This window comes from Euphorbia lathyris, chromosome 2, assembly GCF_963576675.1.
Source record: "Euphorbia lathyris chromosome 2, ddEupLath1.1, whole genome shotgun sequence".
Lineage (NCBI taxonomy): Eukaryota > Viridiplantae > Streptophyta > Magnoliopsida > Malpighiales > Euphorbiaceae > Euphorbia > Euphorbia lathyris.
The window spans coordinates 126731694-126803782 of NC_088911.1; the positions used below are offsets into that span (position 1 = coordinate 126731694).

General features: G+C 38.1%; 2 protein-coding genes across 4 annotated transcripts in view; both read left to right on the forward strand.

The window, feature by feature from the left end:
• LOC136219874 (LEC14B homolog) overlaps positions 1-7590 on the forward strand; it is an 8365-nt gene extending 775 nt beyond the window's left edge. Inside the window, exons 2-10 of one of the 2 annotated variants that reach the window (XM_066007443.1) lie at positions 1-218; positions 342-461; positions 4241-4318; positions 4586-4774; positions 4911-4988; positions 5242-5417; positions 5893-6051; positions 6529-6589; positions 7140-7590. The exon at positions 1-218 is cut by the window's left edge and continues 267 nt beyond it. In XM_066007443.1, coding sequence (XP_065863515.1) covers positions 1-218; positions 342-461; positions 4241-4318; positions 4586-4774; positions 4911-4988; positions 5242-5417; positions 5893-6051; positions 6529-6589; positions 7140-7334 — 1274 coding nt within the window. In that variant the 3' untranslated portion in view covers positions 7335-7590. The remainder of the gene's footprint in view (positions 219-341; positions 462-4240; positions 4319-4585; positions 4775-4910; positions 4989-5241; positions 5418-5892; positions 6052-6528; positions 6590-7139) is intronic. The other variant, XM_066007444.1, reaches the window with a different exon arrangement.
• Positions 7591-11843: 4253 nt separating this feature from the next.
• Positions 11844-19481, forward strand: LOC136219875 (uncharacterized). Of its 2 annotated transcripts, none has more exons than XM_066007445.1 (3): positions 11844-12094; positions 12199-12312; positions 19044-19481. In XM_066007445.1, exons 1-2 carry the CDS (start codon positions 11947-11949, stop codon positions 12309-12311), a joined length of 261 nt encoding a protein of 86 aa, XP_065863517.1. In that variant the 5' UTR covers positions 11844-11946; the 3' UTR covers position 12312; positions 19044-19481. The 2 variants fall into 2 exon arrangements, with proteins under 2 accessions (XP_065863517.1, XP_065863518.1); XM_066007446.1 differs by lacking the exon at positions 19044-19481 and adding an exon at positions 12748-13056.
• The last annotated feature ends 52608 nt before the right edge of the window (positions 19482-72089 follow it).

A 72089-nucleotide genomic window follows, 5' to 3' on the forward strand; every position in this document is an offset into this window, starting at 1 on the left:
GGCCTGGTCGGATGAAGCTGCCTGTCTCAACTGTGAAAATGTTGGCTGGTCGAGAGGCCAACTATTCTGGGAGAGGAAGGTTCTCATCTGCAGATAGTTGTCATGTTTTAAGTCGATACTTGCCAGTCAATGGTCCTTACAGAGTAGACAAGATGAAGAGCCGTGCTTATGTTTCTCAGTTCTGTGATGATGGTACTCTTTTCATTGCAGGGTTTCAGGTATTAACCATAGGCAAAATTATGAAGAACGCGATAATATCTACTCTTAAGTTAAGCAATGTTTAAGAATATGTGTTCTGTTATTTCTGTAAGATGTTTCTATTGTTATTATTTTGGAAACAGGGAAGCCATATTAGGATATATAACGTGGATAAGGGATGGAAAGTTCAGAAGGATATTTTGGCAAAGAGTTTGAGATGGACGATTACTGATACATGTCTTTCACCAGACCAACGATATCTTGTAAGTTCGTGATGATTGTATACAAATTGATTTAGTCTCTTATTACTCTATAATATACAAATCAAATCTTAACCATATTTCCTCTGGGATCTATATGCTTATTTCTTAGTTTAAAGTGTGTGACTGAACATTCTTTTTTCCTGGAATATGATGCGGTTGGGGGTTCCTTCAGTTAGTATAATCATCTAGTTGGTACATAAAAACATGGAACAAAGACCTAGTTAGCTATTTCAATTCCTTTGATATCTGAATCCTCTGCTATAGTAAGTGATGTTTTTTTTCATACATCGTTTATGTGAAACTCATGGTGACCTATTTCAACTGTTTTTCATACTTCTGGTTTTGCAACTGTTTGCTTCACTTCCATTTTGCTCCGATCTTTTCTTTTTCGCTTAATTTATGTGAAATTGTGCTTGGTTTACAAGAAAATTGAGTACTATACAAGTAATGTTTCTTGTTTGGTTTACAGTATTGGGCTAGGTTGCTGTCTCTCGAGAGCTTATTATTGTGTTTTCTTAGAATCAATCAAATTCAAGCCTACTACAAAGTTCAAAAGGGGAAGTAACCTCTAATTTGACTAATTGGCAACTTAATAGGTGAGGAATTTAGTGCATAAATTACATGGTTACTTCAATTATTTTAGTAGAATAACATAGTACGATATCAGAGATTATCAAGATAAAAGGAGATAGTCAGATTTGGAGCTTTCCTGTCATTTGATTGATGCTGTTCACATAAATAGTTTTAAGATTTTCCTGAGTAGCTAGGATTGAGCAGGATCGATGGAGATAACCAGAGGATAACGGTGGAGCTCTTAAGTTTTCAATAGAATAGAACAGGTGTTACCTTATATGATTATAGTATATATGAAATGAAAGTCACATCTGGGTGACGGACGGGTGCTATGTAGGATATAGATAGTGCAGCGTATAGAATTAGACCTGACGATTATCGTGTTCGAGTAATGTCATTTTCGGGTTTGTATTAAAAAGAGTAAACCCAAACCCAATCCAAAAACTTTCGTGTCACAATCGTGTTAACCTGTTCGGTTCGTGTCGTGTTTTTGGATTACATGTAATTTTGTTATTCATATATATTAACGACAACTTTTAAAAACAGAAAAAGATATGGTACTATTTTTAAGTACTTTGTCATTTTTAGTTTAGTACGCTAACATTAACTCTAGTTGGAGATAAGGATATCAAGGAACGATGGAGGTCCTATTTTGATGACTTATTTAATGGAGATCGCAGACAAGATGTTGGAGATATAAGTATCCACCACAATATGATAAATCATGAATGCCTGCGGAGAATTCAAAAGGGTGAAGTCAAAATGGCATTAAGTAAGATGAAGTTGAAGAAAGCAGTAGGACCTGATGGCATCCCTATTGAGATTTGAAGATGTTTGGGAGAAAGAGGAATCGAATGGTTGACGACGTTCTTCAACAAAATTTGGAGAAACAATAAGATGTCATCAGAATGGAGGAAAAGTATCTTAATCCCTTTGTATAAGAACAAAGGCGATGTCCAAGATTGTGCCAACTATCGGGGAATCAAATTAATGAGTCACACTATGAAACTTTGGGAGCGAGTGATCGAACAAAGGATAAGGAGGACGGTGAAGATCTCGGAAAACCAGTTTGGCTTTATGCCGTGAAGATCAACTATGGAAGTCATCCATCTAATGAGACAATTAATGGAGCACTATCGAAATAAGAAGAAAGACTTGCATATGGTTTTCATTGACTTGGAGAAAGCATATGATAAGGTACCAAAGGAAGTACTTTGGTGGGCCTTGATAAGGAAAGGCATTTCGCGGAAATATATTGACATCATAAAGGACATGTATGAGGGAGCATGCACGAGTGTACGTACTAGTGTTGGGAAGACTGAAGAGTTTTCTATTATGATTGGAGTGCATCAAGGTTCCGCACTAAGCCCATTTCTTTTTGCCATCGTTATGGATGAACTAACAAGTTCACTTCAAGATGGTATACCATGGTGCATGCTGTTTGCAGATGATATTGTGTTGGTTGATGAGACGAAAGAAGGAGTGGAGAGGAAGTTGGAACTATGGAAACAAACTCTAGAATCTAGAGGCTTTAAGTTGAGCCGAAGTAAGACAGAATATTTGGAGTGTAAGTTTAGCGGCCATATGAGTAGGGAGGCAGGGACAATCACTCTAGATGGGAGAGTTGTTCAGGCCTCGGATTGCTTCCGGTATTTAGGATCTATTATCCAAACGGATGAAAAGTAGATGGAGATGTTGCTCATAGGATTAAAGCTGGTTGGTCGAAGTGGAAGCGTGCTACGGGTTTCCTCTGTGACCCCAGCATGCCTAATAGATTGAAGGGAAAATTCTACCAGACGGCAATTAGACCAGCATTGTTATATGGTACGGAGTGTTGGGCAGTGAAACACTGCCACATCCATAAGATGTCGGTGGCGGAGATGCGTATGTTGAGATGGATGTGTGGTCATACGAGAAAGGATCGGGTGAGTAATGAAATAATTAGGACAAAAGTAGGGGTCACATCTATTGAGAATAAAATGAGAGAAAACCGACTAATGTGGTTTGGCCATGTGAGACGTAGAGCGCTTGATGCGCCGGTTAGGAGAACCGAAGAGTGGCAAAGGGATGTAGTGGTGAGGGGTAGGGGAAGACCTAAGCAAACTTGGAGGAGGGTGATCGAGAGTGATATGAGTTTACTGGGAATTGAAGAAAATATGGTAGTGGATAGGATGGAGTGGAGGGAGCGAATTTGTGTCGCTGACACGACTTGATTTCACGGTTTTATATGATGGTTCATGTTAGCCGACCGCGAATCATTTCGGGACTAAGGCTTTGTTGTTGTTGTTATTGTATGCTAACATTAACTATCGAAAAATGCGTTAATATCATGTTAGGAGATCATGTAAGTATTTAATTCAGGAGGTTCGAATCATATTTGCAAATAATAACTATAATTTTATAATCTTTATTAATAAAGTCACATATAAAAACACGAGAGCATATAACAATAATTTTAAATATTCATGTCATTTCGTGTCGTTTTCGGGTTAGCATATCAACCCTAACCCAACCCAAAAATTTGGGTGTTAGTTCATGTCAACCTAAAAATGACACATTACCTATTAAACTAAACCCAAACGCTAAAATTCCGTGTCGTGTGTACTTTCGCCACCTCTATATAGAATCAATCTGTGTTTAGTAAACAGTAATAGGATATAGAATTCTTTGGCTTTACCTTAACTAACATGAGTTTTGTACTAGTTTGTTATGCATAATCTAATTAAAGGAATGGAAGTAGTTACATAGGATAGTTAGAGCACATTGAAAAGAAATTGGAGGATCAAGCAGACATACAACCTATTCCATATCGAGTATTAGGGAAGACGAAAAAAAGTCAACTACAAATTGATTTGTTAACGAAAAAACAACATCACTTACTATAGCAAAGTTAGCAAAAAAAACATGTTTGATCTCTCATACAGTGACCTAAATTCATCATTGGACCTGGACTCTTCATACAACAAGCAGAATATAGTTAGGATGCATGGAAAATCAATATTATCTTTTGCTACTGTGTGAGGTGAAGATGCATCGTTAGAGCTCCTACAGTACTTCAAATGGTTGATCATCCAGAGTTGCGGAATTGGAAGTTTTTTTTTTTTTTTTTTTTTTTTTGAGCTTGTGCAGTTTTCTAATTATAATGGCATGCTAATTGACTGAATCACTATTTTATTTGTTGAATTAATTGAATTTACCTGATGCAGGTGTATGCTAGTATGTCACCTGTAGTCCACATTGTAAATGTTACTTCTTCTACAACAGAATCACTTGCAAATGTAACGGTATGTGATGCTAATTATACAGGTTGCTTGAATCCTAGTCTGTGTGCATTTATTATGAGCCAAATTAAAGACTTCAATTGATTACTGTAGTTCGTGTCTAGCTAGCATCGATTCATGCAAACTTGACTATTAGTGATTCAATCCTAGCACTTTTAAGTGTTCCCCCCCTTTTGCCGGTGCTTCAAAGTGAGCGATTTGCTACCTAGACAAAGTACATAAGGTTTGTTCTCTGGAGTGGTGTTTCACATCCAATGTCCTTGTGTGCAGGAAATTCATGATGGTTTGGATTTTTCTGTGAATGAAGATGTTGATGACGATGATGATGGTGGATTTGGGATATTCTCTGTGAAATTCTCAACAGATGGGCGAGAGCTTGTAGCTGGGAGTAGTGATTCTAAAATACATGTTTATGATCTTGAAGCAAATAAGAATAGCCTCAAAATTGATGCACATCTGGTATACGTGAAATATACTTATGAAAGATTATGTCAAGGGATGTTTTAACTTTTAACCTTTTAACTACTTGAAGCTTTACACGGGTGAGAGTTTAGAATGTTAATATTATAATTAGTTTTTTCATTTTCTCTTGCAGTATGATGTTAACACAGTATGTTTTGCGGATGAAACTGGCCACCTCATTTATTCCGGTGGTGATGATGGCCTCTGTAAGGTAGAATCTATTTTTTTCTAGTATTCCCCTCAAGAAGTAATAGATGGTCTTTCTGATTGAACCCATTTGTGTCTGTTATATTTATATTGACTTATTGGAATTTTTCTGATTCAAATGAAAAGAAAAGAAAACAGAGTTAGCAACACATAACCATGCTGTTTTCATGTCACTGCTGTTGATGTGAAGCTACTATAACCATCTGCTCATCAGCCCTTCCAACCAAGGGATTTTTCACTTCTTTTTATTACTGCAGGTCTGGGATAGGCGTTGCTTTATCAGCAGAGAACAAGCAACTGGGGTCTTGGCAGGACATCTAGAAGGCATTACATTCATAGATAGCCGTGGAGATGGACGTTATTTGATTTCAAACGGAAAAGATCAAAGTATTAAATTATGGGATATACGGAAGATGTCCTCTAATGTGACCCGGTAAGCGGTGTTAGTGGGTTCCACTCGCTTTTTAAGTATTGTCTAGTGCAAAATACACTCTGATTTTCAGTGTTTTCTTAATGCTTATACTTCTTTTTACCTAGTCTTCTTCATATCATATTTTCCAGGTATTCAAAATAATGGACAAAAGACTATTGAATGTTTCAAGAAAAATTTCATATCTTTGATTTTATATGAGGGATGACTCCTTAATTCATTTTGTTGACACACATTATGAGAAGGGGTTTCTAAAGAACAATTTGAATTTTTTGTAGATCACGTGATTGCTTATTATATACTGGAATCTTTTAGTTGCTTTCATTACTTTCCTTGTATATGTTTTTGTTTCAAGTATTTCCTTATTAGGTAACACCTTTAATTGTGCAAGTAGCCTTTAAGTTGGCTGAAGCATATTGAGAAAAGAAAGAAAACACTTCACTATTGTTATACATCATTAACATTTGCCCTCAACCAGCCGTGCAATCCTCAGAGATCCAGAATGGGACTACAGATGGATGGAGTATCCACCTCATGCGAAATCCGTGAAACATCCTGAGGATATGTCATTGGCAACATACAGAGGTCATTCAGTCTTGAAAACTCTGATTCGGTGCTACTTCTCTCCAGAATATAGGTACTCATCACATTGAACATCTTATTACAGATGTGAAATAGCTATAGTGGCTCATTGCAGAATGCCTGCCCTAATGCTGATCAACTCTTTGTAGTAGGCACAATTTTTACAGATAAAGTAAATAAATTTTATTAGGGAAAGAGGATTTTCTTAATTTAGCAACACTATTATCTAAATATTGAAACCAAGCAATTTGATTAGTAGCAGCTTCCAATCTCTCTGCTTAACTTCAAAATTCAGATCTTGTTGTTATGCTAATATAAATTTCACTCGGGGAGAAGCTTGAAATAAGTTGGTTTCCATGCTTTACTTTGTTGCTTTTCGCTTCTCAAGCACTTGCTTTATTTTTTATTTGTTAAGAGTTCATTGTATACATGGTATTCAACAAGTATGATTTATCTAGTTCATGTTTTAATATAGTAATTTATGTCAATAGTAATGGAATCCGATTTATTACTTCTATGTTCTTTCTTGCAGCACTGGCCAGAAGTACATCTACAGTGGATCCAGTGATGGCTCTGTTTATGTTTACGATCTGGTAAGTAGTTAATTTTCAGAACCAAGACTTTATTTTCAAGTAACATTTTTTTTCCAATTGTGGATTTTTTTTTTTTTAATTAATTGTTAATGCAACAGAAGGAAGATTTGCATATTCCATCTATATGGTCCATTATAGAGTATAGGAATCAAACAAACAATTATTTTTATCTCAAAATATGATAGTATCACAAAATAATTCCAACAAGACACATGAACTATTGAGGCTATTGGCCTGGAGATGCATAGAAGACCAAATACTGGAGGAGTCAGATTTTATATTATTGGAATTGGAAAATGTAGTATGCCCTGAGTGAAAGATGGGGATACTGCTGAAACTACAAGCAGGTATTCCAGATTTGACAAAAAAAAAAAAAAAAAAAAAAAAAAAAAAAAAAAACTTTTTAGGAAGAGAGAATGATTTCTAATATCCACTAGTCATTCATTAGCATAAAGGAGCACATGTAGTTATTTCATTATGGTAGGTAATGTTGGTGGTGACCATTTTGTGATGGTAGGTAATGTTGGTGGTGACCATTTTGTATGTGTAGGTCAGTGGAAGTCAAGTTGCTAAACTTGATTACCATGGTGATGTTGTAAGAGATTGCAGTTGGCATCCGTTCTACCCTATGATCGTAAGCTCTTCTTGGGATCATGTAGTTGCCAAATGGGAATTCCCTGGGGATGGAAATGCACCGGCTCAAATCAAACAGAGGCCTAGGAGGAGCATGGCAGTATTCTACTGAGTTCTGTTTATAGCTTTAGACACACATACTGATGGGCACGTTTACTTCTCCACAGTAAAACTTTTGTAAATTAAATGGCACGCTATCCTCTGCTGGTGCTTGCTTCAAAATGCCGAGCATCCCGCAGGGGAACACTTTTTTGTTTTTGGCACTAATATATGTGTAAAGATCTACATTTTTATATAGTGAATGCTTTATATATAACTGGTTCATGCATTCATAACATGCCAATAAAGCACCCTTTATATTTTAGAAATTAGAACTAAGTTTGTCAATTTTAAATGATCTGAAGAGATATATTTCAGTTGGACATTAGGTCAAGTTCTCTGTTAAAGGAGAAATTTCTCCAACTACTGATGAAACATGTGATTTACTTCCTCTTGCTGAACCCTAGCAAATTCTTTTCCTGTTGCTGATTCTTGGCAAGTCTTCTTCCTTTCTTATGTTTCTATTTTTCTATGCCTTCTTCAAGTAACCAAGATGTTCTTACTGATGAATACCAACGTGTGAATATATTGAAGATGATGAAACTGATGGATTCGTTTTTAGTGAAGATTTCAATGGTGTAGTGACAATTTTCTTCATGCCTTATTGGAAGATTGCTATCCACAGGAGCGAAGATAATCCAGGAGCGGCAGTGGCATTGAAAGGTACCATGATTGAGGTTTGGTAAATTATATCACTCCGTAGATATGTATGTATCAGGTTTTGAATGATGGCCCCCGGTCATTTGAACAATCTTTTCAGATCCCAAGTTGGTACAAGAATCACTGTGTCAGGATTAGAAATTCTGACAGTAGAAGATTAGGGAAGAAATAGGAATAAGGGGGAGAAGAATAAGATAGAAGAGAGAAACGAAGAATGAATTAGGGAAGAAAAGAGTAGGAAGGAGAGGAAAAAGAAAGGAAGACGATAAACTTTGTTGTTAATATTTTTCTGATAATCGTTACATTGCTAAGTGTGAGTGTAAATAGGAAAATGGGAATGATCTACTGTCTAACTCCTACAATTGTAAACAGGGTGACTTCACCTTGTAAACAGTGCAACTTCTCTAACAACTTAAAAGAAATGACAACTATTTAAAGCTAATAATAAAAGGCAATTAACTACCTAATTAATAGGGCTAATTACAAATCTAGTCCAATTAAAAGGGTCCAGTTACATATGTAACCTACTTTGCTTCCATCTCACCAAATTAGACAATTTTATCCACTTTGGACAAAAATACCTTTATTTCAATTCACCTTCTTCCTCGGACTCTCAACGTCTTCTTCACTATCTCAAACCGACGAAAAGACGGTGGTTTATAGAGAGAAGAGATTATGTTTCGTTCAACCTTTGAAGAATTAGTGTTTGTGGAAGAGGATTAGGATGAAAAGCTCAAAAAATGAGAAAGAAAAAAAAAATATAACAATTGAACTGCTGCGATGTCGCATTTGTGACGAATTCTTTACAAATGCGACAAGAGTTGTTGCATCTACGACAAAAATTGTCGCATTTGTGACGAAATGTGACAAATATTGTCACAAATACGACAACAATGGAGGAAAATGGAGGAAAGTGGTGGAAAATATAGGAAATTAAAACGATACCATTACAAATGAAGAAAGATGCAAGACCAGCAAGAAAAGCATGGGTATAAGCTAAAAACATACCATTTCAATAAGAAATTGAACATAATACTTTAATAATCTAAAAAATCGCTAACGATTGGTATCAGAAATTAAAGAAGATGAACCGAAGAAGAAGAAAAAGAAGAAAACCCAGAAGAAGAAGCGGATGAAGAGGAAGAAGAAGAAGAAGCATGAGAATGAGCAGATGGATCGATCGAATAGAACTAAGGGTAATTTTGTCCAAAGTGGATGAAAGTGTCTAATTTGGTGAGATTGAAGCAAAGTGGGTTAGATATGTAAATGGACCCTTTTAGTTGGGTTAGATTTGTAATTAGCCCTAATTAAAACCTAAACATTTCCCTTAATTGCTACTATAATCATGACAATATCCTCCCCCTCTTGTCTCTAAGAATGGATGAAGACATAGCTTAAGTTGCTAACATGGCATGATTTTCCCGAGTAGTGTCCAAGCTGCTCCTTAGTCTTCCTTTTGGAGTAAGGTTTCCACGCAACTTGAATTAGCCAACGCATTGTGCCATCAAGCCTCCTTAATGCTAGATGGTATTGTTTTAGTGAATCATCAACCCACTAAAGAAATAAGACTTACACCATTGTTGACACCTCTTGTGCAGTCATCTGAAAGCTATCATTACTAATACAAGACATGACATGCTTGGCTAGTACAACCTGAGTAGATCCAAGAGTTACCCCTACTGACCAACCAATTGGGCCATATTGCATTTGGAACGCATAACGACATTTGAACCATGAGTCTCTTATCCTAGTAATGACAAAAATAACACTGGAAAACATATTTTGTATATGTTTGAAGAGAACATTAACACTCAATGGCTCTTTTGGTTCACTTTTCAAAGGAAACGCATTAGTAACATAAATCTTACGGTAGTCCTTAGTCCTTGAAGGCAGTAGTATTTGACTTGGGCCTCTTTGAGAGGGCTATGAAGAAAGCCCTCATTTGAACACAACCAAACTTAGGTCCATTTGTATTTACCACACGACAATGGCCATCTCCTTCTTAAGAAGAAAGTACCCAACAGAACTATAATCAGTGAAAATGGGTCCAACAAACAAGTAAGGAACTGTAAATTCCACAATCTCAGCAAAAAAAAAAGGAAGTGATTTCAGCACCCCAAAAACTTTCGATGGAATTAGAAAAGTCTTTTTTTTCTTTACATTACTCTTTATTCTTTGTGAGAAAAAATAAAACAAATAAAATAAAGAACAAGTAGTGATATATCCCAATTTTTGACTTTTTTTGGTATGCATTTCAAGAGAACAAAGGGCTTATATAATTTCATAGCAGATCAGTGAATTATTGAGCGAGCTAGATTTGAACGAGCATAAAAAGGGAAACGATTTCAGCACTCCAAGAACTTTCGATGGAATTAGAAGGTTCTTTAAGCACAAGGCCATTAATTGATGACATCGCTTGCCATGGATATCTCCATGAGAAAATGGGTTGTCGGTCCATATTTTGAACCCCTATATCAGGGTCGGTTCTAGGGGTCTCATTTCGGTGTGGCATTCGCGTTGCCCACATCGTGTGAGTTTGCCGCTAATTCGATGGTGCTTTGATTGCATTCCTGCTCGTGAGAAAGTCTTTCCTCTAGTAATTGGTTAATTGCTTATAAAAACATTTACTTATAAATTAGTTAAGATTCAAGTTATTTTAAACTTCATTTATCCGTTATATATTTAAGTCTCAAGTTTACAAAAATAATAAACCACGAGTTGTTTATAATTTGTTTTGGATATATATAATTTATAAAAATAATTTTAAATTAATTATATATATTTAATATATATAAATATTATTTAGTTATTTACGACGTCATCCGGTCCGATTAATCCGATCCATCCGGTCCGACTAAGTGATTTGTGATTCAATTATAAATCTGATTTAATATCTTATCCGGTTCTGATAACATTGATTAAAAAACTCAACCCTATTTTCTTGTTATGAAATTCAGTCGGATATGGCGAATTTGAACTCTTGGCATGATCCGTGTGCTTCTATGGCTCACATCTTAAACCCAATCCATTTTTAGCTCAGAGTAACGTCAAAGTAATATTGATGACTCCATTTTCAAGGCTGAAAACAAGTCTGGTTGTGGGTGGACGGATTCTAAGAAATGCTTACCAATTTTAGTTTTATGAAATGTCTTCTCTAAAAAAAAAAATTCATGGGAGAAATTAAAATTTTAAAATGTTGTTTATTACACTATTCCTAATGTTTAGTATAATTAGGCCGGTGTGCAGGAAGAAGTCTTATTGCACTGGACCCCAAATTTAGAAGGGTTCCAATTTAATTTAATAGAATTTACTTTTAACTTTATAATCTTAGATGGATAAACTAAATATTTTGAGTTTTTAGTGCTTTATTTGTAAAAATACGGTTGTGATTTGAAGTGGCAACTTTTATACCTATTGCAGTGTTCCAAAAATAAAATGTTTGAGATTTCTCAAAAACCGTCAAATTTCAAACACTGAATTCGATTTTGAAGTAACATCCCTAATTAGTTGCATGCTCATAAAAGTATACTCATAAATTGATATAATGCATTAAATCCAGTTTAATGTCTACAATGATAAGGTAAGGGTAGGAGCCAAAATTTCGACACGGATAACCGGAATGACATTGAAATAGGGATAACCAACTATTATTTTGTTGATTGAAAAAAATTAATGTGTATAATTATAATTAATTGATAGTCTAATATGTATATGAAATTATAAAAAATAAAAAGCTTAAAAAATAATCAATAAAAATTGAATTGGAATTATTAGAAATGTGAAGATGATTTATTTTCTTAAAAAAGTTCGAAACAAATTATATTATATATTGAGAAATTATGTGGCATAAAGAGGCGGTAGTCATTTCATTTTGTCACTCATACTACACTCGCTGTCTCGCTCTCGGTTTTCCATTTCCCTTGCCGCGATTCTACACCATTGTCTTCAGTCCTTCTAATCTAACAATGGCTTCACCAACCGCAACGGTCACCTTTCGAGTAGTAGTGGCGCTTATCCTCATAATGTTTCTCTTCTACGTCGGTCGTCCTCTCTATTGGAAAATCTCCGCCACCGTCCAAGAGATCCGCGAGAATAAACGCACCGTCAAACAAGGTTTCATTTCCCTATCTCTCTATATACATGCATCTGCACTACATTTCTTTTCTTGTCTTCAATTTTCTGAATCTAATTTGTTTGTTGTTGCTTTTATGGATCAGGCATTTCGCAGATTGTTTTTGAAGCGCAGAAATCAGTCGGTTGGTTCCACGACGAGTCTGACTCTGGAGTCCGTGGGGATCTAAGAGCGACTACTCGGAGGCTACGTTTTTAAGGTTATTAAGTTATTTCCAAGCTTTTTATTTGTTAATATATAAAAAATTATGCTCAATCACTGTTGTTATTACTAATTTACTATAGTATGGCCGAAGAATGAATCTATGCGCAGATCTGGTTTTCTGTTTATTTATTTTTTCAGCCATAGTTGGAGGTTTCTATGAAAGGAATAGACAACTCATTAGCTTAAGAATTTATCTACTGTTGATGTTTTATGAAATTGGAAGAATTGAAAGTCGTTTACAACACTTCTTTTGTTGGTTTTGTTTTTCTGGTTATCATTATATTACTCTTCATTGGTGGTTGTATATATGGTATGGAAAAGCCAGTAATGTACTTGATTAGGTTTGTGGATACTGTGCTACCATTTGTATCTAGTGTATATCAAGCCCTACAAGGAAATTTTGTTCTGATTCTATTCTATGTGCTGCCAGGAATTTTGATGAAGATTTTTTTTCTTGATATCTCAATATCGAATCATTCCTGAAACACAACTACAGAACTGCATGTTTTACCGAAGTTCTTTACATTTTTCCCAAGTAACTAAATCGTCTAAGGGGGCAGAGACAGAGTTGCTCCACCCCTCCTGGTTGACACCATTATATGTAACTTTGGTTGTTGGATGGGAATTGAGTTGTGAACCTGATTGTTTAATGATAATACCTTGTCCCATTTTAGACCTGCTTCCAAAAACATTGTGTCATTTGTTACTGACTCTATATATAAGATCAATTTTTTTGTTAGTTTTTGGTGTATTGTAGATGTTCATACTCTAGACCTATTTATAGCTCATAATTGGTATTTGAGTGCTCTTGGTTCATTGGGAACATGACAACGCTTGCAGATATTAATCCAATTGATGTTAGTTTCAATCTTAGTGTTCATGCTTGAGATCATATTTGTCAAATGGAGATTCAGCTCGACTCATGAATTGAAATCCTCATTTCGTGAACTGTTACTCGTGAATCGAACTGAATCATAAGGTTCAGTACAAATTCATAATATTATAAAAAAAAATATGATGTCTTAAGAAACTTGAAAGTAATGAATCAATTATGTCAATTTTTGTTTATCTTTTCTAATTTCTATAGTTTCTTATTTTAGTTTTTACTACTGTCTTTTCACACCCTAGCCGACCCACTCTCTGTCTCCTCAAATTCAACCCTTAATTTCTCCATTAACTTCTGCTTTCCATTTGGGAAATCTGGTTTCCTTTTTAGTCTCATTTTTCTTAATTTCTCACATAATTTCTGCTTTCCACTTTCTTAACACATGCATTTCTCCTGAATTCCTCCTTTCCTTTTTCTTAACACCAGCTATGAATTCAACTCTAGTCTCCTTGTTTTGTGGCCTCGCCGCAGTTTGTCCGATTATTTTGGGTGGAGGACCGCTTGAGATCACCTCCTGAGCACCACCCTGCGTCCGCCACTTATCATGAGCCATGTCCAAGACTTGTCTGACTCACTTGATTCACCCGATTCAGGACCAGTTACCATTCTACACCGAGTCTTGGTCGAGTTCGATTCTCCCTATAGAGTCGGCTCGAAACCTAGCCGACTCATACAAATTTGATAACAGTTCTTGAGATATTGAACTACATTTCATTCGGTTGATGGTTTGTGTTGAGTTGGTAAGTGTAGAATAGCTTCAACATCAAGTCCTTGCTTTTCTTTTGCTCTTCATGTCAATGTTCTGCTGATCAAAGGAGAGGAAAACTGTGTTTAAGTAATTCAAGGAAGTTTTAGACAATATCTGCCACTTGCTTTTACTAACTTCTTCAACTTTTCTGCTGTTAGAACTGCGTTGTAAAATACGGTGTTTCTTTGCTCCATTGGTTTAGTTATTTAACATTTGAAATTTGGGCCTTGACAGACTGCTCAATTATTCAGATTTTCCGAGTTTAAGAGAAACTTTAAAATGTCACTGCCTTCTGATATACTGGTAGGATAGTTTCTTAAAACACCATTTCTCCACATAGAATTTGCCAATTGTTCCCATCAAATTAAGGAATACTAATTATAGGCTTCTGAGTTTGCAAAAGGTGGGGAAAAGGTATGCATTTGGTCTCGATTTTTAGGTGAGTTGATTATATGCTTAGGGAGAGATGTCCATTATATTACTTGAAATTGTAGGGTGAAGATGACTTTCTTGTATATTTTTCTTGGAAAAAAGTATCCATCCTGAGCAGTGTTGTAAAAAGCTCAAATCACCTGAGGCGCTTGCCTGACCATGGGTAAAAATAACATGAAGTTTTCATAAAACAATCATGTAATGTAACTATATTAGTTAATGGAGATGGTCCTGCGGTAGCAGTAGTAGGACAATAGAAACAAATGGTATCGCATAATAGATAAATTTATAAGTGAAACAAAATTCACAATGCAATAGCTGATCAAATAAAATTCAAAATGCAGTAGCCAATAATTATATCTTCTGTTAGAATAATTCAATTATCATTAGATTGTAGTCCATTGTAGATACTGGATAGGGAATTACATGTGGCATTATAACATCTCTTCTAACATAAATAATTCAGTAAGGAACATCCTTTTCTCAACTCAAGAATTATGGATAATTGACCCCCACAATTCAATTTCATCAAAATTTACTAACAAATTTGTACAAAAATTAACGGATTGCTTAGTCTGCCTGAAGTTGAAATTCATCGAAATTCAATTGCTAGTTGTCTCCGGTTATATTGTTTTTCTTTTGTTTGCAGTCTCCTCATTTATAGTCTCTTGTACAAATGAATATCTTATATAAACGGCTAATTCAATGCCTAGGGTTGCTTCTCAAGCGATTCGACGTCTCATCTCCTTAAAACTGCCTTGCGTGTTCAACAACATTACATCAAACTCGGTTGAAAATATTTGCGTCTAAAAATGTATTATTTTAAGCTTGCAAAGAATTTTTTATATGTTTCTTTTCAATTGTAAAGATGAAATTTCAGACATTCAAAATAAGCGGCATAGTTTATCTGATTTTAATGTTCACAATTAGCGGTCTTGTTAGTTAGGGGCTGAAGTTATGATTATAATTGTTCGGTGGTGCTTAACGTGACAAACTGAAAGATAAGGGGACATTGAAAAGATTAGAGGCCTCAAAATGCTTTTTGCCATATTTTTTAGGTATCATCTGGTTAAAAGCATGCAATTTTGTGACAATCTCAGACAATGATTTTCCAGCTTAGCTTTCGGACGCTGCATTGACCCTTAAGATCACGTCTTTGTTAGCATTAGGCTTTTTCAGAATGTCTTCTTTGGGTAAGTGAAAGATTATGGGATAATTTTGGTACCAAATGTGCATTTTCAAACAAGAATTGTTTGACGAAACTTATGGTCTGCTTGAATTGTAAAAGTTTTATCTAGTTCCCTTTTTAACTTCAAAAATCAACTCTTTTGGTGTGTATGTGATAAGAACATCATAAACATAGATCATAAGAGCAAAGAAATCACCATCCAAATCCTTTGTAAAGAGATGGTAGTCATGAATAGAATTTTTCAACCCCAAACTTAGCAAAAGTAAGTTGAGTAAAAGCTTTATTCAACCATCTGCCAACTTGCTTATACAATTGCTAGTCCATACCGAACTTGGTGAGTTTGCATACAATTGCTAGTCCATAACGAACTTGGTAAGTTTGCATACAATTGCTTTTGGGCCTTTGTTTGAGCGATGAACGACTGAGTGATGGTGGGGAACAATTGATGTTTGCAAGATAGATAGTGGGGAACAACCGACTACAAGTTCAGAATTGCAAGAGATAAATCGAAACATTGCATATTTAAATCGGAGGTAAAAATCGAAAGCATGAATAAAGATATGTTATTTTTGGGTTTTATATTTCAGGATAAAAGTCAAATAATCTAGGTTTTATGTTTTAGAATTAGGATTTATGCATGAATATGCTATATTTATGTTTCAGATTAGGGGTACAGTGATGTTAGCGATGGATTTTGTCTTTTTTAGTATTGATTTTAAGTGATTTTTTTGTTTTTTTGATGTAGTATATATGTTTGTGGTATGTTCAATTGCAATTGTTTGGTTCAATTTAAAATATTTATTTATCAGTGTTTGGTTCAATTGCATGTGATATGTTCCTGAAAGTGGAATATTGTTACTCTTATGGATATATTTATTGAATATTGCTTTGTTTTATGTATGTGGGTAGAATGCAGTGAGCTTTTTGTTGTTTTAACATATGGACTTGGGTAAATATGCAAGCAAGTGTAATTAGGTTTGTTTATTATATCTATAAATGGTATATTTGTGTGCTTGAGTCTATATGGATTATGTATTTTTTTCTGTTATGGTGGATTAATGTTCTTTTTTTTTTGTGTGTGTGTTCTTTTTGTTTGTTTCTTTTTATTTTCGGGTGTAAAAGTGTAGATGGTTTTGGCGACTGTTTATTTACATTTTGGGGGTACATAGGTTATTCACCTAGCGTAGATTACATAAATGGAGACTATGTAGTCAAAAAAAACTTTGATCCAGATTTTTTAAAATTTATTTTGTTTAGGGATATTTATTCTGAAGATTTAAAATTTCATAATGCTGGCTAAATATTATGTCTAGAACCCGGTTCATTATTAAAGTCGGGTAAATTGTTTGAATTAAATAAAGATGATAGCATTAGTGGTAAAATGATATGATAAACATATTTACTTCCCATGAAGTAGATGACCCAATTTTAATCCTTAAGTTATTAGCTCTTCTATCTATATTCCATGAGGATGAGAATGAAGAGAAAGTAGATACTGATGTGAATGTGTAGATGAGGCAGATACTAGTGGAATATGAAGGAAGAGAGTGTAAATGTTGATGTGAAGTAGAGGCTCATGTGAATATGAATGAAGGGAATGTAGAGGGTGAGGAAGAAGACAATGTAAAGGGTGATGAGGAGGAAGAAGCTTTAGATGAAGAGAATATTCTCCCTCTTAGGAGGAGGGAGAAATATGATATAGAAAATAGAATGGGTCATCCTATTTTAGAATAGGAATGACATTTAGAAGTATAGAAGGAGCTAAGTTTGTTATTAATGATTATGTTGTCTCTGAGATATGACATTAGAATACAAAAGAGTAATAAAACAAGAGTTAGAGTATGTTGTTTTGATTGTTCATTCCATTTGCATATTAGTGAAGATAGTAGGGGGTCGTATTGTAGTTGCAAAAACTATAACTCATATAAATGAATGTAAATCATCTCCCTCTCTTATTTGCATATACTTTATTACATTCATGTACATTGGTTATAGTTTTTGCAACTACAATATGACCCCTACGATCTTCACTAATATGCAAATGGAATGGACAATCAAAACAATGTACTCTTAACTCTTATTTTTATCACGTTTTTGTATTCTAATGTCATACCACAGTGACAACATAATCATTAATAACAAACTTTGCCCATTCTATACTTCTAAATGTCATTCTTATTCTAAAATAGGATGCCCCATTTTCTAGATCATATTTCTCCCTCTTTCTAACAACTAGGATATTCTCAATTTCACTTTCATCTGAAGATATGCAAATAAGAGAGGAAGATGATTCATGTATATGAGTTATAGTTTTTACCACTACAGTAGGATCCCAACAATCTTCACTAATATGGAATGGACAATTAAAACACGTACTTTAACTATTGTTTTTATCACTCTTATGTATCCTAATGTTATAATACTTGAACGACAACATTATCGTTAATAGCAAACTTAACATTTTCTACACTTCTAAATGTGTCATTCCTATTCTAAAATAGGGTGCTCCATTTTTTATATCATATTTCTCCCTTCTATTAGCAGTTGGAATATTCTCAATTTCACTTTCATCTAATGCCTCTTCTTCCTCATTAGCCTCTGCATTCCCTTCTTTCTCACCCTTTACAATCTCTGCATTCCCTCCTTTCTCAACATTTACATTTCCTTCATATTAGCATCTACATTTCTATCCTCGGAGAGATAGATGGGAGTTAATAACTTACGGACTAAAATTGGCTCATCTACTTCATGCTACAACAATCTCTTAATGCCATCATCCCCATTTAATTCAAAAAAGCTACCGACTTCAAAAAGAAAAAATTACTTAAAATCAATACCAATACAGACAAAATTCATCATCAACATCACTTTTCAAATACAATTCTCGTAGTTTAAAAGTTGACAAACGGACATCATGTGGTTCATTTCGGTAGTACAGATGTCCGGACTATTAATGCTGTTAGAAAATGTTGATAGGACAATTTTTGGTCAAATAGTGAAGGGGTAATTTTTGTCATTCAGTTTTTATTTTTTTAGCCTTATCCAATGACACATCGTTTTCATCTCTCTTTATTTCTCTTCTTGCTTTCGATTTAAAAGCATCAATTTTTTTTTTGTTTTCTACGTCAAGCATAAAATTAGGAATATGCAAAAACAATAATTCAATTGACAATGAAATAGCTCATTCTCTTCACATATATGTTTGTTTTACAAACACAGTAGATTTCCCAATCAACAGCGTCGTATGTGCTAGAATTTAAGTGGTTCCTCTTAATTGATTTGTTACTATGTATTTTAGGACCAATAAAGCTAGATTATATATTGACTTGTGGGAAAATTTGTTAGACCCCTATTATTGGCTAAGCATCCATCTAACTATGTCTATAATTTCCATTTTCTGTCGTACTTTTCATTTGTATCTGAATGCTTAAACTTTTGATATTAATGACTGTAGTTTGTAATTTGTATCAGAAACTATCAGTAGGAATCTGCCAATTACAAATAAAGGAGCCACGATGACTAATGAGAGCATAAATTGTGATTTAGGAGTACAAAAATTCAGTGCTATCACGCAGAACTGAACCAACGAAATTGAAAGACTTCACCGGCTACATCAGAAGAGTTTGTTGGTGATGCATCCTTCTCCTCAATTTTCCATGCCTATGAAACAAACGAAAATATTATTATATAAAAATGGAATATTCTCGATATTGTCAGTTAGATGATACAATGAATCATAAATTTAGAGAGATAAGAGAATAGAAATAAGGAGAGAGAAGATAAATGGTGAGAGAGAAGTGAGATGATGATGATGTGTTACTCAGAGATTAGGTTAGAATGACAAAAATACATTTTAACTATTTGACCAAAAATTGTCACATTTAGCATTTAACATTTTCTTATAATAATAGTTTGAACCGTTTTTGCTAACAAAACGAACCACATAGTTCTTGTTTGTCAACTTTTAAACTAAGATAATTGTATTTGCAAATCAGTTAAACAACCAGGTTTATTTTTGTATTTTTTTTTTATTTGTCTAAGTTCACATGCATATTCATCCAATTACATATGCTAAGAAAAACTTATTACATTCTACCCACACATATATATATATATATAAAACAAAGTAATATTCAATAAACACATCCCATTAAGAGTAACACTGTTCCACTTTAAGGAACGTATCACATGTAATTGAACCAAACATTGATAAAAAAAAAAAAAATAATAATTACATATATAATACATTCAAAAAGTTAATTTGTTCCTCTATATTTTGAGACTATTTTATTAGCTTTGAATTTTTTTTAAAGTTATCTATTCACTTCCTAAATGTTTTTTGAAGTGATCTATCGAAACTTAATCATAATTATAAGTGGGCCTAATACATCAGCAGCTCTCTAAACTTGTTCACAATAGTAAATTGGCTCTCTGAACATTACAAGTGTCTCACTAGCTCCCTGAACTTGCTTATTTTGTATCACCAGCTCCCTAGCCTTGTCCATAAAAATTCATTAGCTCCCTGAACTTTACAAGTGTCTCACCAGTTCCCTAAACTTGTCTATTCTGTAACAACTAAATACAAAAACCATAATATTAACTCGGGTTAAGGTGCAAAAATACCTCTAACGTTTTGAATCAAGAGTAATTTTACCCCTAACGTCTAAAATGGTACAATTTTATCCCTAACATTGATAAATTGGGTTAATTTGAGAAATAATTCATCAAACTGTCTTTTCGGTCATGAATCTTGTCATCTACAATATACACATGTATCATTTTATCAGTAACAAATTACAAACATATGTTGGGATGTGAAAAAAAAAATATAATGTCTTTTGTACGAATTGGACAACAAAATTCATAAAAATCACCAAATTTATAAATTTGCTCTTGGCTACTAACGTTATGGGTAAAATTGCACCATTTTAGACGTTAGGGGTAAAATTACTCCTGACCCAAAATGTTAGGGGTATTTTTGCACCTTAACCCGAGTTAGTATTATGGTTTTTGTATTTAGTTGTTACAGAATAAGCAAGTTTAGGGAGCTGGTGAGACATTTGCAAAGTTCAGAAAGCTAATCAATTTTTATGGATAAGTTAGAGAGCTGGTGATACGAAATAAGCAAGTTCAGGGAGCTGATGAGACACTTGCAAAATCAAGGAGTCAATCTACTATTGTGGACAAGTTCAGGGAGCCGTGATGTATTAGACCTTATAAGTGATGACTCTTGGCATATCATTGTTTATCATTACAATTATTATTATGCAGGGCAGGTTCCTGGATATGGACTCCTGCCCATGGCTTCAAAGAGGGAAGGTCCAAACAGTAAAATAAAATAAAAACAATATAAAAATTAAATCTTAAAAAACATAACGGTTATGAAAATAATTATAGACCTACCAAACTGCAGCACACATTATTGAGGGGCACAAAAATAACATTTTCATAAAAAAAATACAGAAATTAAAATATAAAAAAATGTAACCACAATAACTATAATCTCTATGCCTAATCAATCACAACATATAATTTTATTACTACATTTGTTTATAATAATTTTTCGCATGTAGATACAAATGACGTTTTTTCAGAAATGAAAATGTAGCAAAAATGACATTTTTAAATATGTTGATGTCAACATTTAAAATTATTGGGTTGATAAAGCAGCAGCTTGTTATCCAAATATTTCAATTGCTCTTCGAATTCTCCTAACTACGCCAACGATTGTTAAGAGTTCTTTTTTAAATTAAAATTATTGAAAACTATTTTAGATCATCAACGTCGCAAGAAAGGTCAAATGATTTAATCATTTTTTTATATTAAGAGAAATATGTTTGAACATATCGATGTAGATACTATCATTAATGATTTTGCATCTAAAGATGCTCATAGATAATTTTTAAATAATTTTTCTTTTATTTATACTTATTTATTAGGATATATTTCTCCCTGGGACTTCAAAATCAGCCATGCCCTAATTAAATTGAACTACCAATCCAAACCCCAATTATTAAGGGGGGAAGTGAGATTTGACAAAAGTAATAAAAATAGTTTTGTGGTATAAAGGAAAGTCCCTTTTAAATGCACACACTAATAAAATAACAATGGTAGTAATAATAATAATAAAATCCCTTTTGCTTTACTTTAAACAATAAATTTATTTTATTCTACTTATCCAATACACCTAAGCTTGCACTTTTGATACTCCACCATTCAATTCAAAGTGCTACTAATTAATACCAACTCAATATAAAGTCATTTGCTCATTCAATTCAATGGTGCAAAAAGTAAGGATTTGTCTTCAATTAAAATCAATTTTAAAGCACATGAAATTAATGGTAATTATTGGAATAAATAAATATATACATTGCTCTAAAAGGGAATTTAGTGTGATCATAATTGTGTTTATTAGAATAATTTAGATTGTTTAATAATCATAATTGAGTGTTAGATATATTTAACTCATCCAATCCAAGTTAAGTTAGGGTTTGCAACGTAACCGAAAAAATACAAACATGATACGAACCTGGTGGATTGATATTTTATCGGATAGGTGAATAAGTAATTAGTTAAATTAATCTAAACCTAACTTACAAATTTTTTTATTTGCTAATATAAAAATAATATGAATATTTAAAATTGTTATCATATTTCCTATAATTTTACATGTTACTTTTAATACGTAGGAATTACATAACTTACGAATAAAATAAAATTTTGATTGGACTAAACTGATAATGATTCAAACTAATCAAATCAAAATAAATTAAGTCATATTTTTTTTATGACTCATTTAATTATTTAAATTAGAATATTAAAAACTTATATAATTCCTACCAAAAAAAACTTATATAATTTTGTTTATCAGAAAGAATGCTTTTATTAAAACAGAACAAGCTTACATTTATCAATTTGACATAGTTCTAAAATTTGGGGAGGGGCCTCTTCAATCCAAATTAGAGGGTTCGTTTGGATTCTAGCCAGTTTCTCCAATGCGTGAGCCACAACATTTCCGTTTCGTTTCACATGCGAGAAGCGGACTTTGCGAAAATCTTTTTGTCGATAGAAAGCATCTTCCAGCAGCAATCTTCTCTCACCAGCAATATCCCCAGCTCCCGCAATTGTTGTTGCAATATTTGCGTTGTCCGTTTCAACGATAATCCGCTGCCAGCCTCCATCTCTCGCAATCTCTAAGCCCTTTAGCACGGCCTGGATTTCTGCTATCTCCGCACTCATCGATAATCCTATTGGAATCGCAGCTGTTAGCAGGACTTCTCCCTCCCCATCTCGTATGACCACCCCGATTCCTCCTTGCACTCCATCTACCCATGAAGCATCCACCTTTACTTTCGCCATTGTCACGAGTGGTGCTATCCATTTTATCAGTTCCGTTGTAGTCCGCGTCGATCTATCTCCCGGGCTAGAAGTTTGAATATCAACCTGGTTTTTTTGCTGTCTGCCATTCCGTACGAATTGCTTCTGCACGATCAAAAACTTCTTCTTCCGCGAACACATTAGCCTTGTGAATGAGCTGATTCCGTCTGAACCAAATTAGCCATGCGACAGCCCCAATTTTGCTCATCTCTCTGTCGTTCATAAAAGTGCTCATCCACTCGAACCAACTCCTTATACCTGGCTGCCTCATTTTCCATCTCCCGTCGTCTCCAAAGAAATTCTTCCATATACGTTTAACTACAGGACACATAACAATTACGTGGTATCCCGTTTCCTCCTCACCATCGCATCGCGGACATACACCTGGGGCTTGTATCCCCCTTCCTCTGAGCTGCTGATAGGTCGGCAGTATTTCTCTTACAGCACGCCAAACGAAGAGTTTTATTTTAACCAGCAGCTCAAGTCTCCAAATCCAATTCCATGCTCCATTACTGCTGTTTAATCCCGATGCTCTGCCCTCCTCATTCTCACGCATCTCCTCAGCCAGATGATAGGTTGATTTGACGGTGAAATTTCCAATTCTGGATGACGGCCAATATATTTCATCCCGTGGTAGCCAATAACTGATAGGTAATTTCTGTATTTCAGTGGCTTCATCTAGGCTAAAGTTAGACCGCAGCCTCTTGACATTCCATTGTTTTGTGATTGGATCAATGAGGTTGTCTACAGTTGAAAATTGGACTTGTTGCAGCTTTGTCAACGGTTTCTTTGTATTCAAGCTAGGCACCCAATTCGATTTCCAGATGTCCACACATCTCTTCCATTACCAACTCTCCAGCACATCCCCCGATTAACCAGAGTCTGTGCTTTAATTAACCCTTTCCAAACATAGCTATCATTACTCCGGCACCCCGCCTCCATAATATCGGTTTGGGGGAAGTACTCACCCTTAAAAACTCTTGAGCAAAGTGTATCTGGATTTTTTATCATTTTCCATACCTGCTTAGCCACCATTGTTGGGGTTTTGTGTCCTATAGTCAATTGTTGCAGGATACAAACTTATTGTAAATGAATTGTTCTTTATATCATTTGTTTTAATGAGATATATGTTTTATAACTATATAAAGGCAATCCCTTTTAAGCACTAAATAAAGTCTAATAAAAGGAAATCTGTAAGTTTGTTTAAAGTGATTATAAAGTGTTCATACAAGCATGAAGTGAGACAAAACTTTATAATAAACTAATAAACTTAAAACCACCCCAAGTCAAGTGATATATTTAGGATTGATATATCACAGTTGAGACTTGTATGTAACAATGTCTTCTGTCCGACAGAAAGCTGATCTCACAAGCTTCACATATATAGATATCTGGACAGTTACATAGATCCGGTGAAACGTTGTTCATTAGGATTGGGGATCCGACTTGAGATAACAAGATGGGTAGATTCATCATTGTCACCTGTTCATCTCATTGGTATTAATAGGTATAACTAATCCTCATACTCAAAGGAATGTTAATTGGTCATCCTGAATTACTGAATGTGAGACTTTGATTGCGTGGTCCCACGATCCTTAACAGAGATGACTCTGGGGTGTGAACTGCAAAGGTTGGGTGTCACAGGAGGTAATGTCAGGGTAGTTATACATTGGATTGAGCATTTATCACTCCCGATGAATGGGAGATACATCCAAGGATCGCTTGTGGAAGACTCGACTCTAAACCCTTGCAAGGTGATAGCTTAAGAGTAGAAATTCGGATTTCACTTAACCTATCTTTTGAGTTGACTCGGCCAATAACAAGTAAAATGAACGTCTCGCTATATGTGACTTGACATTACCCATAGTCATAAGATTCAGTTCAAGGATGTAGTTGATAAAGGATCGTATTATACCGTAACTAATACGGAAGGGTTAACGGCAGAATCAACCTGTCTTCTTAACGGACTCTGGGGGAATGATTACGGACATGCCGATAACATGCTCTGTTCATCATTCCGTTATGCAAGGATTAAATATAATTCTTGAAGAAATTAATTTAATAGTTGCATACGGCCAGAAGTAGTAAGGACCTAATGGATCACACATAAGACTTGGAAACAAAAGAGAGATGGATCTGATTAATAGATGGAAGCCCAATTGAGCCCAGTAAGGCCCACATGGATAGGGGGGTCGAAATTTATATATATGATTGGGGAAGGAATTAATTTATTCCACTAATCCTAATTTGATTAGGATTATGAATTAAATTAATTAAGAGATAATTAAAGTAGGAGTTTTAATTAGATTAATATGCTCCTATTATTATCTAACTAGGTTACTTATTATTATCCTAATTATATTAGACATATAGTAAGATAATAATTAGAAATCCTATTCTGAATTGGATTCCTATTAAGTGACCTATTCCTATCTAACTAGGTTTAGATACAACCTAATATATATACCCCTACCCTAATGAATTTCGACATACACTAATTCCTCCCCCCTACAAGTGATTTTCGAAATTGCTTCTGGAGAGAGAAAGAAAGAATTCCCATCCCTAAGTTCGTGGACAAGAATTCATTCGGCATTCCATCGATTGATTAATCTAATTCATCCCTCTTTCTCCTTGATCTTGTGTTGGTTAATTAGAGGTAATCTATTTTGGTTACATCTCATAAGGGTTTATTCTAATTTAACCTCACCGTGTTCACGAAAGAAGAAAAACAATCAAAAGGGAGAAATTCGTTTTTCTTCACCTACATCAGGCCAGTTCACTATTTCGAGGATTCCCGGAGATTGAACCGTCGGATCGTCGCGATATTTGGACAGTAGCTTCTAGACATATTCTTCTACGTTTCCACTGAAGGGATTGTCGTTCGGAGGTCTGGAAGGTCTGTTTCGAATAGGGGCAGATTGGTAAATAGTTTACATCTCCTTTGAAGTTGTGGGCACTTCGTTTGCAACGGTAGATTGATCATCGAAAGGTATATCTTCTTATCCCTCTTTATATGAAATAACGATTAACGGATCCTATGGTTAAAAGGAAGTAGGCTAAAATTTTTATATTTCCGCTGCTATACCTTAGCCCTATTTCCAACAACCATAGCCAGATTAAATGATTCAAACCACCTAAAACCCAATCCTCCCTCCTTTCTTGCCTTACATAGGACATCCCATGTCAGCCAATGGATGACCCTTTTTTTTTCTTGGTACCGCCCCACCAAAAACGCCGTATTAGATTCTGCACTTCTCTACAAAAAGAATGTGGGACAATAAAACACGATAGAAGGTATTGTGGGATAGATTGTGCTACTGCCTTGATGAGAACTTCTTTCCCGCCCTGTGAGAGCAGTCGTTCGCCCCATCCTTGTATCTTCTTACTCAAGCGCTCCAGTAGGAACTGAAACACTACTTTTTTGGATCTCCCAATGCTAGTAGGCATTCCTAAGTATTTGGGAAATTCTCCCACCTCGTTTATACCCAGGAGCTGAGTGAATATATTTCGCCTGCCTTGTGTCACCCCTCCACTAAATGAGATATCTGACTTCTCATAATTCACAATCTGGCCTGATGCCCTCTCACAGTCTGCAAGAATGGCTCAGACCACCATTCCTTCATTCATGGTTGCTCTCCCAAAAATGAGTAAGTCGTCTGCAAATAGCAAGTGACTCACCACAGGGCATTCACGCCCCACCTTCACACCCCGCAACCTTCCACATTGCACTTCCTTACTAATTCTGGCTAATAGCCCCTCTGCACATAATACAAACAGATAGGGCGAGAGGGGGTCTCCCTGTCTAATTCCCCTCTCAGGTTTAACAAAACCCCTAGGTGAACCATTTATTACAAACGAAAAGGTTGCAGATTTAACACATCCCATGATCAAGTTCACAAATCGGTCCGGGTAACCCAATTTAAGCATAATTTTCTCTAGATAGTCTCACTCAATACAGTTATAAGCTTTACTCATGTCTAACTTGAAAGCAAAAGTACCCTTTTTACCTTTGAGTCTTTTTTTCATAGAGTGGAAAATTTCAAAGGCAATAAGTGTTGAAACACCTTTCCACAGGATTTTGATTTGACAAAATTAATTAAGTGAAATTAAATATTCTATAACACATTAAGTTTAAATGCTTTGATTTATTGTTACTAATGTGTTTGTTCAATGTTGAGTTTATAATTGTTATAAGACATAAAGATCATAAGGCCCAAGCCCTATATGGAAGTCAAGGCCCAAGTCAAACAAGCCCAAGATCACTCAGCCCGCATATTTCAAAACGCTGCCGTTGAGTATTGAAACGGAGCTCACCAAAGAAGGATCGAGAAGATCCACGTAGACAACTTCGGTATGAAGCTGCTGAGCTGTCTCGACAAAACGTACAAGACAACCGCTGACCACAAGACAGCTTCCAGACAAAGTATTTCCTCTTCGAGTAAAGATCAGAAGACGCAGCAAGCTGTCTGGTTGACGTTACCCAAAATGGAGGAACATACTGTCACACTGACCGAAGAACAGAAGATGCTGGAATCTGATTGGCTAAGAGAACTGCTGACAGACTGAGTGAAAACGACCTGTAGCCGTTTCCCTCCAACGGTTATTTCGAAATTCGAAATAACCAGAAGCTCCCACAGCTCTCTATAAATAGAGCATTCAGAATCCACATTCTATAGAGAACTTTAAGCAAAAGCCGTTACGCTGATCAAACGTGTACAAAAGTTCTCCATCAAAAGCAAAGCAAATTCTTACACTACAAGCTTATTCATTTGTGTAAAAGTCTAGAGTGATTGATTCTCAATCATCTAAGGTGTTCTAGCAATTGTTGTTTAGGACAAATCTTAATCATTTCTAGGAATAGAAAGGAGAGGCTGAGTACTCGGTTTTAAGTACTCAGCGGAGAGATTAGGATTGAGTAGAAGTATAGAGGACGGTACTCTTGTCATACTCAATTGCTGATATTGTAAAAGGTTTGAGGCTCTACCTTTAAAGAGCTCAGTAGAGGATTTGAAATCTCGGAAGTGTTCCGGGGACAGGACGTAGGCTTAGAAGAAGCCGAACCTGGATAAATATGCTGAGTGAAGTATTTCTAAACCTTAACTCCTTATTTATATTGCTTGCTTAAAACAAACTAAAACTGACTAAGTAAAAGAGGTCAAGCTGAGTTGTGCGCTGCCAACGAATTAAGTCAGGAATAGACTCTAAGTGCTATTTCCTAATCTAAGCAACGAAACTGACCTAGTCACTAGTTGATTAAGCCAGTGTCTTGTCGATTGATCAGCGCCGCTGTCATATAATCTTTTCTAAAAGAAAAGAAATCTGCCCTAATCGTTTTAAAAGGTAAAATAGTTCCTAACCCCCCCCCCCCCTTGGAACTATACTTGCAACCTTACAAGGGACCAACAAGTGGTATCAGAGCTTAAAAGCTCATTACTAAAGGTCTAACAACCTTGAGTTGATCCATACCATGGGCAAAAACAGCACTCGGTTTCTCCCTGGAAACCAGACAACTCAGATATTACCTGAGGGGCTGTCCATTACCAGGCCTCCCCTATTCTTCGGGTCAAACTATACCTTTTGGAAGAATAGGATGAAGAACTTCATTCAAGCTACAAACATGAGTGCCTGGCTATCTATAGTCCAAGGCCCGTTTGTACCTATGAAAGTTGTTGCTGGCCAGTCAGTTGTTAAAGCTGAGGTTGAATGGACAGAGGATGATCTTAAGAAGCTTCAAAACCATGCTTCGGCTATCAATATGCTTCACTGTGCGCTCGATGCTGCAGAATATAACAAAATCTCAGGTTGTGAGTCGGCACAAGAGATCTGGAAAAAGCTGGAAGTCACCTATGAGGGAACAAACAAAGTAAAAGAATCCAAGGTGAATCAGCAGATGAGACTGTACGAGCTGTTCGAGATGAACAATGATGAGGGCATTTCAGACATGAACGCAAGGTTCACCAACATCATTAATGAGCTCAAGAGACTTGGGAAAATCTTCACTGAGGAAGAACAAGTCAAAAAGATACTTAGGAGTCTTCCAAAAGACTGGCAAGCAAAGAAGACAGCAGTTGAGGAAGCTCAGGATTTAACCACCTACAAATATGACGAACTCATCAGTTCATTGCTGACCCATGAGATATCCATGAAAAACTTTGAGGTGAAGGAAAAATCTGATGACAAGAAGCAGAAGTCACTTGTCATGAAGGCTGACTCCACTGACGGGAGTTCAACTGATGATGAGGAGATGGCTATGTTCACAAGAAAGATGAAGAGGCTGTTCAGGAAGAACGACAAATATTCTAAAAAGCCTTACAAAAAGTTTGATAAGTATAAGGCTGACTCGAGCGATAGCAAATACAGAAAGGACAGCTCAAAGCCCATTACATGCTTTGAGTGCCACTAAGATGGCCATATTAAGTCAAACTGCCCCATACTGAGGAAAGACAAGAAAAGTGGGAAGAAGGCAATGGTGGCTACTTGGAGTGACAGTGATGAATCTTCATCAACAGAAACTGAGGCCACCGAGTCAGCGAAGATATGCTTTATGGCTGACGAACTTGCTGAGACATGCATTTCTGAGCATGCTGACCAATCTGATGAGTCAGATAATGAAGAGCAATCTAATGAGGTAATCTCACTCTCTCAACTCAGAAATGAAATGGCCTGGGTGATCTCTATACACTTGTTAAAAAGTGTAACAGGAAGATTAAAGCACTCAGCCGGCGCTGTGATGAAGTAGAAGAGGTCAAACTGAGTGACCTCAGATACCTTCTTCAAGACAACTCAGTTTTGCATGAAAATATGAAAATCATTCATGAGTCTGTCTTTGAAGTCCAGTCAGTTTCAAAGAAACTGAGGAAGGATGTCACAACCATTCAGAACCAATTAAAGGTTCCAAACAAAAACAATTTTCCGCTGAGAACTCAGTATCAAGGTACACAGTACCAAGGTACTCAGCAGAGACGAAATCCCCAGCGAAAAGTCCAATGTGACTTTTGTGGGAAGTTAGGACACACTACTAAAGTGTGCTGGCACGCTCAGCACTGGGGTGCTGACAAGTCAGTAAAAAATCCTAAACAGAAGGTCAGTTGTGACTTCTGTGGAAAGAATGGCCATACTGTCCATGTATGTCGCCATAAAATAAAATATGATGCTATACCTGTTGCACCTAACAAGTCATGACCCAAAAAGAATTGGGTACCTAAAAGTAACTAGTTACAATGCAGGTAAGCCTGAGATGTGCCGAGAAGTCAAAGATATGGTATATTGACAGCGCATGCTCAAGGCATATGACGGGTGATGAAACTCAGTTCATCACGTTTGAACGTAAACGAGGAGGGAGTGTAAGTTTTGGAGACAACAAGAAGGGTAAGATAGTAGGCTCAGGAATCATCGGAGGTAACCCTACTATTGAATCTGTCTCCCTAGTCAGCGGACTCAAATATAACTTACTCAGCGTAGCTCAGCTATGTGACAATGGGAGAAAAGTTATATTTGATACTACTGGATGTAAAATATACGAGGGTAAAACTAATGAGTTAATTTTAACTGCCCCTCGGATAGATAATGTCTTTATGCTAGACTTAGAGAAAAAGTTTTCCAAAACTGTGTGCTTAGTAACAAAGGAAGAAAATTCCTGGCTATGGCACAAGAGACTTGGTCATGTAAGCATGGACCTCCTGGCCAAATTAGCAAGAAAGCAATTGGTTGAGGGACTGCCTGAACTTAAATTTCAAAAAGATCAATTATGCCATGCTTGCCAAGCTGGAAAACAAACCAAGCAATCTTTTCACAGTAAAAACATTGTCTCAACTAAGCGTCTGTTAGAAATGCTACACTTGGATCTCTTTGGTCCAGTCCAGCCGCTGAGTCTGGGTGGAAGAAGTTTTTCCTTGGTTATTGTAGATGATTTCTCTCGGTACACATGGGTTATCCTGCTGACCAGTAAGGACGAGACCTTTGAGACATTTTCAAACTTGGTTAGAAAAATTGAAAATGAGAAAGACCTAAAATTAGCTCATATCCGTAGTGATAACGGTGGAGAATTCAAAAACCAAAAGTTTGTTGAATTCTGTGAAGCCAGCGGCATTGAACACAATTTCTCTGCTCCTAGAACGCCTCAGCAAAATGGGGTTGTTGAAAGGAAGAACAGAACTCTGGTTGAGATTGCCAAGACAATGCTGGATGAGCATAGGCTTCCAAAGTATTTTTGGGGAGAAGCTGTTAACACAGTATGCTATATTCTGAATAGGGCTCTAGTTAGACCTATACTTAAGAAAACCCCTTATGAACTTTGGAAAGGACGAAAGCCCAACATTGGATACTTTCGTGCCTTTGGCTGTAGATGCTTTATTTTAAATACCAAAGATAGCTTAGCCAAATTTGATTCAAAAGCTGATGAGGCTATCTTTCTAGGCTACTCAACAAACAGCAAAGCATACAGAGTTTTTAATAAGAGAACTCAAGTATTAGAAGAATCTATACATGTGCAATTCGATGAAACTGACCCTGCAGGAAGATACCAGCCGCTGATAGAAGATGAACCAAACTCAGCACCTGCTGATCAAGAACCAGCTACTGAGTCCTTCACAAAACGGCTGACCAAGAGTAAGAGTGAACCTAAGATTACTTTCACTGACCAATCTACTTCTGCAGAGAATGTTGAAACACAGATAGAACAAGACATAAATCTACCCAAGGAGATAAGAGTCCCAAGAGGGCATTCAGAAAATGCAATTCTTGACTCAGCTGGAAATACGCTGATGACAAGAAATCAACTAAGGAAGTATCTCGGCAATGTAGCTTTTGTCTCAGTACAGGAGCCGAAGAACTTTGCCGAAGCTGAGGATGACGAATTCTGGATGAATGCCATGCAAGAGGAACTCAATCAGTTCAGGAGGAATAATGTGTGGGAGCTAGTGCCACATCCTAGGAGCCAAAAGACCATTGGAACGAGATGGGTCTTCAGGAATAAGCTGGATGAACAAGGAAACGTAGTCAGAAACAAGGCAAGACTTGTAGCTCAGGGCTACAGTCAGCAAGAAGGTATTGACTACGGTGAGACCTTTGCCCCAGTGGCAAGGCTAGAAGCAATTAGGATTTTATGTGCATATGCATCGTATATGAATTTTAAATTGTTTCAAATGGATGTTAAAAGTGCATTTCTTAATGGAGTAATAAACGAGGAGGTCTATGTCAATCAGCCTCCAGGGTTTGAGGATTCTAAGTTCCCAAACCACGTTTACAAACTCAAAAAGGCTCTGTATGGCCTCAAGCAAGCACCACGTGCTTGGTATGAGAGGCTGACCAACTTCTTACTGACTAGAGATTATGTCAGGGGTCAAGCTGATACAACCTTATTCATTAAGAGAAAGGGTAAAGATACCCTGCTGGCACAAATATATGTAGATGACATTATATTTGGTGCTACTAATGAATCTATGTGCAAGGAATTTAGCAAACAAATGCATACTGAATTCGAAATGTCAATGATGGGAGAACTCAACTTCTTCCTCGGACTTCAAATTAAACAAGGAAAGAATGGCATATTCATCAGTCAGGCTAAATATGCCAAGGAGATATTGAAGAAATATGAACTAGAACATTGTAAGCCAATATCCACTCCTATGGGCACTGACACTGTCCTCTGTGCTGATGAAAATGGTAAGTCAGTAGACAGCAAGTTATACCGAGGTATGATTGGCTCTTTACTTTACTTAACAGCAAGTAGGCCAGACATTCAGTTCTCAGTATGTTATTGTGCTAGATATCAAGCTAACCCTAAGGAATCCCATTACATAGCTGTAAAAAGGATCCTTAGATATTTGCAAAGCTCAGTAAATGCAGGTTTGTGGTATCCAAATACTCATGACTTTACACTCATTGGATACACTAACGCTGACTATGGACGAGACAAGCTGGAAAGAAAAAGCACCTCTGGAGGATGCCATTTCCTAGGAAGCTGTCTTGTATCTTGGTTCAGCAAGAAGCAGGCGTCAGTAGCCCTGTCCACAATTGAAGCTGAGTACATTGCTGCTGGAAACTGTGTTGCTCAAGTCCTATGGATTAAGCAACAGCTTGAAGATTATGGTGTTCAAACAAAGACAATTGAAGTCAAATGCGACAACAAGAGTGCAATTAACCTCTCAAAGAACCCAATCCAGCACAGCAGGATGAAGCATGTCAGCATAAGGCATCACTTCATCAGAGATCATGTACTCAAGAAAGAAATTAAGCTGACTTATGTGCCAACAGATGAGCAGCTTGCTGATATCTTTACAAAGCCTCTAGCACGAGAGCAATTTAGCATACTGAGAGAAGCCATTGGTATGTTTAATCCACTGTCTTAAATTCCTAAGTAAAAATGTGATATGATGCATGCTGAATGAATGTTAACATGCTGAGTATTTTAAAGAGTATCTGTCAAAATCACATGCCCAGAAATAAATGCACACTGAGTGAGTTATCTCATGCCAAGTAACTAAACCTCTACAACTATCCGTTGAACAAAACTGACTACTCAGAATACGAAACGTTTATATCATCAAACACTGAGTAAAAGTAATTATTAGCATTTAATGCCACCACACGCGTACTGCGCATGCACCGAAAACGTCGTAAAGTGTCATAAATGTCAGATTTTCTGCCGATTGGACAACCCAAGGGCAAAACCGACTTAAATTCAAACGCAAACCTAAGTTAAAGATCTATAAATAGTAGGTATTTTCCCACTACCACTCTCCACGCATACTGAACTTTAGAAAGCTTCATATTTTCCTTAAGCACTTAAGAGCCTCAGAACTTCAAAAATGTCCTTCAACAGAAGTACCTTCTCTCCAAACCTAAAATCCACTGATCAGGCTGGTCCTTCAACTAGCATGGTAAGAAGGATGATCAAAGTACACTCTTGGGCCAAGAGTCAAGAAGTACTAAGGAGTCGATACTTTTCTTCTGGCTTCGTCTCTTCTGAGAAACCATTCTGTGAATGGATAGAAAAGAACAAATGGAAAGGTCTCTTCTCTCTTTCCGGACAAACCTATCCCACGATAGTGAGAGAATTCTACTCCAACCTGCACGTTGATGCAGATGACTCCGACTACTTAGAGACCACAGTTAAAGGTCAAAAGATAGTGATCACTCCTGATTATCTAGCAACACTGCTGGAAATACCAAACACAGGAATACAGTTCAGGACAACAAAGGAGCCCATACCAAAAGCCATCGCAGAAAAGATGAAGGGGTTCTGTAAACCCAGAGACTACAAAGGAGAAGTACCCAGCACCTGCATGGGCAAAAATCAGAAGATGGTCCATTTCATGCTGACCAACTTCATCTTTCCTAAACTCAGCTCACCCTCATCCGCCTCCAACTTTGAACAATGTTTCATCTGGCATATGCTGACAGGCACTCCATTCAATCTTCCTGTCTTTTTGGTCGGAGCTTTTCAACGAAGTGGAAGGAAGCTTCGTTTGGGTTATCTCATCACAAAGATAATTCAGGACAAGAATATAGAGACTATAAGTGAAATAAGTTCCTCAGGAAATGTTATCACTGCAGGAGTGCTGAATGGCCTATCACATAGTCAACCCTTGAAAGGATATGACGGAAATGGAAGCACTGAGAAGGAGGATATTATGGCTGACACTGAGCAACCCATTGGAGAAATGGAAAATCTAACAGATCTGGATGATGCTATAGCTCATGTTATGGCTGAAACTGCTCAAACTGAGTATAGTTCTACTGTGCCATCTGAGATTGCTCAAGATCAGAAGAAGAAGAAAAAGGAAGCCTGCTCGAAGGATATTTGTACTGTCCCCAGAAAGGTACGGCTAATGGAAAGGAACAAAAAGAAAGCTGATCAGGACATAGCTGAGTCAGCTCAGAAGAAAATGAGAACAGAAGAAGAAACTGTCCCTGAGCCCAACATTACTCAAAAGGGTTCTCCACAAAAACAAGCCTCTGTTCCTCAAAGTGAGAAACAAGCCAAAACCCCTGCTAGTCCAAAAGAAGCTCAACTCCCACCTCAAAGCAACTCAGCACCTGAAGTCAACACACCCCGTAGTCCTGCTGCTACTCAAGGCACTCAGTGCGAGCCCACTCCTGCCAACTTTGCACACTTAGGTGCTACTGAATCAGGACGGCGTGTCATTGCCTCAGCTAACAATCTGCTTCAAGAACAAGCTCATCCTCCACCAAACCATGACCAGTCCTCTCATCCACCTGTAACTCACCAAATTCTGCGTGAAATCCATGACTTGATCAACCACTTCTCTTCGGTTCAGACGTAGCAACCAACACAAGCTCAGATGACCAAGATGACCGCACTCATGTTGACTATGGTCAATCACATGAATTCATTGGAGGGTCAAATTCTTCTGCTGCAAGAACAAGCCAGGTCTCCTGCCCCTACCGTCAATTTGCCTACTGCTGATGCTGGCAAAACGGGGGAGAAAAGTGGCAACTAAGGAGAAGGAACTCTAAGTTAGAAACTAGAGAGTTAGAAGTTAGGAAGAAGAATTTTAATTTTATGCCTTGTCCTTATTCTCTTCTGTTTTAAAAAATTCAATATGCCTAACTTCTGTTACTTTTGGAATACTTGCATTACTATTTAACTTCTGTTATCCGTCCTTCAAATGCTAAGTATTATATGAAATGCATGTTGCGTATAAATGTTTGAACTTGTCAAATATAAACCATTGAACAAATAAATTACTCAGCGCTCTGTCACTATACATTACTTCCGCTAAATACTGAGTAAAATAGAATATGTCCCATAAAGCAGACCTATACCTGAAAACTGATCTTAGACTTATTCGATTAAACCTTAGAATGTTTAGAATAAAACTAAGTCAGTAGCTCAGCCCTTACGGGGGAGTTCACTTAATTAAAAAGGTCAACTATCATGGGGGAGCTCAAAGCTGAGTTCCTTGCTGATTAGTTTTGCCAACATCAAAATGGGGGAGTTTGTTGAAACACCTTTCCACAGGACTTTGATTTGACAAAATTAATTAAGTGAAATTAAATATTCTATAACACATTAAGATTAAATGCTTTGATTTATTGTTACTAATGTGTTTGTTCAATGTTGAGTTTATAATTTTTATAAGACATAAAGATCATAAGGCCCAAGCCCTATATGGAAGTCAAGGCCCAAGTCAAACAAGCCCAAGATCACTCAGCCCGCATATTTCAAAACGCTGCCGTTGAGTATTGAAACGGAGCTCACCAAAGAAGGATCGAGAAGATCCACGTAGACAACTTCGGTATGAAGCTGTTGAGCTGTCTCGACAAAACGTACAAGACAGCCGCTGACCACAAGACAGCTTCCAGACAAAGTATTTCCTCTTCGAGTAAAGATCAGAAGACACAGCAAGCTGTCTGGTTGACGTTACCCAAAATGGAGGAACATACTGTCACACTGACCGAAGAACAGAAGATGCTAGAATCTGATTGGCTAAGAGAACTGCTGACAGACTGATTGAAAACGACCTGTAGCCGTTTCCCTCCAACGGTTATTTTGAAATTCGAAATAACCAGAAGCTCCCACAGCTCTCTATAAATAGAGCATTCAGAATCCACATTCTATAGAGAACTTTGAGCAAAAGCCGTTACGCTGATCAAACGTGTACAAAAGTTCTCCATCAAAAGCAAAGCAAATTCTTACACTACAAGCTTATTCATTTGTGTAAAAGTCTAGAGTGATTGATTCTCAATCATCTAAGGTGTTCTAGCAATTGTTGTTTAGGACAAATCTTAATCATTTCTAGGAATAGAAAGGAGAGTCTGAGTACTCGGTTTTAAGTACTCAGCGGAGAGATTAGGATTGAGTAGAAGTATAGAGGACGGTACTCTTGTCATACTCAATTGCTGATATTGTAAAAGGTTTGAGGCTCTACCTTTAAAGAGCTCAGTAGAGGATTTGAAATCTCGGAAGTGTTCCGGGGACAGGACGTAGGCTTAGAAGAAGCCGAACCTGGATAAATCTGCTGAGTGAAGTATTTCTAAACCTTAACTCCTTATTTATATTGCTTGCTTAAAACAAACTAAAACTAACCAAGTAAAAGAGGTCAAGCTGAGTTGTGCGCTGCCAACGAATTAAGTCAGGAATAGACTCTAAGTGCTATTTCCTAATCTAAGCAACGAAACTGACCTAGTCACTAGTTGACTAAGCCAGTGTCTTATCGATTGATCAGCGCCGCTTTTATATAATCTTTTCTAAAAGAAAAGAAATCTGCCCTAATCGTTTTAAAAGGTAAAATAGTTCCTAACCCCCCCCCCTTGGAACTATACTTGCAACCTTACAAGGGACCAACAATAAGGGTATTGTCAGTGATTGCTCTACCAGGCACAAATGCACTCTGTGTTTCACAAATGACAGTACTTAGAGTTACCTTTAAGCCGATTCGCAAGAGTCTTGGAGATTACTTTGTATAGAACATTGCATAAGCTAATAGGGCGAAGCTCTTGCACTTTTGTCGGGTTCTGCACCTTTGGTATTAAAGCCACATGAGTATGGTTTAATTTCTCTGACAGGATTCCATTATTGAAGTAATTCAAAGCCATCTCTACTACAGCAGCGCCCACAGTATTCCAGTAACTCTGATAAAACAGTGCAGGCATCCCATCAGGCCCTGGTGCTTTCTCCGGATGAATCTGGAAGGGAGCCACTTGTATTTCTACTGCTGAAAACTGCTGATTGAGCCCTTCCATTTGTTCTAGTGTGATCGAACTTTTAATATCGCCCAGGAAGTCGTCAATCCCTTGTGTCTGTCCTACGAAAAAAATATTTCTGAAGTATTCCTCAACAATATCACCCATCGCTTCCTCCGATTCAGTCCATTCCCAGCGTCAGTCTGCAGCTGTTTAATTCTGTTACTGCTCCTTCTAATTAAAGCCTGGTAGTGTAAAAACTGGAGTTTTTATCTCCTTCGCGTAGCCAAGAAATGCGTGCCCTTTACCGCCACATCACCTCCTCCCTTAACTACATTTCCGCTAACTCCTCTGTTAAGTGTCGCTGCCTTTCTAGGTTCAGGCCAGTCCTTTCTTTATTCTGTAGCATTATCATCTCGTTAGTTAGGTTCCGAATTTTACTTTAAATATTGTCGAAGGATTCACGGTTCCATATCTGTAGCCTCTTTGCACACTCCTCTGCCTTCTGACCTATATCCCTGTTGTTTTCGACCGAATTCCATGCGTCTTCTATAATCTCCCGACACGTCGGTTCCTTCATCCACATGCGTTCAAAATGGAACTGAATAAACCTTTGTTCATTAATTCTCCACAATCCCTGAGTGTTTAAAAGAATCGGGCAATGATCGGATCCATATCGTGTGAGATGTTGAACATTAAAATGCGGAAACAAATTCTCCCATCCTAGATCTCCCAGAAAGCGGTCAATTCTTTCGAAGATCGCATCTTCTTCCCTCCGCCCATTGGTCCATGTGAACTTCAGTCCCTCATAGACAAGGTCTCGAAGATTGCATTCCTGAACGCAATTTGCAAAAGCCGCCATCTTCTCCCACTCTTTTTCCCGACCTCTGGACTTTTCTGATGGGTACATGACCTCGTTAAGACCTCTGACAAGTGCCTGAGTAACTCTCATGTACGAAATTTATTGCCCTCCTCGGGCCAGCCATAGCATCCCACACCACACCAACTTATTTTATTCTCACTGTTCCGTATAAAGAAGTAGGCGCAGTTGTTAGATGAGGTGCCGCGGCCTAATCTCCCGGGCGGACCGGGGGGTGGACACCTCATGGCGACGTAAGCGGTGATTGGCGCCGAAAGCAACCAATCGTGGAATCAAGCTGCTCGGCAGGACCGGAGCTCGGAGATATGGAAGAGTCGCCACCCACGAATGGGAAAATGAACACCGATCCCTTGCGGGAGACCGGTGTGGATTCGGGAAACTTAGGTACGAGCCGAGAAGGCTAGCTCCTTTCCGGAGAAAGGCTACTAGGCACCCCGACATCGTCCGGTTATGAACCACCGGCCTCCTACTCAGCATGTTAGGCGATAACGGACTAATCGTATACTTCTTTAAGTTTAAAATTCATTTGAAACCTTTTCTTTCTCTTTTTGGAAACCGTTTTGAGCATATATTATTGAAAAGCCACATCAGTAAAGAATCACCCATTTATATTATACATACACAGAGAAGGGGGAAGAAAAAAGTGATTTATTTACAACCTTATTTAAATGTCATGCTGTGTGTTTATTCTATGCTAACTTATTTCCCCCCAAAACGAGTTTATTTACGTGGTTCGCACCTTAATCACCGTTGGAACGATTTAGGTGCGTTTTAAAACCCTGATTGGTGAAGTTTACTCGAATCGCCGTTGGAACGACTCAAGTGTTTGAAAACGTTTGAGATAAAAACCTTTAGTAAGAAAACGTGGTTAAACATACAAGTCCATTTTATTTTGTACAAATTCTTTTGAGAAAATGGTTCAAAATATTCGATTATTCACAATGAAAATGATTTTAATTACAAGGTTCACTTAATCCGCCTTTGGAACGGATTAAGGTTTTAAAACGTGGTGTTTTGAAAACGATTTGAAATATTAACAAAACAACTATATTTATTTACATTAGGAACCTCTAAAAATTCATTAGTTTAAATAATTAAATTGAAAACTCTCTTTTTGTGATTTATTTTCTTCTTTTATTTAATGGACTCTTTACCTATTATAATTACAATAATAAACCCATTTAAACCAAGATTCACTCCCAAATAAAGCTCATTTGAAACATGGACCCATAAATGGTCCAAAAGAATAAAGAAAATAATTTAAGCATATATATATACATTCAAATCAAAAAGAGAATATGAAAATAAAAGTTAATAAAAAGAAACTATATAATACATATATGAAAATACTAGATATAATACATTTATACTTTAAAGAGGTGGAAATAGTAAATAAATCTCATTAGATAAGAAAATAACATTTATCCAAAATAGTTTCATATAATAAACAATAACATAACCCAAATATCCCAAAACTATATATATACATAACTAATATAATTTTAAATATCAAAAATAACATATATCCATATACTAATACTTACTAATTAGTTCCCAAAATGCCCAAATAAATAACCTTTTAAAATAGAATCTAATATAACTCAAATGAATAAAAAAGGAGAATATATATATACATATACCTATGCTTAAAAAATTGAATAAAAAATGATATACAAACATCCTAAATAATTATATACACTAAATATCTAAAATGGTTTGAAAATATATATTACATAACTATACATATATATATATATATATATTAAGGATTAAAAGCTTAAAAGTTAAGAAAAATGGACTAAAATGGCATTTTTTACGTTTTGGTAGATTTACCGATGAAAAATCTGTCGGTAAACAGCAATTAGTGACAGAAACGGAAAATTACAGCAGCACTCCAATTGTTTCCAGATTTATTCAAAAGCTTTAAATTAAGTCTAATTCAATCGTTTTGGATTTCCGAACTGCCAAAAATGGATCATAGTCAATAACGGAAATTCCTAAAACGACGTTTTTATTTTAAAACATTATTCGGAAATTCTTTTAAATTAAAACTTATAATTACAACGTTTCTAACACCCGAACTACCTTTTTATCGGATCACGGTTCGTATTGGGATATTAAAACGAGGTTTTTTATTTTAAAGCAAAACCGAATTTTATTCAACACGAGACGGGAATTAAATAAATACGAAAAATTAAATAAAACGTGATAAATAAATAAATGATAAAATAAATAAAATTATAACATAAAAATAAATAAAGGAAAAGAAATAAATTAAATAAAATAAAACGAGTCTAGTCCTCGGATAATACCTCAAGTTCGGTATCTGACAGTTGAAGCCGATTGATTCCACGAGTCGTAATTTTCCGATTTTTTGTGTTTTTTAGTAAAAATTTAACTTTGGGAAATTCGGAATTTTTGAGAAAAAAAATATTTTTCTCAAAAAAAAAATCACTTTCTCTCTCTAAAAATGTTTAGAGTGAGAAAGGCTCCAAAATTCTCCTCCTCCTCAAATGCATGGGGATCCGTTCCTTTTATAGGCAAACGGGTCTCCGACGGAATGGGCGACGCCCGAAGAGAATTGGGCGTCGCCCAAGGGGGTTGGGCGGCCGCCCAAGGCATGTTGGGCGGCCGCCCAACCTTGCGTTGGGCTACCGCCCAACATTGTTGCGCGGCCGCCCAACCTTGCGTTGGGCTACCGCCCAACATTGTTGGGCGGCCACCCAACGATTGTTGGGCGATCGCCCAACAGCGTTGGGCGAGCGCCCAACGCGAGGTTGGGCGTGCGCGCCCAACTGCCGTTGGGCGTCCGCCCGACGCGGTTGGGCGCCCGCCCAACGCCCGTCGGGGCGCGTCTCGCACCGTCGGGCGTGCACGCCCCGCGGCCGTCGAGCTCGCGCTCCGCGCCGTCGGGCGTCCACGCGTCGTGACCGCCGAACGTGTGTTCCGTATTGTCTGGCGCACATGTCCTGTGGCCGACGAGCATACGCCTCGCGCCGCTAAGCTCGTGCATTGCTCTGACGTCGACCCGTGCTATTCGTGGTTGGATGCGTGCGTCCAACGGACGTCGAGCGCGCGCTTTGCGTCGTTGAGCGGGCGTCCGACTGTCGTCGAATGCGCGCCGACTGCCGCTAAGCACTCGCACCATGCCGTTAAGCATTCGCGAGCCATCCGATCAACAACAACGACCCACCGTAACTTATTTATTTTATTTTTTTCGAAACTTTCGGAATCAATCGCTTCAACCGTCTTATTTTCAGGTTTTCGTCACAGGCCCTCCGACTCGGTGTCTACAGTTGCCCCTACTTTTCTATTTTGACAGTGATGTGTGTGTTTTGAAAACGTTTTTTACTAACGTAACACATGCAATGTAAAACATATAAAAGTAAGAGACACGTAAAGAGTAGGAGGGAGCATACCTGACCTTCGCGCTGCGCGCTCTGGTGTCGTTCTCTGATTCCTTCCATCGTCGCCTCTGGAGTGGCCGTCGTTGAATGCTCTTTTCTCGGAATCTTGCGTACGTTGGTTATGCATAAGAATGGCTCGAAAACAACCTCGGTCGTGGACCGTAGGTAAGATGGCTAAAAAGCTACCTCGGTCGTGAACCGTAGGTAAGATGGCTAAAAAGCTACCTCGATCGTGAACCGTAGGTAAGATGGCTAACAAGCTACCTCAGTCGTGAACCGTAGGTAAGATGGCTAAAAGCTACCTCAGTCGTGAACCGTAGGTAAGATGGCTAAAGAGCTACCTCGGTCGTGAACCGTAGGTAAGATGGCTAAAAAGCTACCTCGGTCATGAACCGTATGTAAGATGGCTAAAAAGCTACCTCGGTCGTGAACCATAGGTAAGATGGCTAAAAAGCTACTTTGGTCGTGAACCGTAGGTAAGGTGGCTCAAGGGCAAAAAGGTTCTTTCTAACGATTCTGAATTCTTTTAAAACACCGTTGTCTGTATTTTCTCACTAGAGCTAGTGTCCTGGAGGTTTAATGGGAACGTGTTTTGGTCTAGACTGATATAGACTAATGATTGTTTTTCTGTTGACTGTCGTTTGTATTTTGACGGGTGTCACTGTTCTGTAAAAATTGACTATTGTCTGGAGTTCATATCTTGACAATATTGGCTGCTGTCTGGGAGAAATGTAGGCTGAAACGGACTGCGAATCGGAGGTCTGTGCGCCTAGTAATTAATTATTTACTTTTTACCTTTATGTCAAATCGTACCTTTTTCACTATTTATGGGAATGCCATTCCCTCTTACTATATAAGGTGGTGAGGTTTCATTTCAACCCCACACCTTCTCTCCCTTCTTTCTCTCTCTAGACTTTGATTTTGGATTATTCTCGGGATGGATTTAGATGAATGGGATGGCACTAGAGGCATGGACGAGGTTTACGTAAACCTAGATAGAGTGGATCCCTTCCACGACCCTACAACGCATCTGAGCCGGACACGCTGCAACGAGGTAAGTAATTTCTCACTTTTATTTGATTCAAACTCTAGGCTTTAGCATTCCTATCCGAACATGATTTGCATGCTAACCTTTAGATTGCCTTAGAGGACTTTAGCTAGAAACATGAATTTCTTCACTTACAAGTAACACTTGTTTATTTCTGTGTGAGAATGCGCGCTATATGCATGTGAATAGTGACACTACGAATTTATGCATGCTAACAGTAAAAACAACGTGAATAGTAAAAACGTGAATAGTAAAAACGTGAATAGTGCACGTGAATAGTAAGTACGTGAATAGTAAAAACTTTGACTAATGCACGTGAATAGTGAAAACTTAACTAATGCATGTGAATAGTAAAACTTAACTAATGCACGTGAATAGTAAAAACTTAACTAATGTACGTGGATAGTAAAAATGTGAATAGTAAAAAACTTAACTAATGCACGTGAATAGTAAAAAAACGTGAATAGTAGAAACGTGAATAGCGAAAACTTAACTAATGCACGTGAATAGTAAAAACGTGAATAGTGCACGTGAATAGTAAAAAACGTGAATAGTGAAAACTTAACTAATGCATATGAATAGTAAACTTAACCTATGCTCCTTGTCAATGCGGACGAAAGTGGATTAAAGAATTAACTAAACCTTACATGAGCGACCCTAAAGGAGAGACTTTTACAGCAAGTTGGTCCTAACTGACCGGATGTCTCTAGGTTAGATAATGAAAGAATACCTAGTCTTAACGCGTTCTCATTAATCGCATGCTTTAGGAACCGTATTTAAATTTTCTTGTCTTGTTCTTTCTAGTTTATTGAGATTTCTGGGACCACCGCCGAGATTCACTCGTGGCATGCTAGGCTGGGCACCGCGGCGAGAGCCCGCGTGCGCGAGTTGGGCTTCGAGCCTTTCATTGCAGCGTTGCCCCGTACCAACGGGGTATGTGACCGTTTGGCCTACGCGCCTTATGTGAGTGGTGGGTTGACTCGACCCACACTTTCCACCTTTCTTTCGGGGAGATGACCATCTCGCCCAGAGATTTTTCACTGTTGACAGGATTGCGAGGGAGCAGCACTCCCGTTCCTCTTCATTTTGACATGATGCGACCGCGGGTCGACCTCGCTAGGCTCGCTGCTTTGATTGGACCGGGAGTTCGCCCATGCGCCAAATCTACTCCGGCGAAGTTTATTTCCACCGCGAGCCTTTTGAGTCGGCGAGATTTTTGCGAGACTGACGATACCGACTTGGCGGTTCGTAGTTTCTTGGTATATACTCTGAGTGAGACGATTTTCCGCACGAAGGGCGGGAAGGTACACGCGGGTCTCATTCAGGCACTCAACGATCTGGATGCGGCGGCTTCCTATGATTGGGCGGGGGCAGGCTTAGCCTTTCTCTACAAGTTTTTGGATCTGACTTGCCGAAAGCGCAAGGATTTCGGTGGTTACACCTTCGCTTTGCTGGTACGCGACGCCTTTTTGACTTGCCCGTCTTATCTTCTTTGCGTCTTTCACACTCCTAATCCTTGTTTTTACCGCAGGTGTGGGCGTATGAGAGGCATATTCTTCCCAGCCGGTCTCGACCTCGACCGAGAGTACCGAAGCCGCCTCTCATGACCCGGTGGAGAGATTTCGACTTGGGTGCCGAGAGGACACGAACGGTGCCGCGACTTCTAGATTGGATAGACTCGCTGACCCTCAGACAGGTAGACGCTGCCTAGTCGTGTTAGATTCTTGTTTGATCCTTTCTGACTTTCTCTTTGTGCATTTTTTAGATTAAGTTCAGGTGGGACGACCTCGACTTCGGTCCCGATTATACGTATGTATCTATGATCCAGGAGCAGCAGTGTGTGCTCACCGGCCCCTGCGTGCGGGCGTGGTATTTGGGGGACCGAGGCATCACCGGAGTTAGTGACGCACATTGGACACCGGGTGAGATCCCCGTCTCTATGTTTGCGGTGCGGACCATGCCCCTATCGGTCATTCGTCGGGACTGGTCTCGCCGGTTCGTTGGTAGAGCGGTGTGGGTTCACGCCGGGGGCCGTGAGCTTTACTTGTCTACTCTGCTGAGCGTGAGGGATGCCCCGGCGGCAGCGATGGAGGTGGATCCGGTGGCAGATGTATTTTCGAGGGAGGCTGTTGCGGCAGTCTTTGGTCAGGATGAGGTCCCGGTGAGTGGTTCCACTTTTTTACCCTTTATTCATGAGATGGTTAGCGGTATTTATTGTGTGTTTTTTTTGTAGGAGGGATCCTGGAGGAGTGCCCATTTATCTGATTTCTTTGACGGCACTCGAGCTCAGACACCCATGTGCGAGCAGCCTTACTATATCGGCGAGTCCTCCAGTGCTGCCCAACCAGAGAGCTCATCCTTAGGTGTGCCCCTACCAGACTACGGGCGAGATTTTGCCACGATTTGTTATGACGAGTCCGGGGCAGCTTATGCGGGATTTGAGACAGCTCCTCCTATCTTCACCTCGAGGGTCCCCTTTGATCCCTCAGATGCTTCTCTAACTACGAGGGAGACCTGCACGGATTACGTGGGGCTGTCTGGTTATCTCCGAGATCGCCTCAGCTTGCGCTGCACCGATCACCTGGTATGTATCATTATTTTACTTTAGTGTAGTGGAATGTATGCATGTATGTATGATTTATGTTCGTGCCTACACTGCTTCTTATTTTTATCTGTTTTTCCTTTCTTTTGCTTTAGAGCGATCTGCATGCCCACGAGCGGAGGCAGAGCGAGTTGGTGCGGGAGGCCGACGCCCGGGTCGGTCAGGTGTATCAGGAGAGAAATGACCACTGGTTAGGGATGATGCGACGGGAGACTGAGGGTCGCCTTGCCATCGAGGAGAGGGCACGCGATGAGTCGATCAGACGCCTCGCTGCCGAGGAGAGAGCACGGGTCACCGATGAGAGAGCACGAGTTGCTGATGAGCGAGCGCGAGCTGCCGAGGAGGCACTATCTGCGGAGCGGGCATCACACTTGAGAGATTTTGAGGACTATTGGGATTTCCCTCCGTATTAGGCTCGTTATGTATTGCTTTGTAGCTTTCATTATTGCTTTGTAGCTTTTATTGGAGTTTCCCCGCTGTATAGCTGATGTATAGGGAGTGGGGTGGATAGTAGGTAGGCTTTTTGTGAAAAGTAGGATAGGAAATGTATAACTCGTGATTCATATTACCATGCATTCAGTAGATTATGATGATTCCAATCATTCTCGTCAAATATATTCATGCCTTTATTTATTTACAAACAACAGAAATACTTAGTCTCTTATACATTGTTTTTGTAATTGCTCAAGTCATAACTATTGTTACCAGGACCCGCCTTTCGGTTTTCGGATCCCGGCGATTTTTCTCCTCTCCTTTTACTATCCCGAAATTTTTAAATGAGTGCCCTTTCGGGTTTTCACCTATTGGGATTTCCCTCATTGCTGCATAGGTCGCCCTTTTTCGGGTTTTCAACCTATCGGGAATTTTTCTTTCTTTTTTTTTTTTACGAAAAGTATTTCTTAAGCCTATCCAGGTTGGTAGGTTCGGAGAATTCCATGCCGTCCATCGTAGTTAACTTCACCGCTCCTTTGCTTGGTATCTTCTTCACGACGAATGGCCCTTCCCAGTTAGGCCTAAACTTCCCCCTTGGGTCGGTGTGCGTCACACGGATTTGTTTCAGCACTAAATCTCCTTCTTTGATAGGGCTGGTCTTGACTTTTTTATTGAAAGCCCGAGACATTCTTCTCTGGTATAACTGTACATGGTAAAGCGCTTCCATCCTTTTTTCGTCAACTAGAGCCAACTGCTCACATCGCCTCTTCACCCATTCCGCCTCGGGAATTTCTGCCTCCACTGCGATTCTCAATGATCGCTTTTCGATCTCAATCGGCAAGACTGCTTCTGTTCCATACACCAAAGAGAATGGCGTTGCCCCAGTTGAGGTTCTAATTGTCGTGCGATAAGCCCACAACGCGAGTGGGAGGTGCTCATGCCAATTCCGATGCGATTCCACCGTTTTTATGAGAATCCTCTTAAGGTTCTTATTAGCTGCTTCTACTGCTCCATTAGCCTGTGGACGGTACGGAGAAGACCTGTGATGTTCAATGCCATATTCTCGGAAAAGATTCCTTACTTCCCCCTGAAACTGGACCCTGTTATCCGTAATCATGTGATGAGGCACTCCAAACCTGGTGATCAAGTGTTTTTCAATGAACTTTCTCATCTGCTTGGATCCCAGTTTGCTAAACGACTCTGCTTCTACCCACTTGGTGAAATAATCGATGGCGACAGCAATAAACTTATGTCCATTTGAAGCGTTAGGCCTTACTTCGCCGATGATGTCAATGCCCCAAGCAGCGAATGGCCAAATAGGTGCTAGCACATGTAGTTCCATGGCCGGAAGATGACTGCAATCGCCGTGGATTTGACAATCATGGCATTTCTTTGCATACTCGTTACAATCTCTTTTCATGGTGAGCCAATAGAAGCCTTGCCTAATAATTTTCTTAGCTAGTACTGCTCCCCCCATATGGGCTCCACAAATTCCTGAATGTACTGATTCCATTGCCTTGCGGGCTTCTCCCGCATCCAAGCATCTTAGTTGTAATCCATCCATGTGCCTTTTGTAAAGCAAGTCGTTGTGGATGACGAACTGACGAGCTAGCCTTCTAATCACAGCTTGATCCCTAGGTTCTGACTCTGCCGGATATGTTCCATCTTTCATGAAGTTCATGATATCGAAATACCACGGTTTTTCATCTGCCCCTAACAGCATTACGTCTTCGTAGCACGGTTTGTGAGATCTTCTCAATACCAACGGTTTCGAAGCAAGGTTCTAGGGATTGTCCCAGACTGACACCAAAGTGGCCAAGGCATCCGCCGCCTGGTTCTGTGCTCGAGGAATATGATAGAAACGACATTCTTTGAATCTTTGTGCCAACCCTTCTAGCTGATCGAGGTACGGACGTAGTCTTTCTTCTCTTACCTCCCAGTTTCCTTGTGCCTGTTCGATGATCAACTTTGAGTCACCCCAAATTTCGACATATGACGCTCCCAGTGCCGCTAATGACTCTAAACCATAAATGCACGCTTCATATTCGGCCATATTATTGGTGAGAGGGAAGGATAACTTCTTGGCCATCGGGATCCTTTCTCCTTCCGGTGAGGTAAGTAGTACTCCTACTCCGGCTCCATTCGAATTAACTGCTCCGTCGAAGAACATTTTCCACGGTATAACTTCGATTGCGTTCAAGTGCTCATCGGGGAAATCATAGCTTATCTCTTCTTCCTCTGCATTCAGGGGTTGGTTGGCCAGAAATTCTGCCACGGCCCTCCCTTTGATAACCTTCTTCGTCACATATTCAATGTCAAACTCGGACAAAAGCAACAACCATCTGGCTAACTTCCCCGTCAAGGATAGAGTTCGGTATAGGTACTTCACGGGGTCCATCCGAGAAATAATGATCACTTTATACGATTGGAAATAGTGCCGCAGTTTCTTTGTCAACCATACTACTGCCACACATGTCTTTTCGATCATGTTGTACTTGAGCTCGTACTCCAGGAATTTCTTACTCAAATAATACACCGCGTGCTCCACACCGGTGTCTCCCTCTTGAGCCAACATTGCCCCAATAGATCGCTCCTCAATTGCTACATAGAGAAGAAGCGGCTTTCCCAGTTTAGGCGGTCTCAGCACTGGCGGATTAGACAAATAGTTCCGGACGCTCTCCAGAGCTTGCTGACACTTATCATTCCAAGCAGGGGGTTGGTCTTTCCTTAGCAACTTAAAGATTGGCTCGCAGATTGCAGTGAGTCTCGCTATGAACCGACTGATATACTGAACCTGCCCCAGAAACCCTCTCACTTCCTTCTCATTCTTCGGCGCCGGCATCTCCTGTATAGCCTTCACTTTGTCAGGATCTACTTCAATTCCCTTATTTCCGATTATATAGCCTAAGATTTTCCCCGATGAGACGCCAAAGAAGCACTTCTTCGGGTTCAACCTCAGCTTGAATTCCGCAATTCGGGCCAAAAACTTTTCAAGTGCGGCGAAATGCCCCTCTCTTGTCTCCGATTTGACCGTCATGTCATCCACATAAACTTCTACCTCCCTGTGTATCATATCATGGAACAGTGCTGTAGCCATTCGCTGGTAAGTTGCCCCGGCATTTTTCAAACCAAACGGCATCACCCTGTAGGTGTATGTTCCCCACTCAGTTGTGAACGAGGTTTTTGCTTTGTGTTTCTCGGCCATCTGTACTTGCATGTAGCCTATGAAACCGTCTACATTCGTGTCTAGGACACTTGATGCTGCACTATCGATCAACACGTCAATATGAGGCAACGCGAATTCATCCCAGTGCCCCTCTCTCGTCTCTGATTTGACCATCATGTCATCCACATAAACTTCCACCTCCTTGTGTATCATATCATGGAACAGTGCCGTAGCCATTCGCTGGTAAGTTGCCCCGGCATTCTTCAAACCAAACGGCATTACCCTGTAGCAGTATGTTCCCCACTCAGTTGTGAACGAGGTTTTTGCTTTGTGTTTTTCGGCCATCTGAACTTGCATGTAGCCCATGAAACCGTCCACATTCGTGTGTAAGACGCTCGATGCTGCACTGTCGATCAATACGTAGATATGAGGCAACGCGAATTCATCCTTGGGGCATGCCTTGTTAAGGTCTCGATAATCGACGCACATCCTTACTTTGCCGTCCTTTTTTGCGATTGGCACTACATTTGCGACCCAAGGGGGATAGTCGATTACCTCGATGAACCCTGCTTCTAACTGCTTCTTCACTTCCTCTCTGATCTTATCTGCCCATTCCGGTCTCATGCGTCGGAGCTTCTGCTTTACGGGCCTCGCCTCAGGATATGTTGGAATACGGTGAGTTACGATTGATTGATCAATTCCAGGCATGTCTTCGTATGTCCAAGCAAACACTATTTCGTATTTTTTAATTATTCTCTCGAATTCTTTCCTCTCTTCAATAGTTAATTCTTGAGCAATTTGTATAAGTTTAGGATTTTCATCCGTACCAAGATTGAAAGTTGACATTCCTATTGCATTGATTTCAAACGTAGGCATGTTATATGAATGAGAATGCATGGAATGATCATGATCAACATCAAGCAAGTAAGCAAAATCAGAATTCATTTCATTGATAGCATGGGTGATTACATCATCTGATTCAAACAAAGCAGTAATACAATTTTCATCATCCAGGTTCTCAGGCTTCTCATAAGCTTTGGAGGTACTAGGCTCATCTCCCGCTCCTGCAGTTGCTTCAATGGTGATGACTTGCTCCTCGGCATTCAAATCCAGCATCATAATCTCCTCGACAAAGCAGCTCGCCTTTCCTTTGCCCCAGTCGGCAACATCATTGAAGATTTCGAACCCCGACAGAATCTTCCCTTCTGTGCTAGTCCATGCCTCGGGGGTCCCTGAATACGCCTTTCCATGCCCCTCGTTCACGAAGTACTTCCTTAGGCCCACTTTTCCTTCACCACTCACGTTGGACGGACCTCCCTGCTCATATCCCAAACCCCTCCGGGTTTTCTGACTCTTAAAGTCCGAAAATTCTGGCAACCCCTGATGGTGTGCTCCTAAGCCCATTCCTGGGATGAAACCTCCCTTCATCATCTTCACCACATCGGTGGTCATGCTGGACTCATAAATCCCGGAGACTTGGAATCCGAAGAAAAGTTGAGGCTCAATTCCCAATGCCGCCACCGAGCTTAATTTCTCAGCTCTGATTGTCACTATCTCCTCCCCGAAGGGGAATTTAATCATTTGGTGGAGCGTGGAGGGCACACCTCCCAACTTATGGAACCAAGGGCATCCCAACAGTACAGTAAAGGTTACTGGTATATCCAGCACGGTGAACTCAGTTTCTTCTTCATGCGGCCCTACTTTCAACTTGGCCTTGAAGACTCCTTCAATATGCCTTCGGCTATCATCATAAGCCCTAATCACAGTTTCCGAGGCCGTCAAGTCTCCTCTTCCCACACCCAATTTAGACAAGAGTTTCAACGGACAAACATTAATAGCCGATCCATCATCGACCATCACACAGCTAGTCTTCTTCCCGTTGATTTCCGCTCGGATGTACAGAGGCTTATTGTGAGCCTTCCCTTCTTCTGGGAGATCCTCGTCGGTAAATGTGATTTCAGTTTTCTTTCGAGCCATAATTGCCCCTACTAGCGCTGCCGGCTCAGTATCGGTGGAAATAACCAAATTCTGCAGCTTTTTCATCAGGTTTTCACGATGGTACTTGGAATGGCATAAAACTTCCCACACCGTGGATTTAGCTTGCGTCTTCTTCAAATGCTCGAGAACTTGGTCGTCAGGCTTAGGAGCCGACCCTTCCCCTATCTCAGTCTCTACCATAGGTGCCTTTCCCTCGACCACCCGACCTGATCTTATCATTACGGCGATTTCCGGTTCATCGTCCGATTCGTCCCAAATGTTAATAGGAACCCTCCGATTGGCATCTTCCTCGTCCGAAGAACTCTCCCAAATGTCCACAACCATTAAATCCATGACGTGAGGAACATTCGGATTCAAGTAAAAGGGATCCGCCGATCCATACAAGGCCCAACCTATCAACTCATCATAATCCCGGAGGGACACTCTGCTCATCCTTCTGGCGGCCAACGGAATAGCACCTCGTTGTATGCACATAAGCTGCACCTTATCGCTCATTGTTTCATGACACTGCTCATAACGGTGCCTCCACCTTCTAGCATAATCCACAAACGGTTCCTCGGGGAATTGCCTAATCCTATCCAGATCGTCCAGGGATCTCGTCCATGGAATATACATCTCATATCTCGCCACAAAAGCACTTCTAAGCGGTACCCAATGACCCATTTCCTCCTCTGATAAGCCTTGGTGCCACAACAAGGCTTCTCCCATTAAAGTTTTCGGGAAATGTTCATGTAATTCACACTGCGGGAATCTGGCGTCATACATATGATTGCGGAATAACCTCGCATGCTCAACAGGATCCTGGTATCCACCATATCTAGGCATCGCTAACACCGCATCAGGTGTTTGGTAAGACGGGGAATCCGGGGTTTGCTCTGCCAGCATCCATACTGTATACTCTTTGATAAATCTTTTCGTCATTGCCGCCCAATCGGTCTTAACATACATCGGCAACGACATGTACCACATTAACGGCTCACCCATCAACGAATTACAAAACAAGCTAGTGATCTCTTCTTCTTTAAAACCCAAGGGCGCCATGGCTGATAAGTAGAAGTGAAGGTGCTCCATAGGGTCCTTGTTGCCATTATATTTGCTAACCCTCGGTAGCGGACGCTTGATAGGTCCAATCTGCATTGCGAAGCGCTCTGCGGCCCTGTCCTCGGCTCTTTGGTACTTTTCTAAGAATAAATCTGATAATTGATCCCAATCATGCTTGCAAGAGTCGGGTAATGAGTGGAACCATTCCAAAGGCTCGCCTATCAGCGAATGGTGAAACCACTGAGCAATCTCATCCACCCCGAAGGATTCGACAAACATATCGCGCATATATTCACGCAAGTGCACCTCGGGGTTTTCTCCACCACTAAATAGACCCAATTCTGGCACAATAGTCCGAGACGACCCTTCCCCGGTCTCTTCGGCACTATCTTCATCATACGGTGCTCCACCGTCCAACCCTTCATCCATTAGTTCATTCTCCTGTTCCTCGCCAAGGAAGGACACATATAGACCATTTCCCACATTGTTCTTTTCGTCGGAGTCCAACAACTCCTCTACATTCTCCTCGAAGGATTCCATCACTACACGTTCTGTTCGACCCATTCCGATCATGCTTGCCCTATGATTAGGCAATGGATTACGCCTAGTGGAAGGGTTCGCTGACGAAGGATCAGCTATCTTTTTCTCCTCGATTAAATCTTGGATTTCGTGTTTCAATCTCTCACAATTCTCAATTGTATGCCCATAATTGCTGTGGAACTCGCAATATCCCCTAGCTTGTATCTGTGGAGGAGGCGGTGTCTTGTTATAATGAGTAAGAGCTTTCAGCAGCCCCTTTTTCTGCAATCGTTCGAAAACTTTTGCGTAGGTCTGATCAAATTTGGCGAACTGCCTCTTTTCGATAGCATTAAGATCAAGCACTTTCACCGCTGCGGATTCCGTACTCGCACTAGGCCCTCCGGCACTATATCCCGACTTCGTCCACTTGGTATAAGCTTTCTTCGGCTCTCCATCCCCTTCAACAGTCAAGGCACAACTATACATCTGATTGAAATCAGTAAATGGCATATACCGCAACTCATTCTTGATATATGGCAAAGTGTTGCCAACCACCATTCGGATCTGATCCTGCTCGAGCGGCTTTTGCTTCATAACCGCGGCCTTGGCTCTCCATCTTTTTACAAAATCGAAAAAAGATTCCCCAGTCTGCTGCTTAGTGCTCTCTAGCTCTTTCAAAGTGACCTCCAGCATGGTATTGAAGCTATACTGAGCGATGAATGACTTCGCTAACTCCTTCCAATCCCTCTTCGTCACCATAGGCAATGCATGGAACCATGTGAGGGCAGCCCCCTCTAGGTAAGTGTTAAACAGCCCCATGACTTGATCCTCAGTCAGGATCGTGTGCTTCATCACAGCAACATACTGATTCATGTGAGCGGTGGGATCTCCCATTCCATCGAACTTTTTCATGTCAAGGAGCCGAAATTTCAAAGGCAAAGCTGTTGCCGACAAACAATTCTTCAAGTTATAGAAGTCCTGACTTCCGGAACTTCCTCCACGCAAGTCCTGCACTTCCTGTGTGATGTGTTGCTTCCACTCCTCTTCCTTAGCTTTCTCCTTTTCCAGCTGTTTTCGGATATAATCCTGATAATCCTCCTCATTCCCAAAGCGAGGGCCATCGTTCACCTCATTCTCAGCACGCTTACTACCACTCTTGTTGTCCTTTAGTGCTAGCTCAGCCAGCTGGGCCAAAATTGCGGCCAGCTGATCATTGATATTGTTGACAGAGTTTTCCAATTCAGCCACTTTCTCGTCGATCGCAGACATACTGACGGAGGACTGAGTATACCCAGACGAAGATGATTCAGAAGCCACAACTACCGATTCGGAACTGTCTACTCGTAGCTGATCAAACTGTCTGACAAGCCGATTACTCTCGTGAACCCACAACCGCTTAATGATGACGTCTGCGCGAACGGTATCCATTAGTATGTATGCATGATTTTATATGCATGATTCGTGGTGTGTGCGTTTATTTATTTACGGATACATAAGATAAGAAGAACGAACGTTAGTCTAATTACACGCATCACAACATCTCTCTTCCACCCTTATTCCTCCACACACTCGATGGTCCAAGTCTCTTTCCTAGGATTTTGGTTTGGGGCTCACATTGCGGTCCAGGGGATGCGTGATGCCATCGATTATTGCGGAAAATAAATCATTCACCATACAACACAGTTCGTTTTCGACGCATCGGCGTTCAGTGACTAAGAAATCGACCAAGTTGGATTGTCCTTTTGGAATAACTCGTCTTTTGTCCTTTCGCGAGACGCATTAATTCGGGTTTTGACTCCCTTTGAGCGCATCTCGGTTTTTAAACGTGGTACGAGTTATTCTTCTATTCCAATCATTCGTTATTGCAAAGGACTCGTTCCCTTTTTATTCACGTGGATTCGTGTCTCGATTTTTGGATTACAACGGGATCTTTTTGGATCCATCGAGAGACGTAACCATGCGTTTATTTAGTGATGGAATCACTTTTGGATTTTATTTTAGGGAACGGACTCATCGCGTAACGTGTTTGTTCTTAGCGTCGAGGATCCGTTTGCTCATTTTAGCTACATGAAAAGACGACGAGTCTTATTTTGAGCGCACGGTAACCTTTCGGCTAGCAACAGTTCGTTGTTCTTCCCAATCCACGGGATATATCATCTTAGTGTGGTTATAGAAAATCAACGTTTCGTTGAATCGCATACCTATTCAAAGCGAGGATATCACCGTTCTCTTTCCTTTAGACACGACTTAAGCAAACACGTACATCGGGCCATATTTCTTGCAGTTTTGGTAACGGTCGAAATGATCGAGTCGTTAGTCAAAGCCCGCAGTCTCGTCCATATGGCGCAATTATATGGTTCGGCTTAATTCGGCTTCGAGATTTTAAACGGGGTATACACTCGTTCGAGGCACGTATTCAACGGCATTGGTTTATTTTCTTTAACTACGCTCGGGATTGACATATATCGTAAATTCGGAATGATTTTGGTCGTTTAGTTCATTTTTCGCTTTTCTTTTCTTAGTCACTTCTGCGGACACATCCATTTCTCTTAAGAACGACACGAGGCATAACGTAAAAGCTTGTCTTTTATTCGGAAGGGACGGGCTACGTGCGCGAAACTTTTCACGTTATGACAGGGTCGTTCGAAACAGAAATGTTCTTCGTTTTCGTTTCGTCGTGATCTCGTTTTATCCCAATTTATCTAAAGAATGTGAATAACGGCTACTGTTAATATAGTCTTTTGTATCGAAATATAACTATCTCTAACACCGAACCGATTCATACTAATACGTGCTTACGTCATAACGCATTTCCTGAACACGTGCCTTCGTCAGGACATCGAAAGGGACAAGGCGGGTCGCATATGTTCATTCATACGAGATAACTAAGTCGTCTTTAGTTCAAATCGTTTCGATGTTTTAGGGTAATTAGTATGTCGATTCATGAGTATATATTAACGCATCGTCTCATTTTCTTTACATACTTTAGGATTAGACACGTATCATGGCGGTTTGAAAACACGAACTGATTCATTTATCACATCAAAAATAGTAACGGGTGATCCTATGGAAACTTCTAATGCTACTATATGCTGACACGGCTGACCGCGGGACCTCACAGGACCGCACAAATTCGCCCCTAACGAATGGATGGGGACCCTTTGGCGCCTTACTGTAAGGGGGAACTTACACTAGCCTCTTTCGAGCGACGAATGGACTCTCGCTAGAGGTTTCGCGGAAATTACCCAAAAAGTTTGCAATAATGCACATGAATGCATACGAAAAGAAATAATACGATCCGTCCCCGTTAAGGGCTTAATACACGCCTTTCGGAATCAAATTTCTCGCTTCCCCAGCAGAGTCGCCACTTGTTAGACGAGGTGCCGCGGCCTAATCTCCCGGGCGGACCGGGGGGTGGACACCTCATGGCGACGTAAGCGGTGATTGGCGCCGAAAGCAACCAATCGTGGAATCAAGCTGCTCGACAGGACCGGAGCTCGGAGATATGGAAGAGTCACCACCCACGAATGGGAAAATGAACACCGATCCCTTGCGGGAGACCGGTGTGGGTTCGGGAAACTTAGGTACGAGCCGAGAAGGCTAGCTCCTTTCCGGAGAAAGGCTACTAGGCACCCCGACATCGCCCGGTTATGAACCACCGGCCTCCTACTCAGCATGTTAGGCAATAACGGACTAATCGTATACTTCTTTAAGTTTAAAATTCATTTGAAACCTTTTCTTTCTCTTTTTGGAAACCGTTTTGAGCATATATTATTGAAAAGCCACATTAGTAAAGAATCACCCATTTATATTATACATACACAGAGAAGGGGGAAGAAAGAAGTGATTTATTTACAACCTTATTTAAATGTCATGCTGTGTGTTTATTCTATGCTAACTTATTTCCCCCCAAAACGAGTTTATTTACGTGGTTCGCACCTTAATCGCCGTTGGAACGATTTAGGTGCGTTTTAAAACCCCGGTTGGTGAAGTTTACTCGAATCGCCGTTGGAACGACTCAAGTGTTTGAAAACGTTTGAGATAAAAACCTTTAGTAAGAAAACGTGGTTAAACATACAAGTCCATTTTATTTTGTACAAATTCTTTTGAGAAAATGGTTCAAAATATTCGATTATTCACAATGAAAATGATTTTAATTACAAGGTTCACTTAATCCGCCTTTGGAACGGATTAAGGTTTTAAAACGTGGTGTTTTGAAAACGATTTGAAATATTAACAAAACAACTATATTTATTTACATTAGGAACCTCTAAAAATTCATTAGTTTAAATAATTAAATTGAAAACTCTCTTTTTGTGATTTATTTTCTCCTTTTATTTAATGGACTCTTTACCTATTATAATTACAATAATAAACCAAGATTCACTCCCAAATAAAGCCCATTTGAAACATGGACCCATAAATGGTCCAAAAGAATAAAGAAAATAATTTAAGCATATATATATACATTCAAATCAAAAAGAGAATATGAAAATAAAAGTTAATAAAAAGAAACTATATAATACATATATGAAAATACTAGATATAATACATTTATATTTAAAGAGGTGGAAATAGTAAATAAATCTCATTAGATAAGAAAATAACATTTATCCAAAATAGTTTCATATAATAAACAATAACATAACCCAAATATCCCAAAACTATATATATACATAACTAATATAGTTTTAAATACTAAAAATAACATATATCCATATACTAATACTTACGAATTAGTTCCCAAAATGCCCAAATAAATAACCTTTTAAAATAGAATCTAATATAACTCAAATGAATAAAAAAGGAGAATATATATATACATATACCTATGCTTAAAAAATTGAATAAAAAATGATATACAAACATCCTAAATAATTATATACACTAAATATCTAAAATGGTTTTAAAATATATATTACATAACTATATATATATATATATATATATATATATATATATATATATATATATTAAGGATTAAAAGCTTAAAAGTTAAGAAAAATTGACTGAAATGGCATTTTTTACGTTTTGGCAGATTTACCGACGAAAAATCCGTCGTAAACAGCAATTAGTGACAGAAACGGAAAATTACAGCAGCACTCCAATTGTTTCCAGATTTATTCAAAAGCTTTAAATTAAGTCTAATTCAATCGTTTTGGATTTCCAAACTACCAAAAATGGATCATAGTCAATAACGGAAATTCCTAAAACGACGTTTTTATTTTAAAACATTATTCGGAAATTCTTTTAAATTAAAACTTATAATTACAACGTTTCTAACACCCGAACTACCTTTTTATCGGATCACGGTTCGTATTTGGATATCAAAACGAGGTTTTTTATTTTAAAGCAAAACCGAATTTTATTCAACACGAGACGGGAATTAAATAAAACGTGATAAATAAATAAATGACAAAATAAATAAAATTATAACATAAAAATAAATAAAGGAAAAGAAATAAATTAAATAAAATAAAACGAGTCTAGTCCTCGGAAAATACCTCAAGTTCGATATCTGACAGTTGAATCCGATTGATTCCACGAGTCGTGATTTTTCGGTTTTTTGTGTTTTTTAGTAAAAATTTAACTTTGGGAAATTCAGAATTTTTGAGAAAAAAAATATTTTTCTCAAAAAAAATCACTTTCTCTCTCTAAAAATGTTTAGAGTGAGAAAGGCTCCAAAATTCTACTCCTCCTCAAATGCATGGGGATATGTGCCTTTTATAGGCAAACGGGTCCCCAACGGAATGGGCGACGCCCGAAGAGAATTGGGCGTCGCCCAAGGGGGTTGGGCGGCCGCCCAACCTTGCGTTGGGCTACCGCCCAACAGCGTTGGGCGAGCGCCCAACGCGAGGTTGGGCGTGCGCGCCCAACTGCCGTTGGGCGTCCGCCCAACGCGGTTGGGCGCCCGCCCAACGGCCGTCGGGGCACGTCTCGCACCGTCGGGCGTGCACGCCCCACGGCCGTCGAGCTCGCGCTCCGCGCCGTCGGGCGTCCACGCGTCGTGACCGTCGAACGTGTGTTTCGCATTGCCTGGCGCACATGTCCCGTGGCTGACGAGCACACGCCTCGCGCCGCCAAGCTCGTGCATTGCTCGGACGTCGAGCGCGTGCAATTCGTGGTTGGATGCGTGCGTCCAACGGACGTCGAGCGCGCGCTTTGCGTCGTTGAGCGGACGTCCGACTGTCGTCGAATGCGCGCCGCCTGCCGCTAAGCACTCGCACCATGCCGTTAAGCATTCGCGAGCCATTCGATCAATAACAGCGACCCACCGTAACTTATTTATTTTATTTTTTTCGAAACTTTCGGAATCAATCGCTTCAACCGTCTTGTTTTCAGGTTTTCGTCACAGGCCCTCCGACTCGGTGTCTACAGCAGTGATCCCCAAAGTTTTGTATTTCCAGTGCAATGTCCTTTTTCCATGCTAGTAAAAGACCTCCACGCCTCCCATTAGGTTGAATACAGAAGCATTCATAATCACGGAAAGCTCGTCTAAATCCTTCAAGTTCACCATTATACGACTTCGTCTCTATTAAGAAGATGATGTCGGGGCAGCAATTCCTCAGTTGTTGCTTGAGGGATCGCAATGCACGCGGGTTGCCCAGACCCCGTACATTCTAGCTAAAGATTTTCATGCTATAGGGTGGGGTCGCTCCTCGACCACCACCCTTTCGTCAATATCCTCTAAGTTCACTTTCTGCCTTTTTCCTTTCTCCACCGGAGTCATCTCGATATCATGATCGTCTAAGATTCTTTTCTGGCCCTGGCTCACAGTCACTTTTTCATTCTTCTCCTAGACGTCCGTCCCCTTTTTTCCCCGTGCTAGACCCTTCATTCTGAATTTCCTCTTTCCATGGTCCTTACGTCGGTCAGTTCTCATCTTGTTGTCATGGTATCCCACCTCAAAGACAAGTGTTGTTTTCTTCCCCTTCTCTAGAGTATGTTCTAGGCTATCTGTTTCGCCAATCATCAATTTCTCTGTTGCACGCACTACCTCTGTTTCCACTTTCTCTTGTACTTGGCCAACCGATTCCCCAACTTCAAGGGCCCTTGAGTTGATCGAATTCTGATGGAATAGTTACCTTCGTGCACTCTGTCTGCTGCTGCCTCCTGATTCGGATTGACTACGTACTCCCTCTCCCTTGTCTTATCCTTAGAATCGCAGTTGAAGGACTAGAGCTTAATTGGCGATGCCCGGAGTTCCGACCCGTAGGGCCATTCCTCCTCTACAACTTCCTCATGTTCATTCTCACAATCATCACGTACATGCTCTATCAAGCCACAGAGGTAGAAGTAATTTGGCAATTTTTCATATTTGCATTTGATCCACAATGTTCTTCCCTCTCCACTTTTAACTTTGATACCACGCTTTAAGGGTTTTCGAATATCCACATTGATGCGAACTCGGATATATGTTGCCCAATTGGTTAGACTTGCTTCATCAACCAATTTGACTTCCCCGACGATGCTTGCTATTTTCATTACGACCTTAATTCCACGGCAATTGAATGGTAGGTCAATCAATCACACCCAAAAATCGCAGCCATGGAGATCAATTCCCGATAGTTGTTTGATGTTATCAATATTTGCCAAAATTACCAGCTGACGATCGTAGTGCCATGGTGATTCTGCAAGCACTCGGTCCTTGTCTCTTCCCGATTCAAAATCAATCATAAAGGTTTCGTTGCCACACTCGTTCATCTTGAAACCCTTATTTGTGCGCCAGATGGATGCGAAGGCATTAGCCATCGATTTCAGGTTTAGGGGCTTGGATGACACAAGTCGCCCTAACAGTTTGAGTTTGGCGCCTGGGTCTGTGCATACCTCATCCTCTCCCAGCTCAACCTCAGCTTCCTCCCCTTCTGTCAATCGCAAACATTGCCATGTGGCCTCCAACTCCTCTGTCATTCCACTTCAACTACTAAGGAAGGCACTCAAGTTACAGACTCATTTGTCAGCAAAGGCCAGGGCGGCCGAAATTCCTGAGAAACCCTATCGGCGGCTACGGCAACCAGGCGAGAACCTCACAAGGGGCGATATAAAATATTTTTTCTTGAAAAAAACGAGACCTAAATGTAGTTTCAAACAAAAAAAAACTTATATAATTAAGTGTAATTGATAACTTTGATTTCCCAACCATTGAAATTGTTCAATTAACTCAAAATTCACTTAATTAGATAAGTAAAAAAAAATTGGCTTAAATTTTGGAAAAAGTACAAAAATAAACCATGTGGTTACACGTGTTTTCGAACAACACCTATGTGGTTTAAAAGTTTGCAAAATGGTACCATGTACTTCATTCCGTTAGCAAATACATACCAAATTGACTAACGGTGTTAAAAGTCAAAGGGAAAAAAGTTAATTTGGTCCTTATATTTATTTATTTTCCAAATTAACTCTCCTTATTATCTAATTATTACAAATAAACCCAAAAATAAAAATTAAAAATCAAATTCACCATCTTCTCAATCTCTTTAATTTTTTTATTTTTTTTTGTTCTTCTTTCTTTCTTCTTTGTTGATTTATAGAGAGATAATAAACAACACCAACTTTCTTCTGATCAGGGTTTTTGGATTTGGGGGTTAACCCAGAGTTTGGTTCTCTCAGGAGTGTTTTCTCTGTCCTTAAACTCCCTAGGAACCTGAATCAACTCAGCATTTCTTGCTCTGGAATTACTGACAGCCATTTTCTGTATGTCAAAATTGAAAACAAACAGAAAAAACAAGAAGGGGGAACTCGTAATGACAAGTTTAGAGAAAGCGAGAGGAGAAGAGAGAAATGGAGTTGAAAGAGAGAAGAAAGGGAAGGTTATATATGAGAAAGAGTGAAGGTGTGAAAGGAGGGAGAGATTTCAAAATGGGGATGCGGCAGACAACAGTTAAACAACAAGAGATATATAGAGAGAGAGGAAATGGTTGATTTGGCTTTGGTAGCTGCAGCTCTGTCTTTCGCAAACGATGATACGATGAACTTTAACGAGTTCTACTCTACAAAGATTGTAGTAAGCTAATTAGATTTAGAAAGATAGAAATTCCATTGATTTTAGGGAGAGAAATTAACAAAGAGGAGAGAGAAGAGAGAAAGACGAACCAAAATAAAAAATTAAAGAGAGAGAAGATGATGTATTTGATTTTTATTTTTTATTTTTGGTTTATTTGTGATAATTAGATAATAAGAGGGTTAATTTAGAAAATAAATAAATATAAGGACCAAATTAACTTTTTTCTCTTTGACTTTTAACACCGTTAGTCAATTTGATATGTGTTTGCTAACAGAATGAAGTACATGGTACCATTTTGCAAACATTTAAACCACACAGGTGTTGTTCGAAAACACGTATAACCACAAGGTTTATTTTTGTACTTTTCTCTTAAATTTTTTACTTAAACGATGAGATTTTATATCTATTGACTTTTATACCCTTATTTTTAAGGTCTTCCTTCTTATAATGTATTTATTTTACGGTTTTTATTTTTATTTAACATATTGTATTTATCAAATAAATTAATTATATTCAACGCTTACAACCAAAAAGTCTTACAATTTAATAATTTCAGATTTCATAATATACAACACTTAATTTTAAAATTTATTAAACAATACTCTAGTGTTAATTAGTTGAATATTAATTCCGTAATAGGCACAATAAAAAATACAGTACATTTACACCTATTGACACTCAGGGGCGGAGCCAGCCCAGTGCCCGAAGGGCCGAGCCCCCCGGCCATCGGCTCCACCCTTGAGTATCCGTAGTTTCTCCTTTCGTAGTCCCTCTAATATTAGTTTATATAGACTCTATGCAGTAAAATTTCATTATTTAAATTTAGATAAGATGGATAAAGTTACTTATTTCTTTTTAAAAGGTCCTAGTTCAATTCTCCCCAATCTCAATTTATTTTAGAAAGTGTTTATTTATTTGAATTTTATTTTTTAATAATTATAAACTATGTTACCATTATTAATTTATTTATTTATTTTCATAAAAATTTTGAACTCATTTTTATTATGTTTTTCCATTGAAAAAATTAATTTCTTATTTTTGAGACTCAAACAACTTAATTTCTAAATTAGATTTTAAAATTTTAAAACTAAAAATAAAAAATATATATAAAAATGTTATAATTTTTTAGAAACTAGTATTGAACTAATAAAAAAAATTAAATATGTTTAATCTTTTTACATTGAACACTTTTAATATTTTAGTAAAAACACAAAAATGATGATGTTTTAACGCGCTGGAGGCTAAAAAAAAAATTCTAACCCTGTCGAGTTGGATTTTGAAAAATTACTCATAACCGCACCCATAAAATTAGGTCCCAACTCTAATTTCCTGGCCCGCTACTGTTGACACTAACTCTCTAAGTGAAGTGATTAACTTTTTTTTCAGAGATAAATGATTAAAATTTAATAATGCATTTTAAATTAAATAATTAATGTGATATATTATTGAAGTCAACTTTGAAAAAATATTCTATAGTGGTGATGAGCAATAGCAAGGAAATATATGTAATTAAAAAGGTGTCCCAACCGTCAAAACTGAAACTAAAAAAGAGAGCACAATCCACGTGTGCAACGCATTACAAAACGACAGGACGTATGATAGATAGCACAATACAAAAGCCAATAACTGTTCTAGAATCATAAAAGTGGGCCCTATAAAAGCAATTTCCTTTCTTTCAATCAAATCGGATTGCAATACGTGTACAGTCAAAGACACGTGTCCAAATGCTAATGGTACCACACAAGAAGACAGTTTGTGATCAGGTAATTCACTTTTCTAGGATTTGGATATGAATGGAAAGGTCTTCTAAATTATTAACCCCAGTATCCAAAAAAAAAAAAAAAACCCACCATCCATCCATCCGTCCACCTTTTTCACTGTTTTTATTTGGCAAAAAAGCATCCTGAGACCCTGATCTTTCATTGTTTGGTACATTAAGCATTCGATCTTTTATTTAGACACATTGAGCCCCTGATCTTTCACAATTTGGTGCATTAAGCTCCCGATCTTTCATTTAGACACATTGAGCCCTTGATCTTTCATATATGGGTGTATTAGGCTCTTCCGTAAATCAATTAATATATAGGTTTATTAAGGGCATGTTTGGTTAGATTTATATAACTGCACCGTTTCGTATTTTCTCTGGACACTGCAACATTTTGGAGCTTTTCACGAAAAGCTCTTTTCATGAACAGTTGTTTGTAGTTACTTGTTATTGATAAAATTATCATTCTTATTTCCACAAAATGTGCTTCAATTTTAACATTATTTTTATTTTTAGAACGTAATTATCGAAAAACAAGGTTTTATTGTGTTCAATAAATTTTTTATTTGTTATTTAAATTATTTTTATTAATTTGTATAATATATTTTTTATTTTAGAATTTGTTATTTTTAGAACATCATTTGTTGTCACACCAAACATGCCCTTAATAAACCTATATATTAATTGATTTATGGAAGAACCTAATACACCCATATGTGAAAGATCAAGGGCTCAATGTGTCTAAATGAAAGATCGAGGGCTTAATGCACCAAATTGTGAAAGATCAGGGGCTCAATGTGTCTAAATAAAAGATCGAGGGCTTAATGCACCAAACAATGAAAGATCAGGAGTCTCAGGATGCTTTTTGCCTTTTTATTTCCTTTTTAGATTAAAGTTGACAAATCAAATTCATGAATTTCACCATAAAATGTCAAATAAATGCATTTTGAGTTTTTTAATAAATAAATAAATTTCTTTTCAATTTTCTTGTGGACAAACAATTTACAACAAATTACTGTGTCTTTTAAGTTGTATATTTAAAAAAACATTCATCATAACTTTATTGATGTCGAAAATATTTACTGACTAATCTACTGATATATTAATAAAAGTACAAAAAGAAAAAAACTAAAATCATAAATATTAATCTATTTGAAGTGTTATTTGTTCCAAATAACCAAATTAAGAGAATTAGTTATAACGTTTTTGAAATTCAGAGGACCGGTTGTAGTTTTTGGGCAACGTATGGGATTGATGGTGTATTAGGCTAACATTTTGCGTAACAACATGATCCAATATCATGTAGATATTGTCTGGTTTGATCCAAATCCAATCTATTGGGCCTCATAGATTGAAAACGTGTCTATATATATTGAATTTACATCCTACTTATAAGCTCTAGACACATTCACTTTATTTCTAATGTGAGATTCAGTTCATTATAATCCCAATCGTCATCCATTAAGGTGAGATTACTCAGATCTTTTACCTCTGCGTCACTCACTCTGAATCGGATAATTACATATTATATATTTATTACAATTGAAATAAACATATTTTCAAGTTAAATCAATTTCAAAAATCTCAAATAAATGCATTTTGAGTTTTTTTTTAAATAAACATATTCAGAAATTAAAGATTTTGAGTTTTCTTACGACTTCATAACTGAGCTAAGGATTAAATATATTTTTTATAAAAAGAATTTGAGTTTCTTTTACTTTTTTTTATTCAACACATGCAAAATATGTGATAAGATATTGGATAACATGACACTCACACGATATCATGTATAACATGTCACTACACGGTGCATAAGTGGATAAAAATAGTAAGATTTATAATTGAAGAGGGAGGTCCATTAATAAAATCTGAAACTGATCCAACTTATTGACATGAGATGCTGAATTATACAATTTATGATGTTCAATGTAAAATATTCATAGCCGATAATAACAAGAATATTTTTGTATTGTATCCGTGAAATAGGTTCTTTTAAAAAGACAATATCACATTATGTTAGGGTTAAAGTACCATTAGTCAATTAGTCAATTAATCTATTCAAAATATTGAGTTATTTTATGGTCTATTATTTGATAAATTTATCTCTTGATCTATTCAAAATATTCATATTTGTCCATTATTTATTATTTGATAACTATCAAATTTTGTAAAATCTCAATCAGATATAGATTCTAAACTAATAGTTTTGATTAAAAAATTTACACCCAGTTCACATTTTTATTAAATAGGTTAAGGTTTTAATAAAAAATATTAACTTATCATTTATATTAGTTGAAATTTCATAAATTTTAATAAATAGAAAGCAAAAATTAACATTTTGAATAAAATCGAAAGACCGATGTTGCTAAATAATAGATCCAACAAAAAATAACATTTTAGACAGGTCAAGAATATTATATTAGAAAAAATACATAAATATGTATTTATTTATTTAGGGGAAACATGGTTAAAACCGGATAAAAAATGTGGGTCAAGTACAGGCAATGAACAAAGTTCGTTGTCTTTTTTATGGTCTGGTACTTTAGAATCAGCCAAATCTATGTGGGTTCCACTTTATCAAATTGTATTTTACATTATATTTATTATTTTAAAATAATAATAATAATAATACATTTAGATAATCAGTGGCGAATCCAGGATTTGAGGAAGGAAGGGAAAAAATTCTACGTAAAAAATTTTTAGACAAAAAATATAAAATTGTTCAATTTTTTATGACAAAAGATGTAAAATTGTTCAATTTTTGGTGACGAAAAATACAAAATCGTTCAATTGTCATGCATTATTTTCATGATTTTTTTTTATAAAAAACGTAAGTTATAATGTTTCCGACTCGTAATCATCCATTTCCGGGATTCTCGGGTTGTTACGCATCAAATATCCCTAACGTTTTGGGTCAGGTGCAATTTTACCCCTAATGTTTGTAGCCAAGAGCAATTTTATCCCTAACGTTGATAAATTGGATCAATTTCAGACACTATTATAAAATACAGTCATTTTTTTTTCTTTATTTTGCACCAATTGCATATCAATTTTGTAATTTTACACCAATTTTACCTCTAATGTTGATAAATTGGATCAATTTCAGACACTATTATTCATGACCGAGAAGACAGTTTGATGAATTATTTCTCAAATTGACCCAATTTATCAACGTTAGAGGTAAAATTGCTCTTGGCTTCCAACATTAGGGATAAAATTGTACCATTTTAGACGTTAGGGATAAAATTGCTCCTGACCCAAAATATTAGGAGTATTTTAAAAGAATCCTAATCTTCGGGTGGGGGTTAGCTTCCCTAGACTAATCCCGGATTAGGTGGTGATTTTTGTTGTTTTTTCTTTCCCTTTCCTACCCAAAAAATAAATAAAAGAATCCTAATCTAAATTAGAGTAATAAAAACAAACATATGAAATAAACCAGTGCCATCTATCATTTTCTTGCAGTTTTTTTTAGGAAGTTTTTTTAGGAAATTTTATTTTAGTTGGAAATTTATATATTTTATTGGTTTTCTTCATCTAATTTGTACAAATTATCTATAATTTTTTTATTTATATTTTTTCAGATTTAACACCAACGGAATCGTTTTATTTTGTACATAGATTACTTGATATATGTGGTTGTAGTAAGGACTCAGATCCAGTCTTTCAGAATGATTTAAATGATAGAAGATTGAATTGCAGTTGTTTCTCTATGAATTTAAATTTGTGGGAAATATGTGATTTATAATTTTTTCTTAAGTGTTTCATTTATAATTTTTATTAACTTTTGTTGATCTTTTCTCTTCCTTTCCTAGATCTTGTATCGGCTTTAGTCTGAAATTGTTCGAGGTTTTATCATCTATGTTTTTTATGTATATTTTTCTTTAATAAAAGGGTAATTAATTTATTAGTCACTATATTTTGACAAAACACACTGTTTAGTCCCTGTATTTTCAAAAACACATGGTAAGGTTCCTAACTTTTTTCTCAGTGAACTGTTTAGTCCTTCCGTCTGTTTGTTAGATTTTTTAGCGTTTATGACTTCAAAAATGACTAAATTACCATTTACTATTTACCTTCAAACTTCAGAAGAGAAAATCCAATTTAGAAAAAGAAGCTATTTGTATGGAGAACAAGAAAATGAACAGATCCAAATTTGAAGGATTAAGAAGAAAATCAAGAAGAAGAACACTCAAAGTTGATTTCAGATGCATTAGAGTTTAAAGGAAAGGAGAATAAAGGAAAAGAAGAACGCAAATCCAAATTGACTAACAGAATCTTCATGAGAGTCTAACGGCATGGACTAAACAGTTCACCGAGAAAAACATTAAAGACTTTACCGTGTGTTTTTAAAAATACAGGGACTAAACAGTGTGTTTTATCAAAATATAGGAACTAATAAATTAATTACCTTAATAAAATGATATATGTTTTTCTATAAAATAAACCAGTAATAAACAACAAATTTATATTCTCTTTTCTATACTTCACTTTTTTTTAATGATTCCTGACAAACGTAATATATTATTTTAAATAAATAAATGTGTACTGTTTTTCAAGAGAAAAAGAGTCATGAATTGGAGTACAACATATTAGAGCATGTCTAATGGTGGCACCATTAAAGTGGTGCTACCTAGACATAAATCAGGAAATCAAATTTAGAGGCTATGTAACTTCAGTATTTTTTGGGGTCAAAATAAAAATAAATAAAGAATGACTAAATTAGTAATTAGTTAGTAAAAATAATGTAGTGGAGGCTGTTGGTTGAGGCGCCAGACTCGCCTCAGCTGGCGCTTGTATTACACGCGCCAGATGCAGTGCATCTGGCCCTCTCATGTGCGGCACTCCCTCTCTTTTTTCTTTCTTTGGCGCTTTTGTTCTGTACACTCACAATATTAATTACAAACTTTTTTAGATACATCTGATATAGTGGTTGTATACATTTTTTACTCCAAAAATACATCAAAGTAGTTCCACTATGGACGCTCTTATCTTTCTAAAACAACTAGTATATAATTATTGAAAGATAAGTATACATAATGAATTTTACAAATATGAATAAAAAAAATTTGTAATTTGCAATTAGTAGTATCATAGTATATCTACAGCATTAATTAGTTATATATAGCTCAGAAACTAAAATACAAAAACATTGGTATGTTTGCAATTGATATCATAGTATTTTATTTTATTTTATAACATAAACGTTGCTATCAATTAACTAATGGTGTCAAATATACCAATTAAAATTGACTTGAGTGGTTAAGGACTTCAGATCGCTTAAACTAGATCGCGATTCTAAAGACACGCTCTCCAAGTTCATATTTACTGTGGAATGGAAATGTAGGGTACGAAGACCAATTAAACATCGCCAAGTGTCCAGGTACATACTATTTTGCCTATAAATAGCTTGAGGATCAGCAGTTACAAGTACATAATTTCATAACTCATATTATTACTTCATTGCTCTAAAGTTAGCCTCGTATTTCCTCAAATACTTACTAACATTAGCATCAGAGAGGGTTTGCCGAAACTCCGACCCTCTTTTCTGACGACTGTTACCATCTCAAGTCAACGGAGTACACTTGGAAGAGAAGATTATAGAAAGAAGGACATCAACAAGCATGCATAAACTAGGAAGCTAAGACTCAATTTTACAAGTATAAACAAGTATACAATATTAACAAGGTTAGTATATTCACAAGCAGAAATATTAACAGAAAAATGCCTAAAGCAATAATTCAGCACTTCAAACAATATTGCTCGGAATAGATAACTCCCCTGAAACATCCAAAAACTTGATGCATGTGTCATATTGTGCTTATAAAATATGTTTATGTTCCTTATGTGTTATTGAGAGGTGTCAAATCTCGAACAAGCACTCAAAAGTCTACAACCACGATTAGGGAAAAGTGTACCATGTCGTATCAAACAATAATCTAACGAAGGCCGAGTGTTAAATCCACGATAGTTATCTTTAATCAAGCATCGTCCTAATAGGCTTTCTTATTATCTAAGTTTGCAAATAAAGTTGATTGTGAATCTAAACCAACACTAGTCATATACCTATTCTAATGTGAGACATATTTTTAGCATGCACTTTTCCAACAAGTAAGAATGAAATGGATTGCGGTAAGATTGATTCAATAAGATGAGTTCTGAAGTTCTAAATTAGTTTTATGCAAGAAAATATACTGGTCTAATTCTAATCTCACCAACCCCTTTTAGTGCAAATCAACCTTTTTAGCCCGCTAAAGAATGGTCGAACCTAAACTCAAAAACTAAGGAGTCATAATTACTCGTTCTTGCTACCTTGATGAGTCCATGGGAGGTCGAAAACTAGTAAGCACTGGGGGCAAAAAAAGGCTAAACTCGGTAGTATCGAAATGTCAAGGTGTCGTATGGGAGATGCCTTTTTGGATTAGCGCAAGCAAGCATAAACTTTAAGCAAGAAACAAAAGACTTAAAGCAAATTGGAATTAAAATAGGGTGTTGTTAAACCCAGCCCCAATTTCCCACCCCTAGCCCCGTGAAAGGACGAAATTACCCTTTCATGGGTTTTGGGGTGGAAAAAGCTATTTTTTTTCTCTCTCGACACGCGGGCGTATGAACATCATGCCTCACCTCATGGTGGGACGTATTAACATCACGCCTCACCGTGTGGTCGGGCGTGACAGCCCCACGCCTCACCGTGTGGTCGGACGTGATAGTCCCACGTGCGACCACACTGTGAGGCGTGGGGCTGTCACGCCCGACCACACGGTGAGGCGTGGTAGACACACGCCCGTGTGTTGAGAGAGCAAAAAAATATAGCTTCTGTATCCCGTAAATAGTCCGTTAAGTCCGTAACTACATAAATGTACTTAACAAATAAAATTTAAAAACATAAAAATTAAAATAAACATTAATAAACATAAACATTTATAAACGTAAAAGAGTAAATTTAATATCTACAACAAAAAGTGTTTAAATGTATGAATGTCTACAACAAAAAATCAGCTCGCCCGACGCCACGCATCCATAAACTCATCCATCTCCCTCTTAATGCGTGGAACATCCTCGTCAGATCGGTGGGTAGCCGATAGTTGGGTGACACGCCACAACCAGCTAACCCACTGCAAAAAAAAGTAATAAATAAATATTAAAAATTAAACACATATAAACTAATACTAAATAATAATATTAAATAATAATAAACTTACAAATTCGCTGTTGGCACGGGCATGCTGTACCGGTCCAGCCTGTGGTGCATGAAGGAGATGGGGATGCGAATATCGCCTATACCAATCCATATAAGCAGGATCACATGCAGTGGGATCGTATCCAACTGGTCGGCATCTCCTCCGATCAATACCCCGAGCCGATGGAAATCTCCGCCAGGTGTCCTCAACTGTGACTAAGGAATGCGTGAGCCTGTACGATAACGACTTCCATGGTCGTACTGCTTTAGCAGGTCTAATATGCTCAGCTGGGATAGGCTGAGTATATCCGACCTGTCGCAGCGCTCGATCGGGCATATACGGCTCGACGATGTCTCTACACCGTATCCAACCGGCGTAGGACACTCGAATCCGATCATCATCGGCGACAGGACCATAAGGCAACCACCGTATCCAGCTGCTCGTGTATGGTATCTAGTCGGGTGGTCGTCTTGCCTGGTACCCCGACCTCCCATCTCAGTGGACGGACATGGTCAGCTGGGATCAAGTGAGCTCCTCTATGCGGCCGGAAAATCGGAAAATACTCATATATCCATGCCTGCAGTAGGGTCAAACATCCGCATATACCTGAACAGTCTCCTCTGCTCGCTATCCCCAGCTGCCGGTTGATGGACGAAATATGTATCGTGCAAAATTAAGGGCAAGTGCACTCTATCGTTATCAAGTAATAAATAGTAAGTAGAGTATCGTTCCCACGAGGATTGTGTTTATAGCTATTGATTTTTGTGAATTTCTATTATCTAAGCAATCAAAACTTGAATTGTTTGAGATACTAAACTAATGAATTTAAAACAACTAAATAAAGTAAACAAAGAAGGAAACAAAATGGATTTAAATATGATGTAAATCACTAGAGCAAGGCTTCACCTAACCAAATGTATGTAATCCACATAACAATCCTATCCAAGTTCTTAAGTTCTAATCTAGAGACGGTGATTATTTCCTAAAGTAATTAACCTAGCTTTGGACCAGTCAAGATTAATCCTATTTCACATACAATTACCTTAGCTTTGGTCCAGTCAAGAATAAAGATATAATGAAAGCATTAAGTTCTCTGAAATAACCTCAAAGTTAAGTCGTGAAACTAAACCCTGAAAAACCGCACCGCATAGACACAGGTCTAAACTATGTAATTCCATTAATTATCTTAGTGTCGGTCAACCAAAATAATTAATTGTAATTTAGCTAAATATTGATCAGATATCTAACTAGGAAATTAAGCTCCATAGTTTAATTCTCTATTTAATAAATTATGAACTTGAAATTGGATTGCAAGTAAATCATCTACTTCGATTAGGATCCGCCATAGCTCTAGCTATGGAGGAGTTAGTTCATGGTAGATGGAAAGAAAATGAGAAATTTAATAGAAAACAAACTAATAGAAAACATAACTAAAGTAAAGAGAAGAAAAG

Bases quoted from the DNA above. Each gene is read 5' to 3' on its own strand.
- LOC136219875 (XM_066007445.1), top strand. From the start codon at position 11,947: ATGGCTTCACCAACCGCAACGGTCACCTTTCGAGTAGTAGTGGCGCTT. The intron at 12,095-12,198 runs GTTTCATTTCCC...TTTATGGATCAG, and splicing joins TAAACGCACCGTCAAACAAG to GCATTTCGCAGATTGTTTTT.